General features: G+C 49.5%; 3 long non-coding RNA genes across 4 annotated transcripts; 1 reads left to right on the top strand and 2 right to left on the bottom strand.

The window, feature by feature from the left end:
* Window positions 1-1,552: 1,552 nt before the first annotated feature.
* LOC147575608 (uncharacterized) lies at window positions 1,553-7,219 on the bottom strand. Of its 2 annotated transcripts, XR_015242553.1 has the most exons (3): window positions 6,861-7,219; window positions 4,325-6,186; window positions 1,553-2,328 (listed from the first exon to the last, which is right to left on the bottom strand). It is a non-coding gene; the product is annotated as an uncharacterized LOC147575608 (long non-coding RNA). The 2 variants fall into 2 exon arrangements; XR_015242552.1 differs by having other exon boundaries at window positions 1,553-6,186.
* Window positions 7,220-15,519: 8,300 nt separating this feature from the next.
* On the top strand, window positions 15,520-59,050 carry LOC147575606 (uncharacterized). The gene is made up of 3 exons (XR_015242551.1): window positions 15,520-15,704; window positions 55,511-57,594; window positions 57,716-59,050. It is a non-coding gene; the product is annotated as an uncharacterized LOC147575606 (long non-coding RNA).
* On the bottom strand, window positions 15,815-22,122 carry LOC147575607 (uncharacterized). The gene is made up of 4 exons (XR_015242550.1): window positions 22,004-22,122; window positions 18,920-19,044; window positions 18,457-18,528; window positions 15,815-16,532 (listed from the first exon to the last, which is right to left on the bottom strand). It is a non-coding gene; the product is annotated as an uncharacterized LOC147575607 (long non-coding RNA).
* Window positions 59,051-71,124: the final 12,074 nt, after the last annotated feature.

Raw genomic sequence — 71,124 nt, 5'->3', positions numbered from 1 at the left:
AGTGGTGACCGTGGGGTTGGTCGTCACGGGGGAGGGAACAGAAATGGACAGAGATCCAGTGCCCCAGCATCGGGGAGAATGGAGGTGATGTGCTGGGAGTGTGTGTCTTGCCACCCTAATGCAATCGTGGAATTAGGAGGGCTTGTCACTGTGGTTGCCATAAAATACCCCTTCCCAGTTTCTCCAAGGCTGTCGAGTAAATACTCTGGGATTGGCGGATTGGCCATGACCCTGCGGTGTGCCTCGGGAGAGAAGTTAGCAGGCAGCAGAGGTGGCATGGTCTTTGTAGCACGGGCTCAGCAGTGGCCCTTGGCCCTACTTCCTGAGCTGCCTTCTGTGTCTCTCTTGGTTTCTCTGGCTAAAGAGTCGACCTGGATTAGGGTCTGCCTCTCTACCTCTGGCTAACCAACTGCCCCTCACTTCCCAAAGCTGCTCTCACCCAGGACGGGGACTTTGGTTCTCTGTCCTCCGTCTCCAAGGCAAGAGGCTGGCTCCTGGTTCCCAGCAGCCCAGCCTGTGCTGGAGACCCTTTCCCTACTTGCTTGGGGTGGGAGATCAGTTGGCTGGAGACAAGGGAAGTGGAGACAGAGGTGAAGCATCCACAGGAGGAAGACCAGGAGGGAGGGCATTTGCGGTTGTCTTTTGCCTCTCCCGTCAAATGGAAATGAGGACACCCGAATCCTAGTCCCAGCTCTGCTAACTCTTCCGTTCCATCCCACCCATTCTGTTCCACCCATTCTATTGCATCCCATCCGTTGGATTCCATCCCATTTGATGGGCACCTACTATGTGCCGGGCAGCGTCCTAGGTGCTGGAGAGACAAAACTGACACGGTGCCTGCTCTCCGGGAGGTCATATTTCTGTGGAGGAGACAGACGGTAAATGACATCCTGCCGTTAGACAAGGGGAGCGGACAGACACGGGTCTAGGGATGAATCCTGGATCACTCGCTAACGTTGGGGAAATCCTGCAGCTTCGCGGGGCCTGATGTCCTCGTCTGTCGACTTGGAGGTTCAACCAGAACAATCCTGAATATCCCTTCCCAGCTCTGACATTTCTATCTTTTCAAATTTCCTTTTCTTTCATCTGCCTATTTACTTACTTCTTTCTGCCTCCACTCGCGTCCAAAATAATTTGAGGCTATTGTCCGTCCCCAACATTCTTTCCCTCCAGGGGACGCAGCGTCTCCTAGTTTTCGGTGGGACTCGCGTTTGGCCAAAGCAGAAACGAGAGCTGCCCGTCCTCAGCGCCCTCTCGTCCGGGGCCACTCTCGCCCCTTCACCAGCGTCCGCGGTGCGTTTCTGCTCAGCAGGGAACCACTGAATATCTGTGCTTGTCCACACCATTGCTGTTTCCTGCCTGCCGCCAGCTGGCTCCTCAGGTTCTAACTCAGCTCTGACCTTCCTCGGCCTTTGACCTTGTCCATCCAGATGGACTTGGCCCTTAGGCACGGACCCGTCCTCGGTTCACCTTTGTGGCCCGTGCACACGCAGATATCTACTCTTATAATGACAACGAACCCGCTCATTGGAGATAATAATAAGAATATTGGGGATGATAGTAATATCGGAGTGTATAATAACAGCAATATTGGAGAATACAATACAGTATAACATGATTTTACAGTGCAAAGTCCTCTACACAGATTCAGTGGGGGACAGCGATTCACCGGAAGCCTAGGGTGTGCTGACACGTGATAAGCACGGGGTGGGCAGAGGTGGGATCCGGGGAGCTGGCCGGGCACAGAAGCGGCACTGGGAGACGTGTGGTGGGAGCTGGGATCAAGGGTTATGAGGAACTGGGTAAGACTTCAGGGGCTACAGCTGTAGGCCCAGCACAGCCCGTGTCACCTGTGTGTCGGATGCCTCAGCCACGAAGCACTCCTGGTGGCCTTGTTTCCTCCCGGTTCCGTCCAGTAAATAGTTACCGCTGTCTATGTGGCATCCATCTGACGAAGGCACTGGAGCTCTCGTGGCTGCCGCCTCTCCCAGACTCTCAGCACAGGGTCCGGAGATCTCTGGAATCTCGACGCGTGGCCACCCAGTGTGGACGTGTATTGGAGAAACGTACTGAGCACCCAGAGCTCGGCAGGGAGCGGGTGAGAGCCTCGTCTCATCCCTTAAGGCTCCCACGCCATTCCGGTGGCCGTGGTGGCTGCAGGTTGGGCTTCCTCACCTACGTCTGTCCCTCTGCAGCCTCCTGTCCTGGGGTGGCTCGGACCCGGTCACATAAGCTCTGGTCTTAGGTGATTCGAGGTGGGGCGCTGGCCCTCCACAAAGGATAAAAGACACCGGGGACAAACCGATCACTCCTGCAGACCTGACCTGCCTAGGGGGTGGGTTGAAAGAGATTCAGTGTGGCTGTTTCTATCTCCGGCACTTCCTCCTTCCAGAAGCCACCTCTGCTTACAGACCAATCCCTAATTTCAAGCCTACCCAGCATTCCCTTTGACTTCTTTTAATTAAGAGATATTTGCGTGATGGCTTCAAGTGGCCCCTTTATCTGGATGACTAGTTCTCAGAGGGGTGATACCACACTCTCTTTTCCTTCCTGATTCTTACCAGTTACCCCAACACTATTCATAATCACACCAAAATATTATAATTACCCAAACACTATTATTATAATAGAAGACTTCTCCAAGGCGGGGGGGGGGGGGGGGGGCGGGAATCAACGTCCCGCCCGCCACCCAGTTATTACAAAGCACTTTGATTTTTCTTGATCGCCGTTTAATTTTTGTCCTTAGTCATGCTTACCTCGTAGAGTTATTGTAGTGGAATCATGTTTTATGTCCTTATGTTCTTCTCCTTAAACTTCAAAGTACTTTCAAATGTTCTGGCAGGAGCATTTTTCCACGTTTCTACCTGCTGCTCGCCCCTGGACCTCCCTCCATAGTTCCCTCTGCCAACAGCACCCGGCAGGCACCCTTGGCCAGAGGAAGCCCAGACAGTTCTGGGGCTGAGGCAGGCAGCTTCTAGAAATCATTTAGCAAGTTCTTGGAAGAAGCAGGCACAAGGGCTGCCCAGGGCCTCCCCTCTCTGTCCCTCCCTTTCTGTCTCCCTTCCCCATCTCCCCCCACCCCCAAGCTGCTGTTTGGTTAAACATGTTTCTGCTTCGGTTGTTTTCTTCCCACATGCTAAGGCTTGGGGAATAACTACATTGCAAACTATCGAGCAGAGGCTGAAATCCACGCATTACATCCTGCTTAGGAGTTTCCAAAGGCGGCTTTGTGATGGATTCCCAGGGATAAGTAAGATCAAAAATACACCGGGTAATGTTTGTGTACACACAGAGTGAGCAAAGCCTTCCAGACTTGTTAACAGAGGAAGGTGGGAGGGGTGGGAGGGGAATGTGTTTTATGGGCTGGGGCTCCCATAACCCACCCAGCCCAGCCCAGGGTGGGCGGGGGAAGCTGCTCTGGGACAGAGCCGCTGGCCCTGCGCTGCCCTGGGGACACATCATCTCCTGACCTGGTTTGGGCATTGGGTGGTATCGTTTCTTAGAAGCCCTTGGCCATGTTATTGAAACATGGGCTGTCCAGGGTGCTGACGGGTACGGGGCCTTGTCCCTAAGGGGACCTCTGTGGTGCGGGGCCTGAGATTAAAGTCTGACTAAGGTGCTGCTTTGGCAGCTGGTGAAATTGGGAGGACCCCAAAGCATCTAAACTAATGTTCCCTTCCTCACCCTGCTTCCATCGATAAGGGTCCCCGACCACACCACTGTCCTTATCCCCGGGCCAATTCTGGTCATGTTCATCCCTGAATGATTCAAACAAGCGGGTCACACCTTCCCTCAGGAACCAGGGGGCATCTCGCCCTCTTCCCACTACAAAGCCTGCCCTCCACAGCCCCTGTTGTTCCCTCTGTTCCCGAGGGCATCCCCCCAGGTGGCTCTGCTCAGCGTGAGACATCCTCGCTCTCGGGATTTGAGCATCTGTGACCAAGGGACTGCTTGCTCTCCATTTCACCTGTCCGGTGTTGGGTGTCGTGTGTCCCATTGTCCCTATCATCCTAGGGCGGGAATCCTTCCCTCGTCCGCACGGGGAGCAAGAGATGATGAAAACAACCCCAGAAACACCGAGTGTGGGCGGGGTTCAGAGTCTGCCTGTGCAAGGTGTGACCTCAGGTAGGCACTAAGACCTTTGGGCCTCGTATCCTCACCTGCCCACTGGGACTGATTTCTGCCCTTCCTTGTGGCATTGCCAATGCACAGGGTGATGGCCCCACCGCTGTTCTGACAGGGGCTGGGGCGGGGGACAGGAGGCATGAAGAGCTCTGCAAAATGACGGGCACTTGTATGCATCAAGTATTATCGCTATCATTACCGTTGCACGATTGGATTCCCGTCTCTTGAAGCACATTCGCTTTATTTTCATTGTTTATCTTTTTCCATTGGAAGCAGCCAGAGACATTTTGTGTGTAAGTTTCTCCGTCAAGCCTCCCAGCTTCTCCATCGAGGAGTCGATGATCTGTAAACAAACGCCTCCATGCACGGGGGAGGGTCCCCCCCCCCCATTTAAAGGCACCTTAGGGGGAACCTTTTTACGATGAGAATTATTACCCTGTAACGTCTCTCTTTGTGAATTTGGAGTTTTGCTTAGCAAGTTTACTTTAAAATGAAGACCATGTGTCCTGTGAAACAGACCAGGAGCAGGTGGATGGGACTCTTCCCCCTTCTGGGAGATGGCCCCCTGGCCACAGACACAGCCAGGCGGGGCTTGCCTCTGTTAGGAAGTTTGCTTTTAAGAACTCAGTGGCTAATGAAAGGTGATGCTGGGGAGGAGGTGTGATGGGTTAGAAAGAGCCCCAGAAGCAGTCATGAAGGACCCCGCTTCCAGGAAGTCTTCTCTGATTAATCTTACCTTCGGCCTGATGGCTCCGTCGCCTTTTCGTTTTAATCCCTACCCCGCTCTCCCTCATTTCTTTCCTCTGCCTGCAGTTCAGGCCCCCTTACTCCCTTGCCTGCCCCTCTCGGCTGCTGCTTCTTTCTACAGCACCACCTTCCCTTGGGGGCCCTCCTTTCTCCCTCTCCCCCCGTCACGCCTGCTTCTCCCACGCCCTCTGCTTCTTCCTCCCCCCACCCCCGTTCCACCCTGAACCCCTCGATCTGTGTCACGGAATCGGAAAGGCAGGCTCCGTGGCCTCCCCTGCCGCAGCCTCCCTCGAGCGCCACCACGCGGAATTGCCTGCGGTCCTGTCCCATTTTGCCCTTCTGTGGTCAGGATTTGCACAAATGAACCCGGGGTCCCAGCCTGGGGGCCCGGGGCACTGAGATCTGGAGTGTCAGCCTCCAGCCCGGCCCAGCTGCCCCCCTGGAAACAAGCTGCTGTCTTGCCCAAATGACAAAAATAAAAGAAATAACGGGGCAGGGGCCTGCGCGGGCAGGCCCGGCGGTACCGAGTGAGACTTCCCACCAGCCTGCTCACCAGCTCCTGCAAGCTGGGCTAATTAGAGGGGCCCTGCAGTCCCCGTGGTAATTTGCTTAAATGGAAGAAGTTGATTTCCTCTCCTCTTTCTGTTCTCAGGAATTCCAGTTTTAGGCTCTGGCAGTCTCTAACCACCACTCCCCCTGGCCCTCTGGGGACGTGTTTGCTATGGAAATATGCAATTAATATTGCAGCGATCATAATTGCTAATTATTAAAACAATGCCACCCCCTTTTCCTGGCCTAGTTTCATGTTTAAAACCATTTAAATAACAGGGAGGAAGAAAAAAAAAAAAAGGGAGGAAAGTTAAACACCAGTGCTGAACTTGTGCAGAAGCCAAATGAGAGGGTCCCTGGGCAAGCCGGGCACTTGTCCAGGCATCTGGAAGGACAGGGCTCTCCCAAGCCCAGCATTTAGACTCCCTTGGAGCCATGTGCTAGATAAAGTGAGGTACACACTGCACTTTGATCACGGGAATCCCACTTTTGCAGTGACACGGGGCTATTTTCTCTTTGTTCTGACTGATGCCCAGACCATGGCATGACTCAGTGCCCCGTCTCCCGCCCGAAATTTCCCCCAGCTCACTTCCTTAGAGCCAGGGCAAGTCTTGCCTGGGAAGAAACAATTCAGTGGACTCACTGTGTGGTTACTCCAATCGTAGAGCGGAGAAGGGTGTTTCCAACGCATAACTACAGAACCATCGTTTCTATTGGTTCGTTCAACAGGACTTTATCGCTAACAACCGCTGCTTGGTCGCCGCCCTAAGGCATGACGGGATGACGTCAGTCCAGAGCAGAAGGCTTTCAGTGCTCTTCTCCCGCCCTCCACCCCACCTCTCGGGGCTAGCCCTAATCCTTAAGTGTGGCATCCCAGGGCTCTGTGATCCAGGCTCCTTCCTTTTGTCCAGCCACCTCTAACTCGACTCCCCACCCCAGCCAGGCTGGCCGTTCCCCAAATGGAACACTTCTGCATTTCCACGTCACGTCCGTCTCAGCTTTACTCAGCAAAATTCGATGTCATCCTTAAAGATGTGCCTTAAATCTCTCTCTTTTCCAAAGCACCTTCTTTACAGAGACTCTCCTGTCCTCTGAACTCCCTGGCAAATATTTTGTCCCTCATGGGCCCTCGCTGCACACCTTTTTTTTTTTTTTAACCTGGGCCATTTCCAGATGTATCTTCCAGTTCTGACTCAATCCTAAGCTTCTTGAGGATGTGGATTTGTACTCCCTGACCTTAGTGAGGTCTGCTTCTCCAGAGCCTAACCTTATGCTTTGCATACAGGAGGGGTTCAATAACGACGAAGGCGGAAAATGGTAAAATTCAGGAGGGTTGCAAAGAAAGAAATGGTCATGGTCACTGTGTTACTTTCCTGGGGCCGCTGTAACAAAGCACCATTAATTGAGTAACTCGAAACAATAGACATTTGTTTTCTCACCGTTCTGGAGGCTGGATGTCCAAAATCAAGGTCGGGCCGTGCTCCCTCGGAAATCTCCATCCTCCCTTCTTCTTCCCGCTTCTGGTGACTGCTGGCAGTCCCTGGTGCTCCTAGTCACATAGATGGCCACTCCGATCTGTCTTCTATCACATGGCCTTCTGCCCGTGTGCATCTCTGTGTCCAAATTTTTCCTTTTCTTGTAAGGACACAAATGACCTCATCTTAGTTTGATTACATCTGCAAGGACTCTATTTCCAAGCAAAGTCACATTCTCAGGTTCCAGTGCACACGATTTTTGGGAGACACTCTGTCACCAACAGGATAATGGACATGGATATGAGGTCTTCATGCCTTTAAAGCCCGAGTATCTTGGAAAATGTGGGGTTGGAGACAAAGAACGGAAAGATTACGTGTGCTTTTTGTCATGTGGCCGGTGGAACAGTCATCCAGAAGCAGGAGGTCCGGCAGGATGGGACTGAATGGGGATAATAAATCAACCGTTATCAGTTGGTTATCAATTAACTAGAGGGATGAGCAGAATCTAAGCTTTGGACTTCATTCAATAAAACTTTTTTTCTTTTTTAAAGTTTATTTATTTTTGAGAGAGACAGAGACAGGATGCGAGTGGATTGGGGCAGAGAGAGAGAGGCACAGAATCCTCCAGGCTCCATGCTCCTAGCTGTCAACACAGAGCCCGACATGGGGCTCGAACTCACGGACCGCGAGATCATGACCTGAGCCTAGGTCGGACGCTCAACCGACTGAGCCACCCAGGCGCCCCGAAGCATTTTTTTTCAATAAAACACACTTAGGTCCTCTATCTTGAAATATTTACTACAATGGTAGTAGGGAAATAAAAAATATGTTAAGTCATGAGGTCGAAGAAAATAGGAGAGTGGACAATGGTGCTCAGAGGGGTTCAAGGGAATCGTTTACATGTTGGGTGCGAGTGAAAAAAATGATGTCTCATGTGTAGGGAGAAGCCCTAGGCTCACATTTGACTTTGGCGCTTAGCACCTGTGACGCCATTTCCTCATCTGAGAAATGGGACTGTTTGACAATAGCCCTGGAGCGTGTTGTATACACGAGAGCGCTTTGTCCCATGCGAACTGTCAACTGCAGACACATGCACGGTGCGACACCAGGCCCTGGGGTCAGGGTGGGGCTGGACAAGGTCAGAGAATCTGAGCCTGGGGTTCATGCTTCCAAAGCCACAGCCTGCCCCTGCCTGCAGTTTGTCAGGTCGTGTCTGGCCCAGCCCATCATCTCACCAGTTCTGAGCCTTCGCTTTTACGTATGTGTGTATTTATTTATTTCTTTAGCGTGTGCACCTGCGCACACAAGTCGGGGAAGGGCAGAGAGAATCCTGCCCTTGGGATCTTGACCTGGGCCAAAATCAAGACTCGGAGGCTCAACCGCCTGAGTCACCCAGGTGCCCCTGAACCTTTGCTTTTTAATGAAGCTTTCTTGGATTCATTCACTTGTGCAACAGACAGGTCTGTTCTGTGCCAGGCACTGTGCTAGTTGCTGAGGAGAACATTCGCGGCGAAACCCGCACAGTTTGCCTTCACGGGACTGACGGTCCAGAGGAAGGCATATTTAATCAAATAGTCCAACACCGGAAGAAAGATCCCGGTGGTTGCAACGGTTACAAGAGAGAAGCCGTGCCTGCGATCTGTTCTGGAGCTCAGACAAGGCTCCCCCAGGGACACGGCACAGGACTGCATGTGAGCAGAGGGCGGGAGAGCCGGGGGGACACCGGGATGCACTGAGCCAGGGATTCCTGGTGCATGGGGAGGCTGGAGGTGGGCAGCACCAGGCCCACCAAGGATTTTGGTCTTTATCCTAAGAGCCCTGGTGATCTACAGAAGGTTTTAAGGTGACGATGGGCTGATGAGGGGGCTCACGTTGCCCCTGCCCACTCGCGTGGCTAAAGTGAGGGTGACAGGGCTCACTGCCCTCTGTGGCTTCTCCCCTCCCGGACACAGAGCCAGTGGGGCTGCTGTCCTTGGTCTGGGTCCAGTTCTACAGTTACCCTTATCCCCTCTCTCTAAAATGCTTTAATGGCAGCTGTTATTTTTGGAGGCTTTCGCAGACCAGCCCTTCATTTACCCTTGAGAGAAACACGACCCTGTCCGACTGGGAAGGTCATTGCCTCTTCTACTCTTATTGCTTCTGGAGGTCCCAACACGGAGCGGCGAGGCCAGGAGGGCACCGGGGAGACCCGTGGGGCTAACACAGTTCATTCAGGTTCCCCAGGCTTTGGACGCTGGGGGTGAAATGCCCCTCTGCCACATGGTGCTATGTGGTTGGGACAGGTGACTCATCACGCAGGAGACTCAAAGGTGGCTTCAGAGGCTCCTGCTACTGAACGCAGGTGATACACGACAAGGTGGACCCTCACACACGGCCATGGTTTCATAAAGCTTAAAACTTCACTGTTGCCAACACGCGGAGATTTAACCAAGGGCTTTGACATCGCTGGTCCCGGCACAGGGGGTGAAGGCTGAAGTCCCTGGTCAGCTACAGAGAGCCACAAGCCTGTGTCCCCGTGTCCTGGAGGTCCACTTCTGAGGAGTCCCGTCCCACAGAGTCTTGGGTGTTGGCCAAGGGTCATGTCTGAGGCGAACGCGTCTCCGTGCCACGTTTTGGGAAGAGCAGTCCATTTGTGGCAGGAACCCGGGTGTGGTTGTGACTAGGGGTGTGGTTTCAGGAGGCCAGACTGCCGTGGCCCCGTGGCACCCGTCATGTACCCTTCTGGGCTTCCTCGTGGGGACAAGCCCCTCGTGCTGCTCCGAGAAAATCCTGCCACGCTCGGCCCCCTCTGGAGCCGAGGGCCTCTGGGAGCCCCAGCAAGTGCCCCAGCATCAGCAGGATGATGGATCCCAGGCTGCTCCAGGCTGGGGAGAGTATCAAGGTTGCTGGAATTTTGCCAGTGTGGCTGTGGGTGGTCTCAACGTCCAGGCTGGGAGAGGCTGGGGGAGGCAGGGACCCACGGGACTGCCACAAGAGCCCTGTTTGGGACAGAGTCGGCTGAGTTTTCCACTCTGCTGAGATATTAGCGGCAGCTCCTAACTTGGGAGATGTTGGGGTGCTGATTTGCTCTCGCGGTGAGCAGGAACGCAAGCCGGGGAACAGGGCCGCCCTGTCCTGTCCACATCCGATCCGTCCCTGGCCTGCACGCAGTCGGGACCTTGATACTCCTGGATGAGGCTGTGGGGGTAGAGGGTGACCCTTGCCTTCTCCACCTTTGCTGAAACCGAATTCACCAATCTGAGGCAGGGGGGTTGCTTCCTACAGAGCTGCCCTTTGACAAGTAAAAGTGTGCTGTGAGTGTCCTAGAACCAAGGGTCCATTTTCTTCTGCACATAAAAGGAAATGAAATGTGCAGAGCTCTAATAAAACATGAAAGGCTTCGGTGTAAGCCAGGAAGCAGGGCTCTGAATGCGATCCGGCGGCCTCAGCTGGTTGGAGGTGTATCTATTATATGTCAAGCAATTAGAAATAGGTTTCTATTAACTGTCTGACTTTGTTCGCGGCATCCAGCGAGATGGACCCCTTCCCGGTGGCAGTCACCAACCTGTGCACACCCTGGAATCGGTGACAGGTGTTGGGAGGTTGTAGGTCCCACATCTGCATGTGGAATATGCACTCGGTTTTTCCAGGGGTGCGGGGGCCTTCGTTGTTATGCCGATGTCAGACGGTTTCATTCATTCCCTCATCCATTCATTCATCAGCCGCGCGTGCTTGCAAAGCATGAGCTCGTGGGTGCAGATGAAAAAGCAATGAAAGTAATACGAGGAAGTAGATAGCAATTGTTCCCCGGGTGGCCCTCACAGATGTCATGGGCGTTGGGAACAGGGAGATCGTTTCTGGGGGGCCCCATGGAGGACGAGGCACCTGACCTGGACCTTGGGAGATGGGCAGAGATGGAGTGAGGCATGCGGGCTCAGAAAATGGCATGGGTCACGGGGTGAATGCAGCCGAAGGGGACCGTGGAACAGAGATGTGGCCGAAGGGAGGAGAGTGGGGGGAGGGAGGACGAGTCCGGTGAGGGGGCTGCGGAAGAAGAGTAAATCCCAGGATCCGAATCCCTGCTCTCTTTTGCTTATTTTGCTGCCTCACTCTACCTGAGCCGGCCCCACTTCAAGTGCAAGGCCAAGCAATACGTCCCGGCTGGGGCTCCACCGAAACGAGCCTTGAGGTCACAAGTGAGGCCTCTGAAGCAGGTTGCAGGACTCCTGAAACCTGTGCCTTTGATCCTGTTTGGGAGGCAGCCCTCTGCCTGAGGTGGTCAGCAGCTTGGGCATCCTGGGCTGTGCTTCTGCAGAGCCAGAGTAGGGAGCTTGGGAGCCTGATGTCAGCTCAAGACAGTTTCCGCAGGGACTGAGCGCAAAGTTGCCCAATACAGCTGCACGGGTTGTCTACTGTACAACTCCAGGGATGCCTTTCATATAGAACAGTGCTCCCAGAGCCGTTCAGGGCGTCATCCCAGCATCCTGGCACGGCAGCTCTGGCCTTGGAGAGAAAGGCTCAGATAGCCTTGGAGGAAAACCTGGTTTAGGTCACACAGCTCTGAGGTCTGGCCTCCCAGCTGCCTAGACATGACCCTCCCTCCTCGGGTTCCCCTTGCTGGCATTTGGTACCTGGTCGGGCCTGGCCAGCCTGTTTCCAGATTTTTCTGGAAGAAGACTTGTGGCTTTGACCTGGGGTTACCTGCTGGGCCCCTTCTTCCACCTGTAGAGGGGCAGCCAGGTGAGATACCAGCCCAGCGGGGGTAAGAGCAGTGATGGGGTTTGGGGAGGACAGCAGATGGCCCAGCAAACTAGACAGTTAATCCAACCAAATTACGGCAACAGATGTTTGAGGATGTTTGCATTCAAATTCAAACTGTTAGGTCTCTTGGAGGAGCCAACCAGAGTGGGGAAGTTCAGCCTCCCTCTTAATTAACACAAGACAAAACTAAACAATCATTTTTAAAAATCAAGCCCTGGTACCACGATGTCAGGGATCATCCAGCAGCCCGGGTGGAGACTGGCTGCCCGTCTGGTCCGGGGTCGGGGCCCAGCTCTCCGCACAGGGGCTCCCTGCGGGAGTGAGGCATCTGGGGAGGGTGGTCAGCCGCCCGGCAGGTGGGGGGAGGGATGGGGTCCGGGCGGTAATGATGTGCGGCGGGAATGCCCACCAGCGATGGCCAGGCCTGCGTGCGGCGTGGGGGAGGCACAGCATCGCGGAGAGGGAGCATTATTGATGCCCTCGCCTCGGGGAGGGAGAACCGATAATGGATGGCGGACGGGGGATGAGCTTTGTCATCAAACAAGGGGGCTGAAAGATGGTCCGCTGGAATGTTATCAGTCATGCCTTGATCAAAATGTAAGACTCTCAAGGTCTCCAGTCCTCTCTCTCCGTCGCTTCCTCCCGCCGCGTCCCGTGCCCCTCACCCTCCCGGCTCTCCCTCCTCCCTCGCAGATCCCACTCTCCTCCTCCTCTCCCTTTGCGGCCTCCCCTGCCTCTTCCCCTCCCCTCCCTGGGGTTATTCCATGGCTTCCTTTTTCCCTCGCCTTTTCCTCTCTCCCCTTCCTCCTGCCTCCCCCCCTCCCCCTTCTTCCTGCTTAGCGTTTCCTCTAAGTCAGGGTTCCTCTCCTATCACTTCCTGGCCCCACTTCGTGACACGGGTAAGAGTTTTTATTTCAAACCAAACTCCTAAGTGACGCCTTCTTCCTGCCGCTACTTTCCCTGCTCTCTCCACCTCCCCCCTGCCCACAGATGTCACTGAAAGGATCTTGGAGGTGATGTGTGAGCTCAAGGAACCCAAACTAGCCTGTGTTCTTAGCAAATTCTCAGCCTCTCTGGAACCCAGGGATCACCCCAACCTGGATCCTGCACCGCCCAGGCTGCCGGTGTGCCGGCTCCCAGCTGCGTGGGTCTCTGTCCGTCCTCTACTGCCCCAGACTGAATATTCTCCCAAATAACAAAGGTGCCGGGAGCCACTGTCGTCACCTTCCCTCTGGACTGGGGCTCGTCTGAGCAAAACTGGGACACCGTCACATTGGTCTAGAGCCCTGCCCCTCCCCTGGTCTCGCCTGCTACACACACGGTCCCCTACACCCAGTGCCCTCCCTTGGCTAGCAAGCCTCCGGTGACCTCGGGCTCTGCTTCTGCGTGCGTGCTGGCAGCTCGGTGTTAGAATGAGGCCACACGGCGGAATTTCAGGTGTCACTGAGCAGGTGCGAAATGTATTATTTGGGACAGGAGAGCTTCTTGATGCCCTTGACATCGCAAAATGAAGTCGCAAGATCACTCAGTCTGTATGTACAGACGATCTTTTTTTTTGTTTGCGAATGAGATACGGCGGTAACGTCTCTCCAATCTGAAGGCAAAGATCCAATCCCCACCTAATTCTCAAGAGGTCTGCACAGGGCTCGGGCAGTGTTCCAGAGACTATGCCGGGTGCCGGGTGTCCTTCAGCATTTGCTTGTAGACTCCCCAAACAGCACCGTGCTCCGCGGGTCTCACTCCCCCACTGCTGCCTACATTTACCGAATGCCTCCTACGCAGGCGACTGTGCGAAGCGACTTGTACGCGGGAGCTCGTAATGCTCACGTGTCTGGGATACAAGTCACATTAATCTTATTTCACTGATAAGAAAAGGTTAAGCAACCGGCCGAAAGCCATCCATTTTATTAAATGGCAGAACTGGGATTTCATCCTAGATCAGATTGACTCAGAAGGCCATACCCCTAACACCTCATCCTGGTTCAGAGAGGCCCTGCCCTCATGCACAGCAGTGGCTGCTGGAGACAGCAGCGCGAGGCCGTGGGGCTGGCGGGTCGCTTCAACACTGCCTGGCTGGGCGTGTGCTGGAGCCAGTTCTACGGCATCCCCTCCCAAGTCTGCGTGCAGTCCGTGGGTGACTTGACGTGGGCCACAGTAGGGCTATTCACACCATAGAAATTGGCCAATGCTACAAATCAGGGCTTTTCCTCCCAGGGAGCTGGTCGTTGCCCCTTTTACTGGCCCACCGCTGATTCGGATCCACCCATGGGTAAGGCGAGGGCAGCTTCGTGCACATGTGTCCTCGGCTTTGCAAAGTAGGGATGAGGGAAGATGGAATGGCCCATCATTTCAGGAACACTCTGGCAGAGGTCAGCGAGGGCTTGGTGGGGCGGGTAGAGTCAAGGAGATGGCAGAGGAGGGCCAGCGGGAACTGACTTCCAGAAAGAACAGGTGCATTAGCATTCCCCGAAGAGCCACAAGGCCAGCTAATGCCTGAACCTAATGCCTGATGGAGCAGCCGCCCAGGCCTCCTGGCTTACGTAGGTGGGAATAGAAGGAGCCAGGGGCATTGGTGATTACAAAATCGATGAGGGCGTCGGGGGGGGGGGTGGGTCGGTTTTAGCTGGGGCAGAGAAGGGGGTAGCCAAGGGAGGGGCCTGCCTGGCCCTTTGCCCACTGCCTCTCCACCTCTCTCCATCCATCCTTCCAGACCTTTCTGGCTCTGAGCAGGCAGGTGCTCAGATCGTGCAGGCACCTGCTGTCTTGCCTTGCACGATTGAAGTCATGCCCGGAATCCCTCCCTCAAAATGCTCACCCACACGGACTGTTTGAAGGAAGCCAGGGTGCTGTCTCACCAGGTGCCGAGCAGGGAGGGTCACTGAGGGCTGGAGCCAGATTCACCTGCTGCCTCCTTCTCCTGAAATGTATCCCCCCCGCCCCACCCCCTGCCACCCCATACCTGGTCCAGCTGTGTGTCCTTCCTCTGACTTCCCATAGTCCTCACCCCCGTCCTTCCCTGAAAAATTGCCTGATACCCACCTCCTCCTCCCACCTGTGACGAGCGGTCCTCAGTGTCCCCGCATCCTGCCGTTGCACCTCTTTATTGGCTAAATAAGTAGAGGGCGAGGGAAGGTGCCCATAGGACGTGAGACCTCAGTGAGGAGTGGAGGTGACGTGGCTCAATGGGGCCCCGAGGAGAGGTGACTGGTGGCAGGCTGGGAGAGGGGCCCGGCCCCCACGCCAGGGCCACAGGCTGGTTTCCGGGGGCACCGGGAAAGGGGAATCTCCTACAGGCCACAAAGGGGTGAGGACAGCCAGAGGAGAACTTCCTGTCCAGAGAGCTGCTGCTGCTGGGGCCCCCAGGACGGAGACCCTGCGGGAGGCGGTGCCTGAGCCTTGATGGTGGTAGGGCGGGTGGGTCGGGCTGGGGTGGCTCGTCCCCCAGGAGAATTCTTCACTCCACGGCAGAGCAAGGAAGTGACCTCAGGGTGGAAAGGACACCCCGTGGGCAGAGAGAGGTAACTCTGGCTTAGGGTCCAAAGCTGTAACTTTACCCCGGGGGCCCCGGAAACCGCAACCCTCCTCAGCCCCCTGTCAGCCACACGTGGACCACCAGACATCCCTGTGGCAGAAAGAATGATGGCCCCCAAAGACGCCCAGGAACCTGTGAACATATTACTTTACATGACACTCAAGGGCTGATGTGATTAAGTTAAGGCTCTTCAGACGCGATCTTTACTCCAGAGCATCTCCATGGGCCTAATGCCATCGCAAGGGTCCTTCTCAAAGGAAAGCAGAAGGGCCAGAGTCAGAGAGCAGGAAGCCAGCGGAAGCGGGGAGCAGAGGAACCAAAAAGCGCATCACAGCCTCTGCGCCCGGAAGATTCTCCCCGGGCACTTCCGGAGAGAACCAGCCCCGCCCAGCACTTTCATTTCAGCCCCTCCAGACTCGTTGTGGACCTCTGACCTCCAGAATTGTAGGGGAATAAGTTTGTGTTGTTCTAAACCCCTACGTTTGCGGAAATTTGTCACAGCAGCAACGGGACAGTAGAGGCACCGCGAAGATCAGGTGAGACGCGGGGCCGTTTGGGCACAGACGGTGCTCCCGGCGGGCCAGGCTCTCTCTGCCTCCTCCCTCCTCTCGTGCCACGCCCCTGTCACCTCCACACATCCGGGCCCTCTGCAGCATCTCTGCAGGAACTTCCCCACTGCAGGGGCTTCCCCTTGCCTGGACTCTCTCTCTCTCTCCATTACTCCTTCTCCGTCCATCAGTCCTTGGCCTGTCACTTCCATCTAAGTGACATTCCCATTGTTCTCTGTGAGGGCACCCTATTTATTCACTCACACGTACACACGTGTGCACACACATGCACACATGCACACCCACGCGTATTTGATCTGCTCATGGGTCGTTGTCCATTTCCTGTCATTAGCACGCAAACCCCTTGAAAACAGGGTGTCCTCCTCTTCCTACGTCTGCTACGTCTTTCTGTATGGCACGGACTCCCACCTGAGCTTCCCACATGGATTACCTCTTTCCCATCACTAGAATGTAACCTCCATCCGGTGGAGGCTTGGTACGGGCTCAGCATGGTGCCCCTGGATAGGGCCTGGCTCAGAGACGGTGACCAGTGTTTGTTGCTGAATGGATGCAAGGATGGAAGGATGGAAAGATCGATGAATGGATGGGTGGGTGGATGGGTGGGTAGGTGGGTGGACGGATGGACGCTCTTAGAAGATGCCCCAAGGGCGTTCGGTGACATCGCGTAGAGATGTGAGGGCTTGAGTTCTCGCTCAGCTGAAGCGGTGCCTCTCCTGTCGCAACAGATTCTGAGTCTTGAGCCTTTTCTGGGTGCCGGCGTCTCTAAACAAGCCAGCCGTGGAGGCATCATTACCCCTGTTGAAAAAGGAGAAGCCTGAGTTGCAGTGAATGGTTAGCCCAAGGTCACAGTCAGTGGGCGGTGGGTGGAGTGAGTTTCAGACGGAAAGGCAGCAACTGCACTAGGCCACAGGTCTCTGGTGGCCAGAAACCTGGGCCCATGGGAAGGGGATTTTAAACATCCCAGGGCAGGATGAGGCGTGCTTTGGAGCAGAAGGTGAGGGATTCTCGAGGGTTCTTGTAATCATAGTGGGAGGGCTCAGTCTGTGGGCAGGGGGCTCCCAAAGCTTGGGCCCCATAGCCAGCGAGCTCAGGGGGCTTCCTTCATAGAACTGCTCCCTCCTCCTGTAATTGGTCGATCGCCATCCTAATTTGGAAGTCCTCCTGGACCGAGGGCTGTTGAATCCACTCGGTGGCCCCTTTCTAGCACCTTGGTCACATGGCCATGGGGTTTTATGGTTTGACGAGCCATAAAACACCCTTGGAGCCGCGCACCTTTTATTGACTTCAAATTGCCTCTGGCCATCAGAGGTAGGGGGATCATAAAATGCCGGCCTTATTAGTTTTCCCTGCAGTGGGAGCTGCTCTCAAGGACAACTTCTGAAGGTGGGGTTGGAGATAGCTGGGTCTGTCTGTCTTCGTCCGACCAGCTCGGTTGCTTAGTGAGGACAGGAGGCCAGCCCCTGGAGTAATCTACTGAAAGTGCTCATCTATAAGACCCCTCCCTTGACAGCTGTAAAATGTTGCCCCCGCCCCAACACACTATGTATTTATTTGTATGTATGTGTGTTTAAGCTTATTTATTTTTGAGAGAGAGAGAGAGAGAGAGAGAGAGAGAGAGAGAGAGAGAATGAGTGGGGGAGGGCAGAGAGAGAGGGAGACCCAGAATCCGAAGCAGGCTCCAGGCTCCGAGCTGTCAGCACAGAACCCAACGCGAGTCTTGAACTCACGAACCGTGAGATCATGACCTGAGCTGAAGTCGGTCACTCAACCCACTGAGCCACCCAGGTGCCCGTGTGTGTGTGTGTGTGTGTGTGTGTATGTGAATGGACTTTCTCCATCCACTAGAATGAGGTTCCAGGAGGGCAGGCACTGTCTGTTTTGAGCACTGATGTGTCCTCACCCCCTAGAGCGAGCCCTGGCTGAGAATAGATTTGTGGAATAAATCTATTTATTGAGTGAGGAGAGGATCACTAAGATTGAGGGAGGAGAGGATCTGCCCCCTGCCTCTCCCGCCATCTCAGCGCTCCTGGCTCTCTGCCCACAAGGCCAAGCTCCAGTCAGTGGGCCCCCAATAGCCCATGGTGTTTCCTATCTTCCTGGCCTTGCTCCTGTGCCCCCTGCCTGGCAAACCTTACCACTCCCCCCACACCCGCCCCTTGTACCTGGGGATTGCAGCCCATCCTTTAAGACTCAGCTCCCTTACCACCCCCTCCAGAAAGCCTCCCCAAGACCCCCATCTTAGTGGACTCCTTCTCTGTGTTTCCCCTGCTCCTGTAGTCCCCCCATGGATGGTGCCGTGCATCCATCACCACACCAGACTGTGTGTTCTTATTTACCTTTGTAACAAAGGAGGTGCTCAAAGTTTAGTGGATGAAAGACAGATGTGGTAAGAGCCTAGAGATGCGGTGTGCTACCAAGAAGCTTACAATCTAAGGGGGGCCGGGGCACCCCCAGAAACTGTGGAAGCAAAACGTAGATGGGCAGCAGACACACTCGTGCTCACAAACATGTAGGGAGGACAGGGGCTGAGCAGGATATGGAAGGCGCCCGGGAAGGATGGAATGAGCAGGTGAACGGATGGACACATGGATGGATGAGCAGTGGTGGGACGCAGCTCAGCAGGGGCTGTTTCCAGCAGGAGGAAGTTTTGCTCAGGGCTCCTGGGAAGAATGAGGCCAGACTGCCACAAGGGGAGAGACAGGCAATCCAGCTAACTCACCATGTTCTCCTAGAGCAATAATGTCAACTTCAAGTTTGCTTCTTGACTGCATTCTGTCCTTGCTCAGTTTCCCTGAGTTGCAGAGCCGGAGACCCTCAGATCTGGTCCCTGCCCAGTGAGGTTGTCCTAGGGTGAAGCTGGGAGCATGGCTGGCGCTCTGACGTGGACAAGATGTGCGGGGCAGGTGTCTTGGAGGTCATTCTTTCAGCACAGTGATGACCCAGCAGGCAGCCTCGTTGGGGCCAAACTGATAAGGCTCAGTAGTGCTCAGAGGTTTCTGTAGGCCTTTCTTCAGCGAGGCTGCAGGCCAGGGAATCTGTGCAGATCACCCCCCCACTGCCCTCCATCCCCCTCCCCCTCTCCTCCACGGCCCAGCTAGGTCCCCTGAGACTCCAGCCAGGGTGGGAGTGAGCAGGACGCAGAGGGGTGTCTTGGCCAAGGCCTAGACCCTGCTGGTCCCTACTGCTTAGTGCTCCATGCAGAAGTGACGTTGCTCTAGAAGGAACTGAAGAGCATCTTTGACAATAGAACATTCCATCTGCAAAGGTATTCAGAACTCTCTCTTTCCTAAGGCTGCTTCTTGGACTCCTAAGGTACAAAATGAGAAACTGATCACATGCTCGGCTCCTCGGAGTCCTGGCTTAGGAGCTGCAGGAAATCTTTGTCTCCCGTTCAAACGGCAGAGCCTTGCAACTAACCATCCAGACTGCAAAGGCTTATTCATCCTTCCAGAGCTTGATCTGGAAGCTGGAATCTGGAAGCCTGACAGAGCACCTAGCATGTGGCAGGGACGGTGACTGGCCAGGAACTCACATGTCAGTGTGGGGGGGGGGGGCGGGGGGCGATGCACAGTAATGGTACAGAACCACGTGCTAGGTCATGGGCGACAGTAGAGGCCCAGTGGTCGGCAGAGGAGGGGGGTGCTTGGGCAGAGATGGGAACTTGATGGACAGACAGGAAGTCAGCGGTTTGGAGGCAATCACTCTACCGGGTCGTGAGACAAGGTGAGGAGGAGAAAGGAAACCATGAGGCTGCAAAGAACAAGGTGGCTAGATAGAGCAAGGGGGAGGTAGAATCCATTTCAACTGCCGGTCTGTGACCGGGCTGCACGAGGCTTTGTTTCAGCTTTCCCCCAACACCCCTTCCCCGAGCAGTTACAAAGAGCTCCCCCCACCCCCCCTGCCGCCCTCCCACCTCCTCCCCACCCCCCTGCTGTCTAAACCAGTCCACCAGTGGCGGAGAGCACGCCCAGGCCATTCATTGTCTTCGCTTGTTTAACTGGCTCGCAAGTTCCCCCATGACCTTCTTCCCTTCCCACAGCCCGCTTCTTGCTGTCCCAGAGCATTAAAAGGATTTCAGAATGCCGAACGATTATTGATACACTAATGAGTCTGTCCAATGGCCATTAGCCTGCAGACTACTTGGGTATTTTTAAACTACTAAAATCAAATCTTGCAACATCCATTATGCCCGGGGTGGTACATTGCTGCCGAGGCCCCAACATGTATAAATGCAATTGAGCCCTGCATTATCAAACATTTAAGCCCTTAAAAATTGCCCAACCTCTAAAATCTCCTCTTAGGACCCTGCTCTGGCACGGCCTGGGCAGACACTAATCTCCCCATTAAGACCTCTCCACCCATTCCCTGCTCGGGCCGGGGTCTGCTTTAGACCCGAGCAGCAGCTTTGAGGCACATTAAAGGATCAGGCTGATACAAAGATGATCTTCTTCTCTCTTCGTGGGGAGGCGGGCTTAGTGGGCAAGCCGACCAATCACTTTCACAGACCGAGCACTATTGAAGACAATTCTGAGTGTGTCTGTGTCACGTGGGGTGGGCTTGGGTGGGGGAGCACTGGAGGGCCGGTGTGGTTCTGAGACCCAGGCGGTGGTCCCTGTGGTCCGCAGAGAGACCAGGGTGGGTCTTCACGAATGGCAGGCACAGTTGGCAGGGTCTGACCTCAGGGCCACCAATGCCCCCTTCCCTTTGTCAACGTGCCCGTCCAGCGTGTAGGGGGAGCCACTCCAGAGCTCCCGTCCTGGCCCGCGGGACAGGAGTGCCAGCATTAGGACGTAGGGGAGAGCTGGCTTCTACAGATGGAAGCGTGTGTCCATTCTCTCCTCAGCTTGGCCTCTGCTGGCAGGTGCGGTCTCACCTCCCCGTCCCGGCGGGCAGTTTACAGAGGCAGGTCCAGCCCAGTGTGGGGGAGGCCCACTGCCGTACCTGGGAGGAGAGGATCCGTGTCTAATTCGGGAGTCAAGTAAGCAGAGCCTGGTGGCTCAAGTCGTATTTCCAAGCTGGCTTTACTAAGAACTCGGTCGTTTTGGATTCCCTCTGGCAGGCTCTTGTGTCTTAATTTCTCAGTCAATGCCGAAACCCAGCGGAAGAGAAAGGGCGTTTCTTATCGATGCCCTGATCCTGCTATGCCCTCCCGCTGGGGTCTAACACCCTCCAGCTCCCCAATGAATGGCCCCTTGCGTCTCCCCTCAGTGAGCGCTTCCTGGTGCCACAGTCTTCTCATACCTCAAAAACCCATCGTCCTTTGCCCTGAGCCCTAAACTCAGAGCCAAGCTGATAAAGTGGTTCCAAGTTGCACCCTGTATGGGACGATGGGTGGAAGAAGAGAGAGGCACGGGGCTCTGGCCCTAATTGCAGGCTGCTCGCAGCCTAGCTGGGACATAGATTCCTGCAGCCCAAACAGTAACTTGTTTGTCCCTACGTTTGCGAACCACCCCCGGCTGGCTAACCACCCTCACCCACTCCCCTGCAGGTGATGCTCGAAGCAGCTGGGCCCCGGGGCGGTGAGAGATGGCAGCAAAGCTGACTGTGTTCGGGGTGAGTGCCCGTGGCTCTGGTTCCAGCCCGCTGTGGCCCCGTGAGCAAGAGATTTAATATTGACTTATATGAGCCTCATTCTTCTGTCCTTCTAGGATTCCAGGACTCTCTAGGGTTCCGGCGAGGGGGACCCACAAAGAGCACGTGGCATATGATAGATGCTCAATAGACGTCAACTTCCTTCCCTTCTTCCCTTTGCTGTGCTGGCCGAGTGATCTTGAAAAGCCACACAGCCTCTCCGAGCCCCCATTTCCATTTTCCTTTCTTCTCCCCACCAGTCTCCACGCGGGTGAATTTCTGGCATAAAACTCTTGATGACTCTCCCTTCACCTGTAGACTTTCCCATTCCTTTTGGTCACGGAGGGGAAAGGATGATGCAGCCATTTCTGTCCTCTCCTCCCTGCTCCCACTTCCCTCTGTGACACGGGGCCCCGTGGCCCAAGGGCTAGGGGCCGCAGAGGAGGAGGGAAAGTGAGCAGGACTTCGAAGTCCAGCCAGTGTGCCGGCCAATCCTGCATGCAAGCCTGCGTTTGCCTGATCTGGAGAATGGACAGTTTGCCAAGACAATAATCTGCCTGTCGGAAGGGGGGTGTAGGTAGGCTGATTTTCCCTCTTCTTGGGGTTCTCTCCTCCCACGGTTATTACGCTCACTGCTGCTCTGGGCAGAAGGGAGGCCTGGGGGCTGTGAGGGTGGCTTCACCCAATGTACTTACCCGGCACAGCCTGTTTGGTACACGCCAAGCCCCTTCGGTCCGCTCCTGTCCAGGCCGGGAAGGGCCGGGGGCCAGAGAAGGTGAAGTCTATGCCTGCTGGTCAATGGCCCCCGCGTGACTTTGGGGGTGGAGCCTCCAGGGGTGGGGGCGTGCTCTGTGTCCCAGCTTCCTGCCAAGTTCCCCCTTACCGTTTTTCATGGCTCAGGCCCCTAGCTGGAGTTAAGCCGGGGCTTACACTACCCACCACCTAGCAGTGTGACATCTGTGAATGGATTTCTAATTACACATATAAATCAGCATGATTGGAAATTCTTGAAATTTTATTGGGAAGGAAATTTATAGTGATTAAAACCAATTAATTTGGGCCTCCTATTAATCCAGGCGGCGGGGTTGGGGTTGTCATGCTGCTGTGCCTTCTGAAAGCCATTGGGTGGGGCTGGGCTCGATCTGGGGGCCACTGGGGGCGCGTGCTCATTTTTCAGGTTACAAATGCTCATCCCGTGTTTTAAATTACACCCGTGCCCCTGGCCACGTATCTTGTTTTGTGTCTAAAAATAGAGTTCTAGGCTTTCACTAAAGATTCAGAAACACTAAAAGGAATCTTTTTAATCAAAATAAAGAACCCTTTTTAATTACTCAGCCTCCCTCACAGTTGGAGGTAATAATTGTCGTGTGCTCTTAAGTAGGGCTGTTATTAGATTTCCCTGGGGCTCCTCTATTTTCTAGAAGTTAGCAATACTGGCTACGCAACGCCGGAGAAGGAGTCAACTCTTGTCTCTTTAAAGTCTTTCACGTTAAGACCCCCTTTAATGTCAAGACCAGGTTGGGGTCCTCCCCTGGTCACATGGGAAGAGGTGGGAGAGGGGCAAGCTATGGTAGATTCCAGACCTGCCTTGGGAAGAGCCTCCTGGTAATTCTACACTGCAGGCAAGATCACGTTCAAATCCCTCCATGGCCAACCGCTTCTTCCCCATCTAATGTCTTCTTCCCAACATCCCAGCCAAGACCTTCTCCTGCTTCATCCAGGCCAGGAGTTTTCTTGGCTTCCATTCCTATCGACTCGTCCTGAGCCCTGGGCCAGTGAGAGTGGATTAGCATCCCCGGGGCTGCCATAAGAAAGGACCAGAAACCGGCAGCTTAAGGTAGTAGACATTGACGTCTCCCAGTTCTAGAGGCGAGAAGTCAGAAATCGAGGTGTCAGTGAGGCCACACTCCCTCCGAGACCTGTAGGGGAGAATCCTTTCTTGTCTCTTCTGGCTTCTGGTATTTGCTAGCCATTCCTGGCTTAGAAATGTAGCGCTCCAATGTCTGCGTCCATTGTCACATGGCCAGCTTCTCATATGTCTCTGTCTTGTCCCCTTCTTATAAGGACATCGGTCATGTTGGAGTGGGGCCCATCCTAATGACCTCATCTTAACTTTATTACATATGTCCAAACTCTATTTCCAAATAAGGTCACATTCACAGGGGTCAGGGGTTTTGGCTTCAACACATATTTTGAGGACTAGGAGTCAATCCATAGGAAGGCCCTTTATCGACAGATCTCTGAAGCTATACGATTATTTTTGGTTCTAGTGAGAACAATCCTTAAAGCCTTAAACACTTGTTTTCTATTCTTCTGATGTTCAAGTCTACTGACCCTGCACCGGGTAAGATCTGGACATTAGGCTCCTGGCCTTCCCTCCAGGTCTCTCCCTTTGGCACTTTGACTTTTATATCACATGGCCGATTGTCACTACACCCCCATTTCTTCTCTTCCTAAATTGCATTTCCCAGCCTGCCTGCAGCTGGTTGAGGCCGTGTGGTTGAGTCTGGCCGACGGAGGGCAGTGAGAAGTGTGCGTGCCACTTCCAGGCCTGGCCTCTAAAACCTCCTGTGTCATCCTTCGCACGTTCTCTTCTCTGGCCTGCAGGAGGGACGTGGACAATTTGGGGCAGCCCATATAACAAGACGGTCTTCCCTCCCCTCGTCTCCCCTCTCAGTGCCTTTTGAAATCCCCCTTTCCTCAATCCCAGCCCCCTTTATCCTGTTGCTCTATAACTGGGGTGCGTTTCTCCACCCTGAATTATTGGGGGTTTATTGTCTCACTCCTGGGTGGGGGAGGTGGGTGAGGAAAGTGTAATGCCTCACAGAAATGAGTTGACAAAAGGAAAAATTTGTGGCGTCAGTGACGGGCACAATGCAGATGTCCAAAGCAGGCCATCTTCTCTGTCGGTGGGCAAGAGCAAGTCTCCTTGAAGATTTGAACTCATTCTTGATTTTTCCCTAAGTAGATGATACCTCTCCTACCTCTGCATCCTCCACCAAGTAGTAGAACGTCTTTCATCACGCTCTCCTTGGACTCGGTCTTATGGGCACTTGACTTGGAAGGATCCAGGAAGGTGTGGGCTATACATTTATTATCCATGTGTCTGCCATAGCGTGTGTGTGAGAAGAGAGAAAGACCTAATGTTTGCTGAAGGCCTGACACATGTCAGGCTTTGTGCTAGGTGCTTTATGTATATTATTTAAACCTCCTAAAAATCTTAGAGGGTGGATATTGCCCCATTTTCCAGATGAGCAAACTGACGTAGAGAAGTTAATCATCTTACCCCAAGGCAGAAAGTGCCAGGACCTAGGCTCATTTGACTAGCTTCAAAGATGGCGCCCTTTCCAAGATCCCTTACACACAGTAGGTTCTCAGAATATTTTTATTGGACTAAATCCAACCAAACACGTCACAGGCCCTTGTGAATGAGGTTTGAAAGCTGGATTTGGCCCCAAGATAACTGGCACAGATTCATCCCTCAATTCTGGTTCCCTGGCATCCAAGTCCCTTTAAATCAGGCGGGTAATTGCTCTGGGCTTGTTGTAAGGCAGTGCATTTAACAAAACAAACACAGGTTCCGTTTCACACGCAAGTAAACATTTTCCCTGAGCGATTAGCACCCAGACAGCTAATAATTACCCCACGTGACACTTTTAAAAGCTGACTATGCATATTTATGGAAAATGATTATTATCACAATATTAGGAGCTCATTAATCCACAAGAGCACATGTGAGAACATTCCAAAGTCAATGTAACATTTGTGCGCAGTAAATACCCATCTGCTTTGAAAGCTGGTGTGGCGAGTGCTTGAGCATTCCACAGGTAGGGAAGCCTTCTGAATGGGAAAATACACCCTCGTTTTGGGATATGGCTTTGAACAGCCTTTGTTCCTTCCAGATAGCACCCCCCCCCCCCATGCACACGCACGTTTCCCAGAAGGATTTAAGAAAAACCAACATGCCTTACTTCCTCCCAAATATCTGCTTCACCCAAGGCTGAAGTCTCCACCCTCAGAAGATTTCTCCAAGTTCATGGTTAAAGCACTGAAGGTATCATTAGAATGCAGGCAGATACTGGGAAGGGCTGGCATGCATTGATTTTGTGGGAGTAGGGTCTTAACACATCAAGTCGCAGAATGAGAGCCTCAAGGGATCCAATTAGAACAGGATTGTTCAAGCCAAAGGCCCAGTTGGGCAGGCAGACCTTGCAGGGGTCCCATATCAGGGCATCTTCAGCACACAGGGAGGAGAGAGAATGGACAAATTCTGGCCCGGAAGTCAGAAGTCCCGGGCTCTACAAGCAGCTTGTTCTGAAACCTTGAACAAGCTGTTGAATTACTGTAGATCTAGTCTTATCTGGGGAAATAAAGCACTGGATTAGAATGACCTTTTCCACTTGGGGCGCCTGGGTGGCTCGGTCGGCTGAGCATCTGACTTCGGCTCAGGTCATGATCTCACGGTTCATGAGTTTGAGCCCCGCGTGGGGCTCTGTGCTGACAGCTCGGAGCCTGGAGCCTGCTTCAGATTCTGTGTCTCCGTCTCTCTCTGCCCCTCCCCGGCTTGTGCTCTGTCTCTCTGTCTCTCAAAAATGAATAAATGTTAAAAAAAATTTATAAAATTTTTTTCTGCTTTGATCTTGTCTCCGTAGGAGTAAAGGGAGAAAAAAAGAGGTAAGTGAGGGGTGTGGCTTCAAAAGCCTCCAATAGTTGTCAGTTGTGCACGGGAGAGAGCGTGCATCCTTGCGTGCCTCCTTGTAAATGCACAGCCTCCGTGTACATCACGATACCACCAACTCCCCTCACCAGTCTGTCTTGTTTCTTGGTCCTCAGAACCCAGCTTCTGCACAGAGCAATCCCACTGCCCACTCACCCTCCACCTCACCGGAACTGCCCTTCCCAAGGGTAAGAGGACCCCTTTGTGGATGAATCCAATGGGCCCCTTTGCAGTGCTTGCTCGGCCTCCTGGCAGCATCCGGTCTTGCTGACTTTGCCCCCTTCCTGCAACCCTCTCCGCTCTTGGCTTCCATGACTTCATTTTCCCTTGGTTTTCTAATGCTCAGGCCTCTTCCCCTTTTTGGCCCCTCTTCCTTGGCACGCTCCTTAGGCGTTGGTCCTCACGGTGGTTCTGAGCCAGCCCTTCACTCTGTCCCCCAACATTCCCTGCCTGGTGGGGGGGAATCCCATGCCCTTCTCTGGCTTTGGCAGCCTTCTGTAATCTATATCCTGGTGCCTCCAGATCTGTATCTTCAGCTCATGTCGCTCTCCTGAGCTCCAGACCCTTTTATAGAACCAAATTCTGGATCTTAGCATAAGCAGTCTCCTTGAGCCTCTCAAACTCCTACTGTCCTTCCTGCTTGTGGATTCCCCACCATTCCCCACACGGCCACAACGGTGTGCCCTGGTGATGGGTCGTCTTTAGTTACAAATCTAATAACAAAGTCGCTCCTTGGCAAAAATCTTTCGTGATGGATCTCCGGTTTTGTTTCTGTTTTTTGCTACCCAGCATCCGGGCGTCATTCTACTGGCAACACATCTCTGATTTTCCTTTAGGGAGCTCCACCCCCAAGCCCTCCCCACCAGCAGCTCTCTCAGCCCACATCTTAGGGGTGGGTGGACGCAGCAAACCGTCTCACCCACAGATCGGCCCGTTTCACCCTCCCGGCCGCGGTGGTTGTCGGGGATGGGAGGCTTCAGCCAGGCCAGGCCCAGGGCGTTAGCGTAAATCACCTGCAGAATCCTTTGAGAAAGGATTTGCTGGAGGACGTGAGGTGAGCGTAGCTCTGGCCTCACATGTAGAGCCTAAGGCAGAAACCAGCTCCCGGAAAAGACCAAAGCCGAGCTGAGACATGGCAGAGCCAGGTCCCCGTGGCTTGTCTGAGCCAGATTCCTGGATCACCTCTAGATAATCAGATCACCTCTAGATAAAGCTGCCCAACCCCCACAGTTTCAACTGCAGGTGCCACTATGTCTCTCTGCTGAAGCCAGTGCGATTGGGGTTCCTCCCATTTGATACTGACACACATTCAGTGATCCTCTCTTGCCTTTGGGAGAAAGTCTAGATTCTGGAGCAAGGCTTACAAAGCCCTCTGCCATCCGGCTTCATTTTCCTTCCAGCTTCATCGCTCATTGCCTTGCACTTGATGGCAGGACTCCTTCCAGCTCCCTGAACACCCTTCAACACTTTCTTGTAATGGCTTTTAATTGTCCACCTCCCCCGGGAGATTGCGATGCCACAGGGATAAGGCTGTGTTTATTTTATTCATTGTTGTAGCTCTAGCTCCTAACACGGATGATTAGAATGCAGTGGGTGCTAATAAATATCTGTCACGACTACCAGTGAGGGTGGGTTCATGGGGTATGGGTGCAAGATACACTTGGTATATTCTTTCGTTCTTGAACTAAATCTCATTTGATTCATTTGTTGGCTCAATATTTATCCAACATCTCATATATGTCAGAAGTCAACAAAAATCAGAAATAGTCTCAGATTTCAAGCGGTTTTTAGTCTGGTGGGAAAAAAAAGATACAGAAACAATTATATGATACAACATAATTTGTGCTATAATTGCGTTGTATACACTCTACAGTGGGAGCATGAGAGAAAGCTCTCCTAAAATTTCCTGGGGATGTCAAGGCTGTTAGGAAGACGTCACAGGGGAGATAATGCTGAGATTGTCATGCCAATAACCATCCAGGGAAGCACCGGGGTCAATCTGGAGGCAGAAGGAGAAGAACTGTGGACAAAAGCCTTTATTGTGCTTTCTGCAGGAAAGAATGAACAAGGGAGAGTAGGCAGTTTTAGGACTGGCGATTCTCAATAATTTTAGCAGGTCCTGGGGCTTACAGGCTGTTCCTAGTTGCTTGGTATACTTAGTGGCCCGGAGGGATTGGGGGTGTAGACTCTGGATTGCCTGGTTTATATGTGAAAAGCATGCTCAAAGGTGCATTGTTTATTATCTCTGGGCATTGGCCAGCCCCTTAGAGGGGCAGCCTCTCCAGATTCAGCAAATCCCCGGAGGTCAACATATCAGCAATGCAGAAACGCAAAGACATGGCTAACACAGGTCTGCTGAACCCCGATGGATGGATTGGCGTTGGAAGGGAAGAGAAGCTCCTCTTCTGTAGAGGTGGGTCTTAGGCAAGGCTGGAAATGGTGCAGGTATGTGTGCGCGCACGCTCAGGGGTCAGTTATGCCGGTGAACTTGAGGAATTTCATGCTTTTTTCTCTTTTAATTTTGCTTGGAACCGTGTGACCATGAATTCCAAGGAAAAAAATTGGGTCCTGTGGTCTGATGGTACAAACGAACTAAGGAGGTTTTCTGGGGAATGTTGGCTCTCCAGGAAGCCTAGATGTGGGTGACCAGGGGACTAGGGATCAGGAATACCTAGACTTCTGTTCTCACTCTTTGAAATTCCTCAGGTGACCTTGACCACGTCACGTCCCCTCTCTGGAGTTCTCATGCAAGGGGTCTCATGGTCCCAGAGGGAGGTGGTCCTGAGCGAAGTAGGCTGGAGCTGCATGAGAACTTGGATGTGGACGAAGGCACTGTTTCAGACCCTCGTCATCGAGGGCAGGTGCCTACAGGAGTCTACATGCCCAGAGACCCCATGTAGAAAAAGCCTTCCTTAACTCAAGTGACAGATTGGAAGGGGGTTGTTCATTTTATAGAAGAGCTTTTTAAATGGCTGTTTAGAGATCACCAGCAACTTGACTAAGGTCTCAGAGGCAGAAAACCTTAAAACTGAAGTTAGGAGCCACTGACCATGGGAAATCAACTAAGACAAAAATAGACATCTCTGGAATTTTGCAGGTTGAGGGGTCAAAGAAGCCTCCATTTATTGGCTCTGATGTGTGCACGATGCTTCAAGAACACATATTCAGTAACAGCTTTTTAATAACTTAAGAAGCAAGTGCCTTTGGAACACCTGCTGTGTGCCAGACATTGTGTGTGGAGATTTACATTTGAATAAGATATAACCTCAGAACTCCAGAGCAGAGATGCTCCAACTCGAATGGATTCAAGATTTACCTCTTTCTGTAAAGGGCCAGACAGTACATGTTTCAGGCTTTGAGGGCCATCCAGTCTCTGAAGCCGCCATTCAGTTCTGCTGTGAGAGCGTGAATGCTGCCATGGAGGACTCTGGACGTGAATGAGTGGGGCTCTACTCCAGTGAAACTTTGTTTACAGAAGTGGGCGGCTGGAGAAATTTGGCCCCCAGACCCGTTTGCCACCGGGTCTGGAATCTGAGTCCCTAGTTTTTAGTTCTGGGTTTTTTTTATTATTATTATTTTTATTTATTTTTTTATATTTATTTTTTATATTTATATGTATATATATATTTTATATTTATATTTATTTATTTTTACGAGAGAGAGAGAGACGGAACACAAGTGGGCGAGGGGCAGAGAGAGAGGGAGACAGAAGCTGAAGCAGGCTCCAGGCTCTGAGCTGTCAGCACAGAGCCCAATGTGGGGCTTGAACCCACAAACTAAGAGATCATGACCTGAGCCGAAGTCGGATGCTCAACCGACTGGGCCACCCAGGCGCCCGAGCTCTGGGTTCTTTGCTGGTGTCTCCATTCCCAAGTCTCTGAAGGAAGGACTTGCTCTTCTCTGGAGCAGGGATTTAGGGGAGGCCATCAGCCTATGAGGGTGCAGGTGAGGCCTGTGAATGTGCAGATCGCTGGCGTGATTCAATCTTTCCTGGCCAATGCTTTGCGCACCTAAGTCACAAACAAAACACCGTGGATTCGAACTTCACTGTGACTGGCCAGATTTTGCTGAACAACACACGGCTAGTAACAATGACAGCTTCTGCCTGCTGACTTCTTGCTGTGCTCCCAGACGCTGCGCTAATAATTCCCTGCTCTATCTCAGTGCACCCTCTCAGCAACCTTACTGATAAGGCACAGTTATTATTGCCAGTTCAGAAAATAACAGAGATCAAGTAACCTGCCAAAGGCCACTCAGTAACTTGTAGAGCTAGGACTCCAGTCCAGTAGGGTTGACATCAGAATCCTGCTCCTAATATAGCATAACCAGTGTGGGATGGGACTCGATGGCTTATAACAAACTTCGGGCCACATGTGATCTATAGGAGGGCCAAATGTGCTCACTTTCCAGTTGCTTTGGAAACTCATGACAATGGAGGTGAAGGAGAACTGGCGTCTGGAGGTTTCATGCCTAGGCTTCCCCCTGGAAAGCCGTGGCTTGCTGGGATGGCCAGGGCTCGTTGAAGTCATCAGACTCAGAGAGGCGGAGAGGGAAATAAGAATCTGAAGCTGCCTCTGACCATTTAGCAAGGGCTTTTCCAAGAATTTCTGGAGCCTGTGACTTTATACCTCTGCCTTCAACCTGGAGAAGCTATAGCCTTGATCTGAGAGAAGAAATGGATTCAGCCCCTGGGTTTTATTCTGCTGGCCACGCTATCCGGGGGGCGGGGGAGAGGGGGGCGGGGGAAGCTCAGATCTGCCTTTCTGTCACTGCTTTGATCAGCCTGATCAAGTTCAGGAGTGTTCCCTGTCTACTCCCAATGGTTTTCAAAACTGTCTCCAGTTTCTTGTAAGTCCGAAGCAACCTTTGTTTTGGAAATGGCCATCGTTTCTCTGGAAACTTCTCAAAGGTTTTCTGTTTGCTTCGTCTGTGAAGTTTTTGGGAAATATCCCATCTTCTCTTTCCAGACTTACTTTGCTTAGCTGAAGACACCAGAGGTACAGCAAAAGTCTCTGTGCTCATCAATCTGCTTCCAAAGTGCACCGACACTTTGGTTGAATGTCTGTACCAACCATCTGGCTTAACACGAAGCCTGATGGAAGCAGGCGTTAGAAACAAGCCTCTGGGGCACCTGGGTGGCTCAGTAGGTCAAGCGTCCAACCCTGGATTTCGGCTCAGGTCATGATCTCACGTCTCATGAGATGGGTCCCTGCATTGGGCTCTGCGCTGGCAGCACAGAACTTTCTTGGGATCCTCTCTTTCCCTCTCTCTCTGCCCCTCCCCTGCCTGTGCACACTCTCTCTCTCTCTCTCAAAATAAAGCAACATAAAAAAATGAAAGAAACAAGCTTCTGGAAAGCAGGCCTTGAGCTTCACGGGGGCCAAGATTGGGCGTCTCACGGATGTTTCTTCTGTTCTGTTTTCTGACGGCCTGACACCGTGTTCCTCAGATGACAGGTCTCGGGCGGCACGAAGGTGAATCTTGTTTGCTCCCCAGGCTATATCCATCTCGTTTTTGTAGAAAAGTGATTTCTCCTGCCTGCCTTCCTCCCCATATTTCAGTGTCCACCTTGGAGTTGATCTCGTGCTCCAGGAAGAGACGCCAGGTTTCCCGGTGACTCCTTGTCTCCTCTGGCACTGCTGTCCCTGTTTGAAATGGGGGTGGGGTGATCCCCCAGAGCTAGAAATGATGGAATAATTATGTCCCAGGCCACTGGCCAAATCTTGCGAATGGACATGCCTTTTCCCTCAGTGAGTGTATAGCCATCTGCGTGGATTCTGGTCCAGAAGTGGTTAAGAAGGCAGGCCCTGAGATCAGACGTCCTTGAGTTCACGTCAAGGCCATTTGCTAGCTGTGCGACCTGGGGTAAGTCCTTCAGACCTGTCATATATTGAGGCGGAGAGGTTGGGGACACAGCTGGATGCATGAGACTGGCCGGAGCCCAGGGGAGAGCTTAGGGTGGGAGAAACAAATGAGGGGTCCGTAAATGGGTGGCGGGTGAACCAGGGGGCTGTGTAGTTTGGTATCAGGAAAACATGTGAGCGGAGAAAAGAACGAGGCCCGGCCGGGTCTGAGTCCTGGGTCCCTCCAGCACTTAGCAGTGTGGTCGAGGGGAGAAGGGAGTGCGAAAGCTGGTGAGCAGGAGTGGCCAGCCAGGCGGTGGAGATCCTGGACAGAGGGATGGCCGGAAGCCCCCGGGCCATGCTTCTGGGAGGGAGGGTAAACCCAAGAGACAGAAAAACGGCCCCTGTACGTTGCAACCCTGAAGCTTTGGGTGACGCCGACAAGAGTGGCTTTGGTGACGTGCAGCCCTCACTTAGTGGAGTGGATGGACTGTGGACACAGCGTGAGGCGAGGAGGTGGCGTTAGTGGGGACAAGCGAACTTGTTCCCAAGATTGGCGGAAAAGGGCATTGACGGCTGGGGCCGTAGCTGGAAGCTAAACAAGAAACGTGAGCATCTGGCGTGTCCGACACAAAGTGCTAAGACAGAGTGGCTACTCTTACCACCCAGGTTTCAGGCTAGTCCTTCACGACACACCTGCATGGCAGGGTGGGGGGGGGGGGGTGACTTTCAGGGACCGAAAGGTTCTAGACATGAAGGAGTGAATCTCTAGAGGTCAAGCTGTAGGTGAACTGGAAGGTCTTTCTTTGAAGGGCTGGACCTGTTCAACTTCCTGTGGGTGGGACTGCCGCTGGGAGGTCTGGACGGCTTGTGGTGGGACAGCCGCTGGGAGGTCTGGACGGCTTCCGGAAGCTTCTTCTCTGGCTGTCCACGTCACGTGCCGGGTGTGCACTTCTACCAACACTCCCGCTCACAAGTCTCACCCACAAATCGGATTTGCTGCTGCAATCTGCCTGGTGCAGAAAACCCGTGTGTGGGTGCATGTGTGTGCGTGTGTGCATGTGTGATCTTTTTTAAAGAACAGAGTAAATCTTACACAAATCCGATAATCGTCTCAAACACTCTGGGTCTTGCCATTTACCTTCCCCGACCTAGTCTCCCTTCCATGCCAAGGACAAACATAATGGCTCGTGAGGGCTTAACGGCTTAGGGATGGAAAACTTAAAACTGGTCAGATTCTGCCCAAATCCTATCAGATTTTCTTGCTTCTCATAAACCTTTAATCAGCATCAACTGTGTGCATGCGTGTGTGTGTGTGCGTGTGTGTGTGTGTCTATACTCGGCTTCTGTCCTCTCAACCAACTTTAAAAACCTAACAGCAGTGTGAAAGATGCACACACAAAATTGGAGTTGTGTCAGAAACGGGCTCCACTCTTGGCAACCACTGGTGTATCTGGTTATCCCTTATTTCTAATTTTTTTTAAGTATTTGTTTTTGAGAGAGAGTGAGAGAGACAACACAAATGGGGGAGGGGCAGAAAGAGAGGGGGGCAGAGAATCCCAAGCAGGCTCTGCACTGTCAGTACGGAGTCCGATGCTGGGCTCGAACTCATGAAACCGTGAGATCAGGACCTGTGCCGGGATTAAGAGGCAGACACTTAACTGACTAAGCCATCCAGGCCCCCAAGCCCTTATTTCTAATAGTGTATCATTTGGGGGGAAATAAATCAAATCACAAGGTGCAAAATAATGAGGTGTTTATCACTAAAACTAAAACGAACCCAGTGAATTCCCTCATCGGGCTCATCAGGAACTAATACTTATTCAAGCTAATCTCTACCTCCAGCCTGGAAGTGACCTAGGGCTCTGGGCTGCATATTAGCCAGAGTTGTCCAGAGAAATAGAAGCTAAACACACACACACACACACACACACACACACACACACACCCTCGTGTGCGCACACACACGAGTGGGGATTTTATTTTGAGGAATTGTCTCATGCAATTGTGAGGGCTGACAAGTCTGGAATATGCAAGGGAGGCCAGCAGGAGTTTATCAGTATTGCAGTTTTGAGTCTGAAGACAGTCTAGAGGCAGAATTTCTTCCTTTTCAGGGAAGTCTTTTCTCTTAAGCCCTTCAACTGGTTGGATAAGGCCCACCCACATTATGACTGATAATCTGCTTTCCTCAAAGTCTACTGATTTAAAACGTAGTCACATTTCAAAAGCACTTTCACAGTAACATCTAGACTTGTGTGTTGACCAAACAGCTGGGCGTCATAGCCTAGCCAAGTTGACACATCAAATTAACCATCACAGGCTCCATACTTCTCAGCCAGGAGAGATATCATGCTAGTCCATTTTTTTTTTTTTTGTCATTACTAAAGCCAAGAAGTGGATACAGACACTTTAGAAACATTTCAACATCAAAGGCTAAAATTAAAATAAGTTTTAGGTTAATAATATGAATAAATTACAATTAACGACGCTCCTCTCCCCTGACTGTGTCCTCCACCATTCTAGAAACAGCCCAGCCATCTGAGATACACAGACTTGCTAAAGTTTGCCATTGAAAATAACAAATACAGATCAAAGACCTAACCTGGACACTTGTTTTCTGCAAGGGGGAATCAGAAAGGACAAGTAGATAATCAACCGAATGAGAGATTTTAGTGCCGTTGTGTGCAAACTTTGGACCAGGCATTCCCGGGTGGACTAACGCTGTTGTTGGCTCATCCAACCACAACTTCTTTCTCTCTAGCCACCGAGCAGCCAGGGGTGGCCAGGGACATGGGACATAATTATGGCTAAAGAGATTTTTTTGTTCTCTTGAGTTTCCAGAAAAGTCGTTGCTTTCTCTCTACAAAGAGACCGATTGGACACTTCTGGATCTAATGAAGATGAGGTCATAATACTCCACCCTACCTCTCCCACAAAGTGTGACAAAAACCTGAGGCAGAATATACCAACCAACTATCTGAGGACTTCAAAAAGAAAATAATAATAGTGAGTTGGGGTAATCAAAACTCAAAGAATGATCCATACCATGGTGAATCCTCCTCCCATAGGATCTTGGCTTGGATTCTGAGACAGCCATAATCTGGAATGGCACAGACAAAAGAAAAAAAAAAACCTACAGGAAAAACTCTCCCTCTGGCTAATGGACTGGGAAGGGGGCTCCTACAGGATAGAAAGCAGGGCGGTAGTGGTGTTTCCATTTATTTTTCTTTCTGTCATTAATTTTTGGCCCTGCCCCAAGGCAAGCCTAAGTCACAAAGCCATACTCCTGCCATAGTAGCATCAGAAATAACAACAGAGATGGCCTCACAGACACCTAAAATTCAGAGAAAATCTGTCTCTTGGACCACAGGAACTGGGAAAAGGGACTTCCACAGTCTGGAGAATGTATGTGAGAAGTAATGCCCATTTCCCCTCTCTTTCCTCTTGTCATTTCACCCTAAGATGTAACTAATCATGATAAGTATGTGATAGCTGAAACCCTGGCTTCCTAGCCAGTGTGCTGGGGAAAAGAGCCCTTTCTTGGGGGCAATCATAGAGAGCGGGAAACTTCAGAAAGAGGTCTTTTAAAATCTGTCTGTGAAGCCTTGGGATTGTCTCTGGGCTGTGCACATATGAAACTGACCCAATGCAACAAAGCAAAGCTTTCGAGAACTGAACTACAAGGTAGACCACCACCCGGTTGGCCCCTAATTATGCATGTGGTAGATGGACTGGATAGGCACAGCAAAGCCTTAGGAAGAAGATGAACATTGGAACCACAGCCCCAAGAAGGCAGGTCAGGACTTGCATTCTGAACTTAACCAGATTCATTGCTTATGAAAACAAATTATCAACAAGAACAACAATCTCCAATCCATATCAACAGGACCCCAAATCTCGTCAGATTCAAGATATCCAGGACACAATTACTTGTTATACAGAGAAGAAGGAAAATCTTAGCAGCTCTCAAGAAATCATAATCAACAGGCACCAACCCTAACATGACACAGATGTGGAATTATCAGACAAAGACATAAAGCAACTATTATAACCATGCTCCATGAAGTCAGGCCAAACACTGTTGAAATGAACGAAAAGATAAAAAGCTGTCAGCCAAGAAATAGAGCCTCTAAAAAAAAAAAAAAAAACAAATGGAAATTTTAGAACTGAAAAGTACAGGAATGGAAATGGAAATTTAAATGGAAATTTAAAAAAATTCATCGGAGGAACTTAGTAGAAGAATGGAGATCATAGATAGTAAACACGAACAAGATAAACTTAAGAAAACTAGAGACCAATGTCCCATAAACAAAGACATAAACATCTCTAAAAAAATATTAGCTAATTGAATTGAGCGATATAGTAAGAGAATACTACATCACAAATAAGTAGGGTTTATTCTGGGATTGCAAGACTAGTTTATCATTAGAAAATCAAATCAACCCATAATACTAACTGGCTAAAGTTATGGCTAAAGTTATATGACCACATGATCATATCAACAGATGCAAAGAAAGCATTTGACAAAATTCAACATTCTTTCATGGAAAAAAAAAACACAACTCAGCAAACTAGTAATAGAAGGAAACTTCTTTAACTCCAAAAGGAGCATTTACAAAAAGCTTACAGGTAACATCCTTTTCAATGATGAAAGATTGAATGGTATTCCATTAACATCAAGAAGAAGGCAGTGATGTGCACTCTCATCAATCTTCTTTAATATTGTACTAGACGTTCTAGCCAATGCAACCAGGTGAAAAAAGAGAAAGAGAGAGTGAGAGAGAGAAGAGAAAACGCATATAAAATGAGAAAGAAGAGAGAAAATTGGTGCTATTTTCAGATGACACGCTGTCTACATAGAAAATCTCAGGGAATGTACAAAAGTTTCCAGAACTAAGTAGTGGCATTAGCAGGGGCGCAGAGTGCAAGGTCAATATGCCAACAAAACAAAACAAAACAAAACAAAACAAAACAAAAACCCAAGCGTATTTTTATATACAGCAGTCAACAATTAGAAACCAAAAACAATTTTTTTAAGTACAATTCACAATAGCTGCAAAAGAGAGTGCAAACCTAACAACATATATGCAAGATATTATAAAAATAGGCTGAAAATGACAAAACTAAGATAAAAGAAATCAAAGAACTAAATGGAGAGATATCTAAATTTATGGATTTGAAGACTCCATATCATTTGTGATGTCAACTCTCCCCAAATTCATTTGTAGATCTAACACAATGCCAATTAAAAAATATGAACAAGGTTTATTATTTTTTTTGTAGAGATTCTTCAGCCGATTATAAAATTTACATGGAAAGACAAAGCAACCGCAATAGCCAAAACAACTTGAAAAGGAACAGGGTGAAGGACTCACAGTATCTGAATTTAAGAATTACTTTAGAGTAATAGTAATCATGACATGGCATTGGTGTCACAATAGACACCACAGACCAATGGAACAGAGCAGGAAGCAAATGCGGCCAGTTGATTTTTGACAGAGGTACACAGATAATTCAATTGAAAATAGTCTTTTCAACAAATGATGGTACAAAAATTGGACATCCATAAGCAAAAATTGAACCAGGGGCACCTGGGTGATCCAGTCGGTTAAGTGTCCGACTCTGGGTTTCAGCTCAGGTCACGATCTCAAGGTTCATGGGTTCAAGACCCACGGCAGGCTCTGTGCTGACAGTGCTTGGGATTCTCTCTCTCTCTCTCTAAATAAATAAATAAATAAACATTAAAAAAAAATTGAGCCTTGACCAATACCTCAAGACTTATATAAAAGTTAACTCAAAATAGATCGTAGACTTAAATATAAAATGTAAACCATAAAACTTTTAGAGGAAAACACGGGAGGAAATCTTTGTGACTTTGGGTTACCGAAAGCACAAACCATAAAAGAATAAACTGGATTACAACACCACCAAAGTTTTGCTCTGTGAAAGACACTGTTAAGAGGCTGAAAATTCAAGTTACAGATTGAAAGAAAGTATTTGCAAATAAGGTATCGAGCAGAATATATGAAGTACATGCAAAATCCAACAATTAAAAGACAGCCCAAGTAAAAGGAAGAAACGTCTTGAACAGACCCTTTACCAAAGAAGATATATTGATGGCAAGTAAGCACATGAAAACCTGCCAACCATCATTTGTCATTAAGGGAATACAAATTAGAACCACAATGAGACAACCCTACAAATCTACCAGAATGTCTAAAGGATAAAAACAAAAAAAACTGACAATGCCCAGTAGTGGTGAGGATACAAGACATTTGGAATTCTCATGCATTGCTGGGGGGAATGCAAAATGGCACAACCCCGCGGGAAAACAACTCAACAGTTCCTCATGAAGTTCAACATACTCTAATCGTCTGACCCAGCAATCCCACTCCTAGGTATCTATCCTAGAGAAATGAGAACTTTTGTTCACACAACAATCTGTGTGTGAGTGCTTACGGCAGAATTATTCATAATTGCCCCAAACTGGAAACAACCCTATGTCCTCAACAGGTGCATGAATAAAACCGTGGCACGTCCATACAATGGAACATATGATGGCATAAACAGGAATGAACTGGATCTCAGAGGCATGAGAGGAAGTGAAAAGAGTCAGACTCAAAGTGTTTGATTCCGTTTGTACGATACTCCAGAAAAGGCACACAGTAGGAAAGGAGACAAATCAGAAGTTGCCAGCGTTTAGGGTTGGGAGGAAGGTCTGACTCCCAAGGGGCACCCCAAGGGAATTGAGGGGCGATCCGTGAATTGTTCCATCTCTTGATGGTGGTGGCCAATTCAAAGCACTTCTGAAAACTCACAGCACTGCACAGCAACAACGATAAAAGTGCCTTGTACTCTTTGTAAATTAAAAGAATATATGCAAAAAGGGACCGATTTGGCTATTACTATTCTTTGCCCCCGTCCCTTTGCCCTTCCCACTTGTCGTGGCTGGAAGGTGGATGTAATGGTTGGAGGGGCAGCAGCCGTTTGGTGACTGAGAGGAGAAGTGAGGGTAGAAGCCAACAGGCCAAGGCTGGTGGAGGGAAGATGTGGACAGAACTGGGGTCCCTTGCTGCCTTGCTGGACCCTGGAGCCTATTCCTCCCGACCAGCAGCTCACCAAAGGTGGAAGGCACCCGCATTGCCTGCAGGCAATTAAGGGCTGCATGGTCTGCAGAGAATTTAAAACGGTAATAAAGCCAACTGGAAGTCAGACTGCTTTTGTGCCAACAGTTCCAAAAAATGCCAGTGATGAAATCCTCCTCCTCCCCCACGGAAGTCCTTCATTAGTCCAAACGCTGAGCGGTTGTGCCAGTTACCTTGGGGTCTGAATGTATGTCAGCCACAGCCGGTCACCGGCAGGACCCACGTGGACTGACCTACAGGCATTTGCTTTGAGTAAGCCGGTGAGGGTTTCCCTAGATTCAGATCCATTTGGGTGTGGTTTGTAAAGGGTCACCCCTGCCATTCTGCTTCACTCTTTTACATTTTAAAGTATTTTTTTAAGTTTATATATTTATTTTGAGGGAGAGAGAGGGTGCAAGCAGGGGAGAGGCAGAGAGAGAGGGAGAGAGAGAATCCCAAGCAGGCTTCCCGCTGTCAGTGCAGAGCCCGACGTGGGGCTCCAACTCACACACTGTGAGATCACGACCTGAGCCAAAATCAAGAGTCAGACACTCAACCGGCTGAGCCCCCTGGGCACCCCCCCCCCCCGTCCTTTTAAAATTAAACACAATTTCGGAAACTCTGTGTGGTCATATAGAATGACAGACTTGGAGTAACTCAAGTTCAGATTCTCTGCTTTTACAGACTTTGTGCCATGATTGTTTGCTACGAGCCTACCACATACAGGGATGTTCATACACGTGTGGTCACAGATTGCACTCAGGCGAAGCAAGATGATTCAGACTGTTACAAAGTTTCTGAGCGTTCTCTGAATTCACCTCCAGGCCGAGCACAATGTTCATTTAAAAATACGTAATAAAATATGCTGCTTTGAAACGTATGCTGAAAATGATTTTGTCGGAAAGAGAAGTCTTAAAAAGTGATTCATTTCGTTGTCACCTATGCTAGGTGGGCAACGGCTCTTGACTTCTTGTGGGATAAATACACGGATATTTAAGCCACATTAAATAGGTATCTTGTTACTTGCAGGTGAACCCAAGCCCGCGTTTCTTGCACTCATGGGTGGTCCTACAAATCTTGGGGAGAACTGGTTACATGACTCCACACCATCAAAACTTTGATTTCCTTTGGAAATCATCTCACAGCAGTTCCTAGCTCTCCTCGGTTGCGACATGGGTGCCCACACTTATCACCTGTTCAGCCTTTGCAGGGGGTAAACGTTGATCAGAGGGAGGGCTTCTTGGGGAAGTTGATCTCTCTGATGATTGAAGTGGAAAACAGAATTCCAACATGGAAGAATTCAGTTTGCTTTTCAGGCATACTGATTTTTTTGTCTTGCAATGCAGGGACAGAGTGCCCTATTAGAGCGCTCCTAAAGCATGATGGCCACATGGGGCTGCATGGTCCCGTGTCATGCTGGCTGTTTGTCTCCCAGGAGGGATGGAGAGGGCCTGGCCACGTCCCCTTCCTCCCCCCTGGGCCGCTGTCTCCGTGAAAGCCAGGCTGACCTCTTGTTCGTTTATTCCCTCTCTGGGTTTAGTTTCATCCATCGGGCTTCTTCTCTGTGTTGGGCACCATGGGAGTCCCAAGGGCACAATAGGAGCCAAACGCACCCAGCCCTTGACCTTTCGGAGCCCACATTCTAATGGGAAGAGAGAAGAGACACAAATAGTCCCAAGAATCAGTGTATAATTATTAGCCGTGCTAAGGGTTGTGAAGGGAAAGTCAAATTGAGCTAGGAGAGAAGACGGGAGTCACAGGCTTAGTCTAGGCAATGCTTACCGAGGACATTGTGGTCCTGATGGGGCCAGGCCACTCTTATTATCCTCTGCTCTAGAAGTTACCGCCGCCCCCCCCATTTTGCTTAGGGGAGTTTGAGTGGATTCTGCCCCTTGCAATCAACCCTAGAGAGAACCCTAGAGAGAAGATTAAGCAATAAAAACCATTCTGAATTCAAAGGAATCCACATCAAACGGGGTCATTCTAGGCGCCCGGAAAGAGGACAGTAGATGTTTTTGAGGGGGAGGGGGCCTTTCACTGCTTTTCAAATAATATTGCCAACGTAAAGGCCATTTCTCAGTAAGGGGATGCTGGTGAAAGTGAGCAGGGGGACACAGTGGCCCTCTGGTCATTGGAAGGGCCCCCCGTAGTGGTGGAGAGGTTCTTGCAGTTTTCCGACCCAGGAGGGAATGATGACATTAATTCCAGGCCTGCAGAAGAGCAGAAAGTAGTGCTCCCAGGAGCCCAGGCACAGCCCTCTGGCTTTGCTGGGAGTTTCCCTGTGTTAAAATGCATTGGCTGTGAGTCAACATTTCCCTCGCAGTGGGGGGCTCTGCGCCTGAGTTCCTCGGCCTCATTTCCTTCCCAGGACCCGGATGACTGGCAGGCAGCTGTGAATGACAAGCCCCCCAAATAGGGGAGGGGGGTTGGCAGGGAGGAAAACAGCCCGGACTTGGCAACAAAGGTCTTAGCGCTTGGGCCACGTGACTAGCATCTAGGCGCATCGATCGCATCCAGGAAGTGCACCTCCGGGCGGGCACAGGACGAAGGCTTGGAGGTATTAGGGACCGTGGAGCCAGTGGGAAAGGCAGTACAGGGAAGGGCTCACACGAGGGTGGGGGCATGAGGAAGAGAGAGACTGGCAAGCGTATCCTGGCTGGCCTCGATGTGTAGATTGCCAGCGCCCTGTCTTTCAGGAGACAGGTGGATGGCCAGGCTGCCCCCTGGCAACCCCCACTGGACACGAGCAAACACTTAATTTTAATAAAGTCTAGACAATCTAAAAAGTTGCAAAGAGAGTACAGAGAGAATTCCCTCATATCCTTCCCTCAATTTTCCTGCATGTTGACATTTTACATAACAATGGTACATTTATCCAAAGGGAGACATGAATGCTTGTAGCATCCTATTAGGTATGCTACAGGCTTTATTTGGATTTCCCTAGTCTTTCCACAAATGAACTTTCCTGGCTCTAGGATCGAAACCAGGATTCCGTGACACATGTAGTCATCCTGTCCGCTTTGTGTTCCCGCAGGGATCTGTGACAGTTCCTGTCTTCCCCCCCCCCCTTTTTTTTTCCTCCATGACCTTGATACTTAGGAATAGTTCTGGTCATGTATTTTGAAGGCTGTCCCTCAGTTTGGGTTTGTCTGATGTTCCGGCACGAATAGATCGGAGTTGTGAATTTGGGGGAGAGTACCAGAGAAACGAAGCGCCCTTTCCATTGTATCATCACAGGTACGTGCTATGGATATGAGTTATCACTGGTGATGTCAACCTTGATCGCTTGGTGAAGGTGACGTCTGCCAGGTCTCTTCACTGTAAAATCAGTATTCCCCCCCCCCCCCTTTAGTTTGTTAGAGGTGATTGTGAGTCTTTCTTATGCTTTGAGTTTGTTTGGGGTACGATTTCCAAATGTAGGTCCCAATAAAAAAAAAATGCCTCCCATCCTAAGGAACGTGATTCTCTGAGACTGCAATGTAATTACTGTACAAGGTGCTTTGGGAGGTCCGGGTGGGTCTAAGCAGGTGCCAGCAGGTTAGATGAAGACGGGCTTCCAGCTGAGGTTTCCGGAAAGCCCGAGTGGGCTGGGGCAGCAGGAGGTGGGGGAGAAGGAATGGGGGGCCACGGGAGCAGGCTGAGCCGGAAGTTGCCAGAATGGAAGGTTTAAATGGGACCTATGGCAAATTAGGGGGCATCTGGGAGGATGGTGCGCTCGCATACTTTCCCGCACCTGACTGGTTCCATGAGGCACTCGTCCAGATTACGGAAGCCATCTGTGGCCATTCTGCTTGGCCTGTGTGGCTTGTAGACCCCTGGCTGACCTCCGGGTCAGCACTACGGTACTAGATGGCCAGGAGCCCCATTTAAGCAATTGTTAAACTACAAGGGGTCTGCTTCGGGTGATGTGCGTATCTGACCGAGTTTTGCCTGGTGTCTAAGAATGTCAGTACTTGTCATCGATCAGAAGGAAATCTCATACCCACTGCAAGCAAGGGGCCCGGGGAGAGCAGACTGTCCCAACGTCTGACGGGTATGGGTTCGTAGGAGAGCCTTCTGGGGGCTCATCCCCTGTATTGCCCCACTCTGTTCATCAGAGGCCAGCCATCGAGCTATTGTTCCAAGGGGAAGGCTCTGGGTCACTTTCGCTGCCTTCTTCAAGTCACAATGACTTTTAGCAGGCAACATCTGACAGTACGGGAGCCCCTTGCAGCCCTGGGTGAAATTATGATAACAAGAGAAAAAAGCTATTACTGCCACCATGCTTTCATTATGCAAATGATATTAAGATAGGCTGTGTGGATCGCCCCTGGCTATGCTATAATCTCCATGCAGTGATTATAATGTGTCAAACTTAGTCATTTTGATTATGACATGTTAATTACATGCCATCCTCATGTAGACATGAATATTATTCCCCGTCAGACAAAACACAAATTGGGGCCATTGTTAGTTGGTTAGTTGTGTGTATGTGTTTTAACTTTTTTTTTTTTTTTTATTAAATGGATTAAAAGATTTAAAAGATATGTAATATTGCAAACTAATTAAATACCGGCCCGCGCCTCTGTGCTCCGCTGGGTGGGGAGGGGGGCCGCGGCTCACTTGGACTGCTTGGGTTGCATTTTTGTGCTCTGGGCGCCGTTGGCAAAACGGGGGGTTTCCTGGGAAACAAAAAGCCTGAGTTGTTGGGAAAGGGGGTGGGAGGGAGCGGGTAGAGGTTGGTAGGGAGGGATGTCAGGGAGCATTTGAAAACTCCAGGCCCCATGCGGATTGGGAGAGAGCGGAGAATAGCAATTAGAAGCCTGGTAGGGATGGCTGAGCCAGAAGGGCCCTTACAGACCTGCAAGGCCACTTCTTCTTTCACAGATGAGGAGATTCAGGACTGAGACAGGTCAAGGAACTCGTGCAAGGTCACCAGGCCAGGCTGAGAAAGAGATGGGACACAGCCCTGCCCTGTGCCTCGTGACTTGGGACCGCCATTTCCCTGTGGCAGCGGAAGGGCTGGTCTGGCCTTAACGGGAACCATCACATCTCCTCCAAGTGACCGCATGCAGTCATGGGTCAGAATCAAGTTCAAGCTTCCCATCTGGGCACCCACGGTCCCCCATGGTTGGGCTTCATTCTACCTGTTTTTCTGGCTAGTCTTGTCTACCATAATTCCTTTACTTCTATGCAAATGGTTTCCACCTCGTTTTCCTCCAAACATACCTTGAATCTTCATTCCTTTGGGCTTACACAAAATCTGAAATAATAAGGGCTGGTATCTATTTAGTATATTTTTATTGGTATCTACTTAGTATGTTCCAGGCACCATTCCAAACATAATGGTTATTTGTATGAATTCACAAGTATCAAGTATGTTTTATTAGTGTTCCCATAAAACCGATAAGGAAACTGAGGTATAGACACAACTCAACCCAGGGCAACCTGCCTCTAGAGCCCACTCTTTAGACTTCTAGAACATGCTGCCTCTCTGAATTAATGTCATGTTTCCTTTCTTCTTTAAATTGCATTTGTCTTTAATTTAAGAAGCCCATGTCATGTCGCTTCTTCCCCAGGAAGCTTTCTTTGCTGTAGGACATGGTATTATTATTCAAGAATAAGTTCTGTATGTCCCCGTTCCATTGACAGTGGGCTTGGCCATGTTGCTTGTTTTGGTCATAAGATGGAATGACACTCAATGTGGGACTCGCTCAATGAAATGTGAATAGAAATGACAAGTAACGCACACCCAAGCAGAAGCATTACCAGCCAGTTCTCTCTTTTCTGGCCACCGTGACAAATAGAAATGTCTTAGGGAGGGACTGTTGCCTCAGCCTGGGTTCTAAAATGAAGAGAACAATGCAGCTGATCTACACAGAGCAAGTTAAAATAAATCAGATGCAAACCATTGCTATTGTGAGCCACAGATAGTTCCGGACATTTGTTATCCCAGTGTAACTTAGCCTATTCTGACTGATACACCTGCTTATGCATCCCCAAGGAATCTGTCCCCACCCCCGGCCTCCTCACCCTGCACTTACTCTCTGTACCTCCTGGCATGTCCGGACTGAATGGTTAGCTAACTTGTCACACTTCTCTTTCCTTAACAGGACCGTCAATGCCTTGAGGGCAAGCCATGTGTCTTAACACTCGTCTGCTTCCCCTACACCCTTAACACACACCTAGAACAGTCTAGGCACATAGTAGTTTCTTAGCACATGAATACCTATTGAGTTTTTGATCAGTAAAATGATTTTACTGAGATCCCATGTGGCCAGGCCAGGGGCTCTGGTGACATCATTTCCATCTCTCCTCACCCTTCTTAACATCCTGTCTGCTCTCAAAGCCACGATTTGTGTGCTGGGGACCTGGGAGAAGTCTTGCATCAGAGTGGGTCCTCTCAGGGCTGGGAGAAGGGATATCAAAGGTTGAAGAGTCAGCCTTGGTGAGAGGAGACTGTGGGAAAAATAATAATAAAAATAAAATAATAAAGATCAAAGAGTCCAACAAGCAAGCCCATTCTCAAGTTCTTTCACTGTGTCTCCATGATGCACCATTCAGGTCTACATCCAGCCTTAACATCTTGGGTCCCAATTGCTTCATCCTTACATGTCAGTGGGCTGGACCAGGTGGTCTCTCCAGGATCCTCCCAGCTCTATGGCTATAAGCCCGGGCTCACTGTTGATAGTGGTAGAGGAATTAGTGAAGGGAGAGGACCATGGATCTGATCTCTCTGCATCTCCGTTGAGGTCTCTGGGCTGAGGAGAGGAGATCCCGTGAGGATTGACTAAACAAGAGTGGCAATCAGAGTAGGGTAGGTTAGCATCAAGGTCAACAGCCAGAATCGGGTAGGTCAGTATTAAGGTCAAGAATCAGGGCAAGAGGCTCATCCGAGATCAGAACATCCAGCATCAGAGGAGGTCTTGCTCTGACGGTGGTCTCAGATGTCCATCCTGGGTCCACCCATTGGCCCCTTTCCCTCCCAGGCTAATGCCTTCGTACTCATCCAGGCTTTCTTGATGGAGGTGGGGTTGGGGGACAACAGAGACCTATCAGCCATCAGCATCGGAGTCTGAGGCTGCAAATTTCACCAGTGGGCGTTGGAGGTGAGCTCATCTCCATAAGAGCCCCTCGGAAGTCACCAGGGGTTGTACAAATGGAAGGGATTATCACTGAAATATAATTTCAACAAAGGTGGCACAATGCTCTGTTCCGCTGTGATGAAATGTGTCATTAAATATAGAAATAGATCAAACACCTTCCCACTGAGATCCTCTGGTACCAAGTATCTAGGTGAAAAGCTGAGTATCTGTGAGAGCTCACAAAATATGAAGGAGATGGGAGGAAAAAAAAAATCCCTCACTAGGGAGATATACTTAACTAGACTTATAAATAGCCTGATCACAGCTCGTTTGATTAATTTGGGGAAAAGGAGTAAAAGTGTTTTGCCAATTCATCAGATTTCATGCTTTCAAAGCAGTTGCTAATGTAAATATTAGCATCCAAAATGAACAAATTGTCTTTGGTAATTAAATGCCCTAATTTACAGGTTCTATTACCAGAGAGCAGAGATAATTTTCCCCTTAAATTAACTCTTCTCCCTTTCTCCCTTCTCCTCTCTTAACTTGATATTCTACATCAGTGGGTGTGTTTGTAGACAGAGTGGGAGGAACGCTGGGTAAGCTCTCTCATGCTCTGAGCGCAGAGGCTGAGTTAGTTCCTAGAGACAGAGCTCAGATAGAGTAAAGTGGGTTAATCTCTAGAGAGTTTAACTTCCGTTGGATGTCGCAGGGTGAACACAGTCCTGAAAAATGGCTGTTTGGAGGCCCCTGGCCTTGGCCTATGGTTATGGGGTCAGGAGTTCTCCCACTGACTGTGAGATCTGCCTTCTTGTGTTGCCTCTTCCTAGACAGGGACATTTCCCTTGGAAACCTTCAGCGAGGAGAGGGGAACATTGACCTGGCCCCCAAGGCTGGCACCAACTGCTAGGTCATCATGTTTGGTCTTTGCAATACCTTCCCTTTCAGAATTTCTCCCATCTCACAAAACTCCCCTAAGGAGCCCAAGACTGTGCCCCACTGCTCCGTGGTGGCTCTACGTGTCCTATTTTGTCTTCCCAAGCTGGGACTAGGGGGAGGTGAGTCAGGCACGTAGGGTGCAGAATTTAAGAAAAGTGCAGGGTCGGGGCGCCTGGGTGGCGCAGTCGGTTGAGCGTCCGACTTCAGCCAGGTCACGATCTCGCGGTCCGTGAGCTCGAGCCCCGCGTCAGGCTCTGGGCTGATGGCTCAGAGCCTGGAGCCTGTTTCCGATTCTGTGTCTCCCTCTCTCTCTGCCCCTCCCCCGTTCATGCTCTGTCTCTCTCTGTCCGAAAAATAAATAAATGTTGAAAAAAAAAAAATTAAAAAAAAAAAAAAAAGAAAAGTGCAGGGTCAGCATTTGTGGGACCCGCAGAGTGAGCTTCTCCCTAAATCTGTACCTTGGACACCTCACTAATCTTGCCCTAGTCCTGGCCCTGCCACGGCTCGAAGGGAGGTTGGCAGAGGCATCAGTGCCCCCCCCCCCCACTCCTCACTGGTTATTCCACTAACATAGACCTGGGCTTGTGGACCTTACAGGTGGGAGGAACCACAGAGCAACCTTGGTCCAACCCCTGAGCTTTGGGGATGAGGCAGCGAGGGCCCAGTGATGTCCAGAGTCTTGCTTAATTTCGTACACCTGGGTAGGGGTGGCAGATAGAGCCCGTGCTGTGGGCTTCCTCCATCAGGAGGCCCGCCAGCTTCCTTTGTGAAGCTGAAACTCTGTCCTGTGAGCCAGACATAGAGGAAGCATCTCTACATGTTGGATGCGGCCGACTCTTGTTCAGCAAGGCTCACTTCCCTCTGAGAAGCCTTCGCTCTCATCACTGCCGTCACCTCCTTGCCTGCCCGTTAGGCACCCCCCTTGAAGAGGTCATCTTCAACCCCTGCCTTCTGAGATGTCCTGAGCGCATGCCTAGATTTCCGTGGTTTTACACCCAGAAGGGAGAGAAATCTAGAAATCGCCTTTGGAGCTCGCTTTCTGCATTAGAAATGGTGAATCAGCATTTGGCATTTTTTCCAACCTCTTGGTTATGTGCCTTTCTGAATCTTAGAGTCTTGGAAAGTTAAAACCTACAGTTCTGAGACTCCCTCGCAGCTGGGGTTCTGTTTGAGAATTCAGTTCATTCCGCTTGATATACCTCCATGACATTTGGAAGCCAGGGCAATTTCCCTGAGGGTGTCGCGAGCGCTGCAAGAAAGCATGGTGTGGACACCTGGGGTTTCTGCAGGAGCCTTTTGGGTATGAGCACTAGCTCTGCGGGTGTTGACAGACAGCTGTGGTGTGAGAGCAGCCATGGCCTCGTCACCCCTGGATCGCACTAAGGACGCTGCGCTCTCAAATTCAATAGATCCACCGTGGGCTCCCAATTCCCACCTTCCACGGGCTGGTCAGTTTGGCATTGATTGCGCATGCTCAGGGCGTTAATTCTGGAGAGCCAGGCTCTAGCTTCTTCTTTCAGCTCTTCCACTAATTTTGCGAACAGCGATTTCTCAGGGTAAATCATTTTCGGCTTAATATAAGCGGAATGACTTCCTTTCCTGCGTGAACTCTGGCTGATCCTTTGGCTGACTTGGCTAAAGCCTGCTTTCTGGCGTCAGGCCACCGTCTCCCAAATGTTTGTCATTTTCAGAGGACTGCTTCCCCCCACTGTAGGGTGTTTACTCTTCAATCTTAACAGCTTGCACATGTCAGGACCCACACATTTGACCCAACATAACAGCAGGAGATGGCACTGGGTGGGGGTGGGATCTGCATTACAATTGCTCCTTTCGTATGTGGTTTCTGTCCCTTGTTGCCCCAATCAATTAGAATTGCTCAGAGATGTACACACAAAGTTGAAGTCCCAGCGGGCACCATATGCCAGGACATGAAAGATCCTCTAGAACCCAGGGGCTTCTCTGTCCAGAGAACTAATGTCCTAAAGCACCAAGCCCAAAGCTACTAAATGGGTGGTGCTCCTATGAGCCTTAATGGATTGGTTCCCATAAATGGAGCCATTGAAGAGTAAAGACACCAGCTTTGACAAGCTCCCTGGAAAGCCCATGTCCTGGGCAGAGTTTCCAGATGGAGGAGGGCAGTTGAGGTCTGAGGGCATTATCACCCGGGGAAATGACAGGGCAGAAAAGACCCACAGTGACCATCCAATTATGCCTAATCACATATCCATATATTGGGGTTCTGATTCAGACTTTGATATATTTTCATACTGAATTACTTACACATTGCTGTGTAAGACCATAGCCCCCCAAAACTTGAGTGGCTTAACATAATAAGCATTTATTACAGCACACAGCTTCTGAGGGTCAGGAATCTAAAAGCAATTTAGCTGGATGGTTGTAGCTCAGGGTCTCTCATAAGGTTGCTGTCAGGATGTCTGACCTCCTGGTCCATTGGAGAGCATCTTGGAGATGGGCCACCACACGTACTTTATTATTATTATTATTATTATTATTATTATTATTTTGCCAAGGTGATGTTGTCATGCATGCTTTATTCAAAGCAAATTTTAGTGGGCAACACTCTTTACCCAGAATTCAAGTTTTCTGACCCTTAATCTAACAGTGTGGGCTAACAGATCCAAATGTAGAATTTGGACTTTGATGTCTAAAAAAATTAGAAGTATTTCCATGTCTTAAGTATTGCAATATGGATATTTTAATTGCTTTGGTGTTAGGAGGAAGAATTTTTTTCCTAAATCTGAAATAATATTTTAAGTACATTCTTGAGCCTAGGGAGTGAACTGCTTACTTCTTGCTTGATCATGGTGGATGTTGACTGGGACCCTCTCTTGCCTTGTGCACTTGGGTGCACCTGCTCCTCAGATCAGCTCTGTCCTCTCATTTAGTTTTTCCAGGAGACAAAGCACAAGCCACCAGCCCATTAAGATAACTTTGGAACCACTTAAGATGGGCTATTTCAAAAGGTACCAAATTCCCTGATCTTATAACTGAACCATTTAACTAGATCATCCTGTAAAGAGAAAGTGCGTTAAAAATACCAGTTAATTACTTTTTTTTTAATTCCCAAGGCACAAATAAGTCCTAGTTAACTGTCTTTGCACATTTATATATTTAGACATCAGGATATGACTATATAGCAGTCAAAGAGCCAGCAGGCGCTTAGGTAGAGGACAACCGATTCTAAGTAATGGCCTGGCTGCCACTTGCTGTTGGTAGGTTATATTGAAAGACCCTGGGAAGAAAACCCTAGAAACCAAGGCCTTGTTAGCAATTCTTTTCTGGAGAACACACATGCACCTTCATTAGAAGTGTCAACATTAAGAAATATTAACACCTTGATGTGCCGGGTGAATAGAATCCAAAGGCAGGTTCAATGGACTTGTCAGAAGCAATTAGCATTAAAGAAATCCCAAGGATTAAAAATTTAATAAAATACAATTTGAGGGTGACAAAATGATCATCTTTTTCTCCCTCTCTGCGTTTGGACTTTAGAGCCGTCCATATGACAAAGGCCTTGTATGGGGAGGGCCTCTTAAAATCCATTCATATCACATCAGATACATCACATAGAAATGGTTCTTATGGACTAGTCCATAACCTATTTTATTTCTGGAGGGACATTTCATGTGTCTGGAAATCCAACTACCAAGTGGTCCTAAATGTCTGGAACCAAATATATAGTGGATTAATGAAGGAATAAATGGTAAGCCCCAGCCAAAGTAAATTTCACCTACTGATGCATAGAAATTCAAGCCCTTTATCAATAGGAGAGGCTGTTAAGCTCTATCTCAGAGCCCTGGTACCCTTAATTTTTGCATCAGTGAATGAAGATCAGTTATCTGGCTCCTGGGTAATCAATATATCAGGATCGGTGAACTAAGAAGAGAAGTTGCTCCCAGAGGTAGGCAGTGACCCTAGTAAAATATGACAGGTGAAGCCCCCCAAAGAGGGAAAAGACAGGACACTGACAGAAAGCAGCCAAAAACTCAAAGATATACTCAGGGTTATAAAGGCAGGAGACAAACCCTAAGTACCCTCTTAGCTTTGGGGGGAATTCGTGCGTTATGGCTCAGTCCAAATTCATTTATTTATTCCTACACTTACAGAACATTTACGTTCCAAACAGCTGCCCAAAATGAAGAAACTGGTCACTATATTGGGTAAAATCGAAAGTCTTCTAGCCCTACTATTCTGTAATTATTTATTGGGCATTCCGTGAAAAGCCCATACTGGCCATTCTACGTTCTCTGAATCTATTTCCAGGTGCCACTAAATAAAAACCCTTACTTGCATTCGGCTCATTCAGTAAAGAAGGCAGGAGAGCCTAAACTGCTTTAGAAAGATTTTCATCTTGCTGGGTATAATTTGTAAGTGTTGGTTCTTGTCTGGGAGCACAACCCAGTAGAGTGGCACCTTTCCAGGGAGGCAAGAAACAAGACATTAACATATACGTCTGTGAAGGGTGTGAAGGAATAAAGGCTGGGTAATATAGTTTCTATCTTGGGATTAGAGGACAGGTACATGTTGGGGGCGTCAGAGCCTCCTGAGAAGCCAGGTGAGAACATCCCAGAACTGCAATCCTCCCAAAGTCAAGGCCTTAGCCATAGTGTTGGTGGAATCAAGAAAGTGGCAGCCTGTGAGTATGGAACCACCAATAGGGGAACCCTCCTTCAATGTCAGGGTGACTCAGGACCACTGCTACACCAGGCAACATAATTTGACCTGCAGAGCTTTGAATCAGTATAAACCAGGGGGTGATGGTATTCTCTTGAAGTGTCGAGATTATTGAATGCACTTTGGGTTTATGAAAGATTTGTTTATGCCTTCCTGGGTCCTCAACAAACGCCAGCCTTCTCCCAGAGTTATAAGTTTTCTAAATTGGAAGAGACTTCAGTGAACTTACTTGTTCAAAAATGATCTGGGCCCCCTAGGTGTGCTCCTTGTTCAGAGTACCTCCATGGGCACACGTGGGTACAGCTTCATTGCCCTCTGCCCGTTAGAGGAGACTACAAGCTGCACGAAGTGATGAGACCAGGGTGGAGACAGTCTGGGACGCCATGGCCAATGGCAGCCATAACACACAACGTAAGGGGAAGCATCCCAACCAACTGAACCAGCCTTTGTTTTCTTCATTTCACAGAAAATGGAGAGTGCCAGTATGGGAGAACTAGGAAATTATTAGAGGACTATGTAGCCCACGTGGAGTATAGAAAACTATCTCCTTTTTTTTTTTTTTTTTTTTTTTTTTGCAGCTAAGGGCTGGACGGTTGATGAGGTTTGGGAATGTTTCCTAGTCATCTGTGAAGTTAGAGGCAGAGCCAGACTTGAGCCTTCCTCCCCTGCCCTGGGTCGTGCTGTTTCCTGCTGCCCCACAGTCTGAAACTGTCCATGGTTATTCTCTACACGGGGCAGGAAAGGGGGGTTTCATTTCCTGAGTGAGGGACCTATGACTTAGGCATTAATGACTTGTCTAGGGACACCCATGTGATGGTTATCTAATCTTTTAAAGAATCGTGTTCTAGTTTCAAAGGTGAAGTCAAGAGCTGGTTCTTTCCTTCCAGCTAAGTGAGACCTTACACAGAGAGCGTTGGCACACTAGACGGGAATAAAAGCAAGTTTTGGTGCTTTTCCCTAAAACCCTAATGCTCTTGCAGAGGAGAGCGAGAGAATGTCAGGATGGGGTTCAGATCTGGCTGGAGCCAGATGGACCTTCATAATCTACATATCCTTACAAATTAATTAAGTGGTAATCTAATGTATGTATGCTTGAATTTTCTCATCTGGAAAACAGGGTCAGTAACAGAACTCATTCCATAAAGGTGTCGAGAGGGTGAAATAAGTTAATACATACAAACGGCTTTAATACAGCGCTTGGCACAGAGTTAAGTGTTAGGTTGTCCAACTTGATATATTTACGTGACATTTGGAGGCCAGGGCAAGGCGTCACTTGGCCAAGAGGAGAGTTAAGAATTATAGCTTTTAGTTTTCTATGCAGGATACGGTCAGCTTTTCACTTTTCACTATCAGGCAGAAAAGGAGGTGCGGATTAGCAGCCCTCTATTTGCCACTTGAATTCAAATTCAATTCAAGACAACTGGCTTGAATTTGGCCAATGAATTGAGCCTTTGATGACATTGGACTTTGGTCCAGACCTGATTTGTTCATTTTAGCCACTCTGACTGGCGTGAGGTGGTATCTCAGTGTGGTTTTGATTTGTGTTTCCCTGACTGTTTCTATTTCTCCACCAATTTTCACTTCTCTGTACATCAACGTGACTATCTGTCAAATCTATACTTAGTTCAGTTTAGCAAACATTTGCTGCGAGATGTTGTGTGTTTGGACACATTGCCGTAAGACTTGGTGACTTGGACGAAGGACAGGAGCTGGAAAGACAGCCTTCTTAGCCTCCTCCTCATCCACTTCCCCTCCATCTATACTCCATCCTTTGTTCTTCTTTAGCAAAACTCTTCAGAAGTCTTCTCTTTACTTCTGCCTCCAATTTCTCCTTCCTTTCTCACTTGAACTTGCCCCATTTATTTTATTTATTTTTTTTGTTGACATTTATTTTTGGGGAGAGCACAAGTGGGGGAGGGACAGAGAGAGGCGGACAGAGGATCTGAAGCAGGCTCTGAGCTGACAAGCTGACAAGAATGAGCCGGACGTGGGGCTCGAACTCACGAACCGCGAGATCATGAACTGAGTCCAAGTCAGATGCTCAGCCCTCTGAGCCACCCAGGTGTCCTGAACTTGCCCTATTTAAGCTTTCGCCTCCTCCTCTCCACTGAGATGGTTCTTGTCATCCTATTCCAGATCTAATAGCCCATACTCAGTCCCAGTTTATTTAAACGCTCGGCAGCACGGAACACAGTCGATCACTCTTTCTCCCAAAACACTTGGCTTCCAGAGCACCCTACACTCCTGTTTGTCCTCCTGCTGGACTGGCTGCCGCTTCTCAGCTTGGAATTGGATCCTTCAGGGCTCAGTTCCCAGAGCTCTCCTTCTCTGTCTCCTCCTACTCCTTCGGTGGTCCCCTCCAGTCTCAAGTGTATGCTGAAGAACGATTGTGACTCTAGTCGGAACTACCCCCAGTTCAAGATTCACATATTCAACGACCTGCCAGACACCTCCACTTGGATGTTTAATAAGCATTTCAAACATCCCATTGTCCCACTGATCTCCTAATCCCCAAGCCTGCCGTTTTTGGTAACTGACACCTCCCTCCCAGTGGCTCGGGTCAAAAACCTCTCGATTTTTTTCTTCATTCTTCTCTTTCTTTCGTACCCCACATTCATCAGTGATTATGTTTACCTTTGCCTGAAAATTACTTCGAGAACACGAGCTCTTCTTCCCACCTCCACTGCCACCCCCAAGCCATTGCCATCCCTTGCTTAGAATATTGCAGTCGCCTCCTTTTCATCGGTCTCTACTTGCGTCCTTGTGCCTCTTTCATTAGCCCTTGACGTACAAGCCTATTAAAGTCAGATCATGTCACTCCTCGACTCCACCCTCTCCCCCATTATGACTTCCATGCCAGAGTCCAAGCCCAGGTCCTTATGGTGGTCAGCTGAATAATACTCCATGGTATGGACACACCACAGTTTGTTCGTTCACTTGTCTATTGATGGGTGCTTGGATTGTTTCCACCTTTTGGAACGAATGATGCCGCCATAAACATCGGCATGCCCGTATCTGTTGAAGTCCCCGTTTCCAATCCGTGCGGGTATATACCTGGGCATGGAATTGTTGGCTCATACGGTAATTCCATGCTTGACTTTTTGAGGAACTTCCAAACTGTTTTCCACGGCAGCTGCACCCTTGTGCACTCCCACCAACGGTGCACAAGCTTCCCGATTTCTTCACGTCCTTGCCAACACGTGTTATCTTTTGCTTTTTGGAGAGTAACTGCCTCTTGTTTTTCCTTGAGGGAGTCAACCGTCCTCCGGTCTTGGTGCCTTGCTCTTCCTGTTCCTTTTCCTTGGAACATTCTCCCACCAATATGCGTGGCTTGCTCCCCCATCTCCTTCAAGTCTTTGCTCAAAGGCCTTCACTATTAAAATTTCGCCTCCGTTACCAGAGTGCCCTAGCCACTTTCCCCTGCTGTAATGTTTTTTTCCAGGCCCGGAAAGTTACAACTTTCTAACTTACAGGATAATTTACTATTCCTATACTACCTGCCCTCCCCCACGTTTGTCACTGCTCTACCCCAGTGCCGAGAACAGTGCCTGATTCTTAAAGGAACTACTGCAAGAAATAACCGTGAAATTAATGAGTGATGTTAGAGCTGCGTCACCGTAAAGGGCGAGCTGGACTAAGCTAGGCGGAGAGGGAGAGGGGAAGGGAGAGGTTTTCTGTGTTGAGGGAACACATGGGTTGCTATGGATCGGGCCTGCTTAATGTCACGGATGAGGGTCCTCTTGAGGCAGAGACCCCATAGCTGCGGAACACATCACTGGATTTTCTCTGCTCACTGTCCTTTAACACCTGTTTCCCCTGCAAGCACCGCAATTTGCTTACAGGCTGACGAGCGACCACTAGAGTCTGCTGAGTTACAACGATGTGGATGTCAACAGCCCAGGATCCCCCAGCAGTCACGTGAGAGGAGAAAGTCTGCCACCTGTGCCTGGATATAGGCGTATACGATTGTCATCTCGACCCTACTGTTGTTACAGTTATTTCAGTACTAAGTGCAGGAACTTCGAGCTCGAGGCTCTTACATGGTGCTGCTGCCTCCTGCTGCTCCAGAGGGCTGGAAAGTCCCCTCCCCGTCTCGGTCAGCAATGGGATTTGTCCCGGACCACGGTGGTGCCTGCTCCGTGCCATCCCCGTGCTCTCTCGGGGAACCTAGAGCATCAGAGGAGATGCATGAAATCATGACAATTTGCATCACGGTTGGAGTAAATTGAGGGGTGCTGGCGACGAGTGCTGGGAAGTAGTCCTCCTTTCTCTGACACCCTTCGCTTCCAGCTCCGCCAGGCAGCAGCTGGCTCGGGGACTCGGTCAGACTTCAAGGCAAGTAGAAAAAGAGGAAGAAATGGAGGCGAGACAGATCTTTCTGGTCTGTTTTCTAAGTCCAAACCCTCCTGGAGGGGCTTTCTGGGCCCTAAAGGTGCTGTGTGGGCTTCTGTAGATGGAGAAGGAACATTTCCTATGGTGTCCCAAAGGCAGCCCTCTTCTTGGCCCCCAACTTGCCCCGGGCATCAGAGAACATGGATGGGAGCATAGAAGCAAATCTGAGTGAGTTATTTTGCAGCAACTCACAGCCACCCCTACTTCTGGCCTGACCCATTTTCTCCAACTACAATGTGGCTCTAACAATCCCTGCTCGGCTCTCCATCTTGCCTAGAGGCTACTAGAGTTCATTAGATTAAAAAAAAAAAATCTATAAACTACTTTGAGCACCTTGGAGGTAAGTGCTCTATAAGTACAATGTAATAATAATAATGCTACAATAATTACCTTGATTAATTTATGCATAAGACAAAAAAAGATTCTTAATTAAGAGACATTCCAACAGCGTGAACACAGGCCCCATATATTGGAAAGTAATACCACCAGCAGGGATTCTAACTCTGGGCCAGAATGACAAGGATAATGAGCCACTCACCCTCACTCTGAGCGTCCTCTGCATGTTTTGGGTTCTTGGTGACGACTATAGGCTCTGTGGCCAGCAGACTGGAAAGGCAGAAGATGAAAGAGGGGAGTTTGGGTGTTAAAATTACATAAGACACAAGCTAACTTAACCTCATCACACTGCAAGTAATTAAAAACCAAAGGTAAGCTAGTCAGTGGCATCAGTAAAATTCATGTTTTTCTTTAGACGTAGTCAAGATTTATGGATCGCCTATTGACTGGCCCTCCCTTCCCTAGATGGCAGCTGACATCTGTCCTGTGACACTCTCTCCTCTTCTAGTGTAACTTTCTGCAGTCTTCAAGGCCCTGTTGGGTGACAGAAGAATTGATTCTAGCTAAAGTGTTAATGGCTAACAACAGCAGTGTTTCCCCTGGGTACTTACTCTGCATTTGAACTGAAGTTTTCAATGTTTTTATTTGTAGAAACGACTAGACATTATGACCCTTGACTTAGGCTGCTGGGGATAAAAGCGTTAGAGCATGGAGTTCATGGCGTCCTTCGAATTATAGGGCCAAGCCATTTGGCACAGGAGGCCGTTCTACAGGTGGTGTTAGAGGCTGAGAGATAGAATGGGCGTACAGCTTTCTATCAGCAGACCACATTAGCCCATGGCTCATGCTTGCCCCTCGTGTTTTCACAGCAAGTCTGTGAAATGGATCTTGATTTCAGAACCAGATCTTGATTTCAGAATCAAATCCCCCCAAATATCTGCTCCAGGTCCTGTCTTTGATCTACTGACATCATTACCTTGTGCTCACTCTCAGCTGGGAACCGCACCACTGCATATGAATTATCCCGGCCAGCATGGAAGCTTATCATGAGACAAGCCCGCCCAGGTATGCCTGGTTTTCTGCAGTGCGGTGTCGTGGAAAGAGCCATCTACAAGTTGCATCTTTGTAACCTGATTTTTATCTGCACGACTCAGAGAAGACAGCTAAAGGAACCCTTTGGTAATAACCCTCGTGTTCTCATGCCTGTCCAGTCTGGAATAGTTACAAAAAATATATTGTGCTTTAACCTATACCCGCAGTTTTAGGCATAGTCATTCACACGTGCTGTCGAAATTCTCAGGTATGCAGCGAGGATGGAAAAGCACATGAATTAACACCTGGGTGTGCAAGAGCCAGGCACAGAGTCTGCTGGTGTGGAACATACGCCTGGCGGAGAAAGCACCATGGCCTGGGAACCAAGTCACCTGGACTCGTGTCCCACCTCTGACACTGACTGAGCCCTCTCTGGGCCTCTGCCAAATAAAAGGGCAGCACGATCAATTTCTAGGTCTTAGTTCCCATTCTGACATTATAGGACTCTATGCATATCATGTACCCCAAATGGCCCTCATCCACACAAGATGTATGACCCTGCCTGAGGCAGTTTGCACGGAACAGAAATCAGAACCGTAAGCCACAGAGCGGAAACTCCAATGGTAGGATTTCCAATGTTATCATTATGGGAAGAATGGGGACAATGTTGAGGACTGAGGGCGAGGTCTGCCAGGTCACAGGTGGTGCTTGATCTACACAAGGTCAAGGTGTTCAGTCTGGGCCCATGGGTACCAGCAAGCCCCCGGCACCCGGCTTGGGCTCCAGGTATAAACTTAGGGGGTCTGTGGGCTCACTGTGGGCTGACTATTTAGTTTTAATGCCCAAAACCAATTTTAAATAAAATAAAGGAACCCCCTAAATATTCTAGATGGGGCTTTCTTTTTTTTAGAGGGACATTTCAAGACTAGTTTCACACAGGTTTAGCCGAAAGGGAAATTAAACTCTACATTTAAATGGGAGATTACGCACAAAGGAATCCATTACTTTCAATATTTCTCAGCAGGAGGGCTCAGAGTTATTTAAATAAGTTTAGATATTAAACCTAAAGTAGCCATTAAAGCAATGTGGATTTGTTTGTCTGTTTTTTTTTCCCCCAGAAATCTTTTTTTCCAGCTGACTGAAAAAATCCATTGCTTAACCAATGGAGGATATTTTAATGCATTAAAAAAAATCCAGGGACTTTTTAATATAGCACTTCCTTCGAATTTTTAAGTAGCATCTTACGGTAAGTGTCATCCTTTGGACAGATTAACCAAAGCGCATTCCCTTCCCCGCCCCCACCCTGGGCAGAACAGCGCTAATATAAACACCGACATTAAACCATATTGGCTATGGAAGAGGCTTTGATTGTCATTGAGATTATTTTAAAAGTTATTTAGGCCCCCCTGTTCCATCTCTGCAAACCACTGAGAAAACGTTGCGCCGGGTTTCTCTTTGCGACATTTCTTTGGGGATTCATAAATATTGATTGTACCGTAAAAAAATTGATGGAATCTTGAAACAGACTGCAGTTGAGGCAGCTGGGGAATTTACTCAATTTTTCTCAATCGCTGCAGTCTATAAAAAGAGGAGATTTTGCAAATTGTTTCTCACCTTGTCTTTTTAGTATTTAATAGCTCTCAATTCTATAGCCTTCTGAACCATGCGCTGGGCATGTTTTCTATCAAAACAGAATCAGGCCTATTCAATGGGAATTAAAAGGTTGGAGCCGGTTATGAGTGGGTTAAACTCTGCCCTGTCCTCCACCTTCTCTCTTCCTCCCCTCCTGGCACCTTCTCTCAGTTTTCTGTGTCCTGCTGCTTTGGTCATAGCCCTGCACCTATCCCACAGATGCCCACATTGTGCCTTGGATTATCCCTTCTCCTCCTGTCCCAGGGCCATGATGGAAATGAAGTCAAAGAAGCGAATGTCAGAGGCTCGCTGTGGTCCTGCCTTTCACCACACTTGGTATCTATTAAACCACACTTCTAGCAAGATAACCCTGCTCTCTCTTTATACAGCAAAACTCTTCACCATCCTGGCATCCTGCCCTCCATCTGGCTCCAAACTACCTCTTTAATCTTATTCTCACCACTGTCCTTCTGGAACCCTAGTGTCTTTGGTCCCCTCGTTGTCTGTCCCTCAAAACAACTACTACAAGCTTATACTTTTCCATCATTCCTGGAATGTTCTCCTTACCTTCCTTCTGTGGCAGGCAGAATAATGTCATCCCGACCCACTGCCCCCATGTCTACATTCTAATTCCCAGAACCTGTGAATCTGTTAAGTTATGTGGTAAAGGGAAACTAAGGTTGCTAATCAGCTGACCTTAAGATAGAGGGATTATCCTGCATTATCCCTTGGGGCCCCGTGTAATCACACGGATCTTTAAAAGTGGCAGGGGGAATTGGAAGGAGGCATCCGAGAGACGGCAGCGTGAGAAAGAGCCCCAACATGGCTGGCTTTGGAGGATGGGGCCATGAGCCAAGGAAGGCAGGTGGCCTTTATAAGCTAGAAAGGACACCATAAAAGGCAAGGAAACAGAGTCTCCCATGGAACCTCTAGAAAGAACTGGTCCTGGAAACACCTTGATTTTACCCAGGGAGACCTGTGCTGAAATTCTGACCTGCAGAACTGAAAGATAATATATTCGTGCTGTTTGAAGCCACTAAGTTTGTGGTAATCACCCTTAACCACACCTGCCAAGTCCATTTAGCCACATAGGGTAATATTCACAGGTTCCGGGGACTAGGGTGATTCTAATCTTTGGGGGTGATTATCCAGCCTGCCACACTGGATAACAAGAGGTGGCTCTGCCAGCTCCTGGACGAGAACCTAAGGATAGGGAGGGGATAAGCCCAGTCAATTGACATTGAAATTATTGTTGGGTTCAATGTTGGGATTTTTCATAGGAGGCATAGGACATGGCATTGATCTCATTGATCTTGAATTAATCATCCATGGAAGCAAGTAGAAACCCCTTTTGTCTTAGCCATTGAATTATTTTTTCTCTTGTTACACTTTGCCATCTGAGGTCCAGTGACTTGTCCAAGATTCTACACGGCCGGTGAATTTATAAATCACACGTGGCACCTGAATCGGCCTGAGATGAACCCTCCTTGGAGGTATCTGCAGGCTCAGATGCTCTAAATGAGGGGAGCCAGTCCTTGATGACAATCCCCTCTCTACCCCACAAGACACAAAGCATGAAAACATCAAAGCATCATGTATCAAATGTATATTATGTGAGGAGCCCTGGGCTGGAGCCCCTGCCCTCAAGGAGCTTCCAGGCTGATAAGTAGTTGGGAGCTGTCCACGGAGGGTTTCAATACCAACCATACGATATTAAGTAGTCTGAAAGTGTTGAGGAGAGAGGGCATCCATGCGGGATGTGGATGGTCTCATGGTGGTGGTAGGGCTGGTAAGGGAAATAATGGGTAGCTAGAAAGGGGTGGAGTGGCTTGGAAGGATACCCCCGGCAGAAAGAGCAGAATAATAAGCAAAGAAGCAGAGTAGAAAATCTCATGCCTATGAGGGAAGCCATGAGAAGAAGTGCAGTCCAGGGATAAGAAGGTAGGGTTTCAGGTTTCTGGATTTTCCTTAATCGTGGCCGCCAAGACCTAGCTCAGGTGTGGTGGCCTGTTTACTTATTTATTTATTTATTTATTTATTTGAAGTTTATTTATTCATTTTGAGAGCGAGGGAAAGCAGGGAAGGGGCAGAGAAAGAGGGAGAAAGAGAGAGTCGACACAGGGCTCGAACTCAAGAACTGTGAGATCGTGACCTCAACGAAAATGAACGGTTGGACACTTAACCTACTGAGCCGCTCGGGCACGTGGGGGTTTATTTCTGAAACCAGCTCTTCTCCTAGGCCCCTGACACTCAGTCTCCAACTCGACTGAAATAGCTCTGTTACCTCTAAGGCATTCCTGGACTACACCCCCGTGAGCTCCGGGGAAAGCTGGCCAGGACAGAGGACAGATTCCAGACCCACCCTTATCTGGGCCGCGGCATCTGGCAGGATCCAGGAGGGCATCGTGACAGGGATGAAGGAGACGAGGCCTCACCCCATCTGTCCTGCAGAGCTGGTGCAGCAGGGAGTTTGGGTTATGAGTTGACCTGAGAGAGAAACAGACCATGAGATGGAGTCCCCCAGATTTCCCCCCAAAGCTCCGCTGGTTTCTGTGGTCCCCGCCAGTGGCCTTTCATTGATGCAAACCCCCGTCCCCGGACTCCCCTCGCTGCAAAATCAGCTCACCTCCAAATTTCCTTCCTATCCAGAAGCTCAGCCCCTCCGGAGTCCGCTTCTCCACAGACCTCCACCGCCTTCAGAGGAGAGTGATTTCCCTGCTTCTCTGGCCCGTCTACTTGGTCTTGGTGGGGATGCTGGCCTGCCTCAAGCTACCGTATCCCGCCAGGAAGCAGAAACCTCTCCATCTTCGCTTCTGAAGGATATATGCTTCGTAGGAATTTTCTGTTGGCAGCTGTTTTCTTCAGGCCCTTGGATACATTATCCCCTGTCTTCTGGCCTCCGAGATTTCTGTCGAGAAGTTGGCTCTAAGTCAGCTATGAGTCCTACTCCTGCTCTTCGAAGATAATCTTTCTCTTTTTTTTCTCTCGCTGCTTTAAAGCTTTCCTCTGCTCTCGTTCTCTAGTTGCAGTGAAGTTAATTTTGTCACCGTGTCCCAAATGGCCTCCGTGCCCTTCTCTGTATTCCCCATCCTCTTGTCTTTCCATGCTGTGTCCTGACCCGCCACCGGGCCGTCATGCCTCGCCTGGTTCACTGTCTCGTGGCCCCTCAGGTGGATGCCAGCTAGTTAATCCCCTGCGCCTCTCTTTCTGCCTCACGGCTTGCTCGCCTCTCTCCTGTTCCTCCACCCACTGGGCCTCGCGGGCATTGTCACACCAAATCTGACCATGTCGCTCCTGAGCTTAACATATCAAGTGATTTCCCATTTCTTATGGGCAGGTGACCCCCCCCCCCCCCCCCGCACCGGCTTCTCAACAGGAGACTTGGGCCTTTGCACATCTCCAGGCTGATTTCATGTTATTTTCTGCCCTTAACCTTGTGCTCTAAGAACCCTGATCGGTTTCAAATTCTCCCATGCCCCTGAACACACACACACACACACACACACACACACACACACCCCTCTCCAAATTGCTCCTCCACCTAATGCCTCTGTTACTGCTGCTCCTTCTATCCAGAAAGCTCTTCTGTCCCCTTTTGTCTAATGAAGCCACATTGAATCTTTGGGCCGTAGTCATTATCCTCATCTCTGCCTCTTCCCCAGACCCCCCCCACCTGCTGCTGCTCCCATAATACACTTTGCATATTGCTATCACTGCACTGACCACAAACAACCAAGTTCATCTTCCTCTCTAGATTGCAAGTTTCTTGAGCAACCGTGTCTTGTTAATCTTTAGATCCCTGGCGCCCAACACCTTGCCTGAGACAGAGAAGGTAACCCAGTGAATGTTGGAATGATTGACAAATTATTACATAAAATTTGTATGAAAATTCCCTAAGTTTTCACATCCTTGCATGAATCAATAATGTTAGCCCTATTCTAGGTGTGGAAGACTATAGACCAAGGTCCTCGTCTCCAACAGCACAGAAAATGAAGGTGAAGGTCCAAAGATCTCTGAAGCAGTAAATCTCTCTGACCCGACCTGCACTGACTGACTTCACTCTTCTCCCTCTTAACTCTTGCAATTGGTCCTTAACACATGATCTAGGCTTTGATAATCTGCTGCCTTCTACTCTCTAATGAGAATGCAGGTGGAAAAACCAATGGACTGAGTGTTCGCTATTACCTTTTCTATCCGTTCAGTTCAGCACTGTGGTCGTATGAATTGATGGTGTAGAAATTAGTCACTAGACAAGTCTGTTTGACTAAATATCACTGCCCAGATGGTGGTCTCCATGGGGCGGAGCCTGAGACGTTGCCACAACACCTCCCTGGGGAGGGACTCGGGTTGGGGATTGACAGGATGCAGCCAATGGGAAAAAGTGGTGTCCACAGCGATAGGCCAGCCTGCACCAGGACAGCCCAGCCGGAGGTGTGGAGGCTCGGATCTGGCTTGCACAGGAATTAAACAAGAGACGTGGTGGCCGCCATGTTGGCAAATGGCAGCCCCTAAATGCTTAGCCAGAGTGGGGCTGACGGGACCAAAGCAGGGCCCGAGGGCTAGACAAGCTGGGGTTTGGCCAGTTATCAGGACTGAGACTCAGGAGAACAAGCAGGGGTCCCAGTTACCGAAACTGGGGCCCAAAGTGGGACACAGCCTTAGGAAGAAGGTGTCATCCAGCATCAGAAGTCTTACAGGGACTGGCAGCCAAGCTAACCTGGACCAGGGGCATCTGGACTCCTTAGTCAATACATTTATCACTGAGGACAGCCCGGCTTGAGGTTGAGCGGGTGTGGCAGGAGAGGGAGGGGTTTTGCCAAGTGGCCCAGCTGGAAGATATGGCTGCGCTGGGCAGACACTGACCACAGCGGGCCAAAAGGGCAGCAGGTAGCGAAAGCTGATGAGGACCCAGGAAAGAAAGAGATGGGGCAAGGCCGGAAGCCCACAATACGAAGTCAAGATGGGATGAGGTGGGGCTGGGGAGAGGCTGGGAGGCTGGTGGTCAAGGTGGCACCGAGGGCCTTCAGCCAGATGCGTGGGTGGTGAGTCAGATTCTGGGCAGTCTCACTAGGTACTAAAGCCCACCGTAGGCTACACGTCCAAGGTGCCAGGAGGTAAACAGGGCATCAAGGGTCAAGGTGATGGTGATGTTCTGATATGAAGGGGACTGGGTAGGACAAGGTTAAGACCTGAGTCTGTGGTCAGGGTCCCAGGAAGTCCTGGAGGCAAAGGAGAAGAAAGCAAAGTCTATATTTAGGATTCAGGTGAGAAGGAGGTCATGAAGCTTATAAGATGCTCAAATCCAGGGGAGCCAAAGAACCCAAAAGGGCAGAGACCTGGCCCAGAGGGGCTTTCTAAGGTCTTCCTTCCAGCAATCTGGAGCAAATGGCGTCTGGATAGGCTGTGTTTGTCAGGTTCTCCAGAGAAACAGAACCAATGGTAAGACATGCATTATAAAAAATTAGCCCATGCAGGGGCGCCTGGGTGGCGCAGTCGGTTAAGCGACCGACTTCAGCCAGGTCACGATCTCGCGGTCCGTGAGTTCGAGCCCCGCGTCAGGCTCTGGGCTGATGGCTCAGAGCCTGGAGCCTGTTTCCGATTCTGTGTCTCCCTCTCTCTCTGCCCCTCCCCCGTTCATGCTCTGTCTCTCTCTGTCCCAAAAATAAATAAATGTTGAAAAAAAAAATTAAAAAAAAAAAAAATTAGCCCATGCAGTTGTGGAGGCAAGAAGTCCCACGATCAGTCATCGGCAAGCGGGAGACCCAGGAAAGCCAGAGCTGCTAGAGGCCTGAGAGCCAGAGAGCTAACGGTGTAGATTCCAGGCTCAGTCCCAAAGCCTGAGAAGCAGTACTGCTGAGAGCAGGAGATTCTTGTCTCAGCTCAGACAGAGCCAGAGGGAACCCTTTCTTCCTCCACTTTTTGTTCTATTCGGGCCTTCGGCGAGTTGGACGAGGCCCACCCACATCGGGGAGGGCCGTCTGCTTTACTCATTCTGCAGATTCACACGCTGATCTCTTCTGGGAACACTTTCACAGACACACCCGGAATAATGCTTAGGCAGATGCGTGGGTGACCATGGCCCAGTCAAGTTGACACGTAAAATTAACCATCAACCAACCACCTGGGCGAGCGGCACGGATCCTGCCTCCCCACCTGCGGCTCGGGGATGCCCAGTGCAGTCTCCTCGCAGATCTATGGCTGACGTTGACTCCACTCTGGCCGGTCAGGCAGCCCCACGCCACTCCACAGCCCAGGGCTCGGGACATCAAATGCTTTCAGGTAGGATCTTCTGGTGATGAAACCTAAGCGTGGTTTCTTGCTTTTATCTTCATTGGAGCCATCTTGTGCAGCTGACCGATTTGCTGATTCCTGGCCTCCGCTTGGAAAGCTTCCAGCTCATTTTCATGCTACGCCGCGCAGTTCTGCCTCCTTAATGTAGTTTTAAACTTGTATTCAATAAACAATGGGTATAAAATCAAATTAATTATCGGACACTCCATGCTGTTTAATTTGAAGGCTCCCGTTTTGCCAGTATTTCTTCTGAGGACAACTAGGCGTGGAGTGCCAGGCATCTGGGATGGCCCTTCTTGAGCGCCCCTGGGGAGGAGGAAGAGGAGGGAAAGGAGGAGAATGCGAAACCTCCTGGGAGAAGTGCTGGTGGAAAGGGCCACACCTTTTACTACCAGGATATGCCTTTGGCCCAGTTAGTTGGCTTCTCCCGACCGTCTGGGTAGCAATGCCTGTGAGGGGTGATGCGTTTGCTCGGGCGGTGAGTGGGGCCATGCCCACCCTCCCCATGGCCCTGGGTCCCCACAGTCTGGCTGGGCTTGCCTTGCGCGAGGAGCTCCAGCGCGACCACGTGGCCTCCTCACCTCCTCGTTACCCCGGGCACGTGTCAAACACCAGCCTAGTGCCCTCTGACTTCTGGGGGCCCCGCCCACTCTCCAAGTGCTTCCTGGAAGCCCCTCTCCCTAGACTTGAGGTCAAGGGGAGGCACACCTTCCTCTCCCACGAGACGCAGGCCTCCCAGCACACCCACAGTTCACACTCTCCCCAAACACCCTTTCGCCGCTTCGACTTCAGCCTTCTTATACCCCTGATGTGTGCGAGGCTACGTACTTCACAGGTGGTCCATACCTCACTTTTAAAGATGGGGGCATCGCTCCTATTCGATTGGTTTGGCTTTCGGACGCACTAAAAGGAACCTGCGCTGGGGTGTGAAAGTATAAGATGTAAAGGATGAGCCTAAAACACCTGCTTGTGCCAGAAGGTAAAGAAAGGCTCTCGGAACAGAGGGGACATCGGGAGACCCAGGGGCCGGCTTGAAGGCTCCCAGGGGCCACATCTGGGACAATGTGAGCACCACAATGATTAGTGAGGGTAGAATTATAACCCATGGAAGAAAAACAGAATTCTTGGGTCCATGCTTATACTAAGAAAGGAAATGGTTATAAAAATCAGAAGTGTGTCTGTAGCATTTTAACCCCCTGCACCGTTGCGCACCCACCCACCCCCAACCCAGGAGCTTTCACTGACAGGAACTCTCTCGCTTCCATTCTTCCCATTGTCAGCTGAAGAAACTGAAACCTGGGAAGACGTGGTCACTTCCCCAAGACTGCTTAGTGACCGGTCGGTGACAAATCCAGGACTAGACCCCAGGTCTTTTGACCTTGGTCCTCTCCCAGGCAGGGGGTGCAACTCATGACCACGAATGACCTTCAGCCCCCACTGCTCCAGGCATGCCTCTGTCCTGGGCCTGGCCAGCGCTTTAGCCTCCTGGGTACAATGTCCTTGGAGCAAACCTCATAGGACCCCACCGCTCTCCCATCTCCTGGCCCCCACGCCAAAAACTTATTAAGCAGCCGCCTGTCACCTCCACCTTAATAAATAAGAATCTCTTTTCAGCTCCTTTGTCTTCCTCACCTCGGGGCCCACCTCCTGTAACCACACTGTCAATTACACCTCATGTCTAGCAAGGCCAGAGCTAATGAAAAGCAATAGAGAATTCACTGCCTTTTAATGAGGGAAACATGGCTTTTTACAGGGAACAATTTATTGGGCCAATTCCCCCCGTCCATCACCCAGGGGAGTTGCTGCCTTTTTGTACCCTGTGTTTGTTACTGTGTCAGGCACTGTGTAAAATTGCCAGCCAAGCATCGAGGTGAAGGCTCTGACTCAATTTACGGGGTGACATCTCCAATCTCCCTCCTTGGATCGGTAAGTGATCCTGGCAATGATATGCATAGAAATTAATTACTCCACCCCTTCTGCTCCCTGGCAGCCAGGACTGGGGCAGCCAGGTCTCCTCCCTGGCAGCCGGAACAGCTGGGCCGACAGGCCACTGACCTACATCATCTCTACTTGCTTGTCCTGGCGGGAGTCCGTAGGGGAGACAGAGGACCACACTGCCAGAAAGACCAGAGAAACACAGGGAGGAGGGCGTCTTGGTCTGCTTAAGCCCCGTTGAAGGTCAAAAGCAAGTACCAGGTCCATCACCATTTCCAAGATGGAGAGGGAGGCAGGAGATAACAGGAAGAACTCCCCAGGCTGAGATTCAGGAGGTGCATCATGCTGCCACTGATTTCCTCTGTGGACTTTGGGCTTGACACTTCATCCCTAAAGTAAAATGCTTCAATCAGAGCAATTGCTCTGATGCTCTGCCAGAGCCTCCCTCCCCGTCCTCCTCCCCACCTGTCTCTGGATAACATAGTAAGCTGCTCCCAATCATTGTGTTTTAGACTCGACTGAGCTGCACGACCTTGGGCAAGTCCCTTTCCTTCCCCGCACTTTGTAGAGTCATATGTTCATGATCTACCGACTCCCAAAGATGGCTTTGGGAGTCAAATGAGAGAAAGTTGCTTTAAGACATAAGATCGTATCATTTCAGTTCCAGACCTAGCTTTAGCTTGGAGGAATTAGGAAAAATGACCATTGGGAGGCACACCAAGGGTTCCTGAGTTAAAGTATCTCCCATGTTTCTTGTGATATCTTAAACTCTGCCATCAAGGATTCATCTCTTGGTGACTTCAGCTTTAACTTTCTAATGATAAGTTAGTTTTTATTAGGTGCTCACTCACTCCGTCCCAAGTACCATATTTCGATCGCCGTAACCCTTACGTAGATCATCACAACACATTTGCAAAGTAAATATTGTGGCCATTTTATGAAATTGGGGCTCTGCGTGTTAAAAGAACTGACCCAGACCACTCTGTAAATGATGAGGACAGAAGACTTTTTAAGATAGACTTTACTGAGGTGTAATATGCAAACAGTAAAATGCACACATTTTAAGGATATGTGTCATGAGTTTTGACAAATGTATACATCCATGTAAGTACTGCCACAGTCAAGACATGGAACATTTCCATGACTCCAAAAGGTTTCCTTGTCCCCCTACCCAATCAATTCCCACTCCGTTCCCAGACAAACACTGATCTGTTTTCTTCAGCATTGATTAGATTTTTTTTTTTTTTTTTTTTTTTTTTTTTTGCAGAAGTCACTATATACTCTTTTGTATTTGGCTTTTGTTCAACCAGCATAATGTTTTATGCACATGATTGTGCACAAACCAGTTGGTTCTTTTTATTGTTGAGTATTTGTTTATCCACTTGTCTCTAGATGGACATTCACAATTTTTCCTGTTTTTTGCAATTATGGAAATAGTTATTATGAATAATTTTTAACGAGCTTTTGTATGAACAAATGTAGCTTTTTCATAGATCTTAGGATTTTTAAGTACCTATTTCTGCAAATAAAGACACTTTTACTTTTCCTTTCTAATCTATAATATTTTTATTTTTTTTTCTTGAATTATTGCACTAGCTAAGACCTCCAATACAATATTAAATAGGAGTAATGAGAATGGATGTATTTTTGATGTTTTCAATAGTAGGAGAAAAATATTCAGTATTTGACTGTTAAGTATCCTGTTAACTATTAATTTTTCATAAATGCCCTTTATTAGTTTAAGGAATTTCCCTTTCATATCTTGTTTGTTGAGAGTTTTTCTTTTTTTTTAACCGCGAGTGAGTGTTGAGTCTTGTCAAATGCATTTTCTGCATCTGTTTTAATAAGCATATAGTATTTCTTCTTTATTCTGTTACTATGATGAATTACACTGACTGACTTTTGAATGTTAAACCAATCTTACATTTCTGGTATAAATCCCACTTGGCCATGGTATATCACCCTTTTCTTATATGTTGTTGTATGCAATTTACTAATAATTTATTAAGGATCTTTATGACTGTATTCATGAGCATATCATTTCTTTCCTTGTAATGTCTTTGGTTTTGGTGTCAGGGCAATGCTCTCAATCTTCATAAAATGACTTGGGAAGTGTTCATTCTTCTTTATTTTCTGTAACAGTTTGTGGAAGATTGGCATTATTTCTTCCTGGTATTTATTTGTAAAACTTCCTGGAAAGCTTTTTATTATTATTACTATTATTATTATTATTACTAATTAAATCTCTTCAATAGATCTATAGGACTCTTTAGATTTTCTATTTCTTCTTCAGTCTTTGTCATTTGTGTCTTCTTAACAGTTTGCCTATCTCATCCAAGTTGTTGAATTTATTTGCATAAAATTACTCCTACTATATCCTTACGATCCTATTGATGTCTCTACCCTTGGAGCCAGGATTTTAAAACAATTCTGTCTGACCCCAAAGTTTGTGCTTTGACTTCCACGCAATCCTATTCCTGCAATGAAATGCGGTCTCTCTGGGAGAAGCCATATATGAAGTCCGCAGGAGGAGAGACCTTAACAGCACCTGAAAGCCAGGGAAGGCCAGGTTTGCTAGAAGGAAATCCATATGTGTGTTCAGTAATGAACCAGGGACAAAGTGGCCAGGGAATTAACTGAGGAGTCTCAGGAAAGGTAGAAGGAAGGAAGCAGTAACAGTGTTATTTCTTTAAGCACAAACTTAGACTGCATGAGCCCGCCAGGGTCTTTTATGCTGCCAAGGGTGGGTGTTTTGAGGTGGGGGGGGGGACAGAAAAAGAAGAGGTGACATTGCTTTACTGAACGTATGCGCAGCATTCTGAGTTGGGTTTGCCTGTGGCAGCAGGTCCCAGATGATGATTAAATCTCTTTCATAGTTTTCTCCACTTATTCCTCTGCAACACTGTTGGCTTGACAGCACATGGTGACAGCATGTAGCTCTAGCTTGGCACAAATACAGAATGTACTTGCCCAGAAGCCATCCTCCGCTTTTCCTCTCAAGCTGCCAAAGCTTGTCTTCTACCCTAGAGGCTCAGGCTGCCAGACAGTTGCTTTCCCAGCGTTCTCTGCGAGGAGGAGTGGCCCTGTGACCAGTCGGAGTACAAAGACAAGTCTGTTGGTGGACTTCTAGGGGGCAGATTTTCCTCGTCTTCTGGTGAGCACTCACACAGTCCCACCCTGGTTTCTCGCCCTTTAACCTGGTTATGTGGAGACAGGATGCCTGGGGCTTGGAGCAGTTCTTTTGGGACTATGAGGCAACAAGCCTGGGTCTGGAAAGCTGGTATGAAATTGGGTGGCAGAGAAGAAAGAAAGAGGCTGGATCGTTGACGATAGGACCGAACTTCTGAACTAGCCACGGAACCACCTATCCCCACGTTTATTAATAGAAGGCAGTAAAAGTTTTCTGTTTGTCTGTTTTTATTGGGGGGGGGGTTCTTTAGAGGTGGGTAAATGTCTCTTTTTTAAGTGTCATGTTTAAAAAGATGGCTATTCTATTATTAGAGCCTTAGCATCTTAACTGATGGACTTATTAGGTCCACCTCCATTTATCTATTAGGCCCAACCTCACTTGGCACCAAGATGTTTATAATCAGAACCGTAGCACTTCTAATTCCACAGAAGTCCCACAAAACAAGATGGCCCAGAAAATGTTTATTTTACTCTAATTTCGAAAGTATGGCTAAAACGAAAACATGCGTCAAAGCGTTTCCTGTAGAGGACTTTAGACACTTACAAGAAGAGATCTGTGGGAGTGGTCCAGCGACCTCAGGATGGGAGACCTTCTCCAGAAGCGTGGACTTTGCAAGTAAGAATTCTGTG

This window comes from Puma concolor, chromosome D3, assembly GCF_028749965.1.
Source record: "Puma concolor isolate L17-30 chromosome D3, mPumCon1.1.hap2, whole genome shotgun sequence".
Lineage (NCBI taxonomy): Eukaryota > Metazoa > Chordata > Mammalia > Carnivora > Felidae > Puma > Puma concolor.
This window is presented reverse-complemented; position numbering and strand designations above follow the sequence as displayed.